Source organism: Bufo gargarizans, chromosome 1, assembly GCF_014858855.1.
Source record: "Bufo gargarizans isolate SCDJY-AF-19 chromosome 1, ASM1485885v1, whole genome shotgun sequence".
Classification (NCBI taxonomy): Eukaryota; Metazoa; Chordata; class Amphibia; order Anura; family Bufonidae; genus Bufo; species Bufo gargarizans.
In genome coordinates this window covers 37,550,966-37,621,968 of record NC_058080.1, presented here as the reverse complement: position 1 = coordinate 37,621,968, position 71,003 = coordinate 37,550,966, and the positions used below count along the sequence as shown (strand labels likewise).

The 71,003-nt window shown below is 51.4% G+C and overlaps 2 protein-coding genes across 2 annotated transcripts; one reads left to right on the top strand and one right to left on the bottom strand.

Annotated features, from left to right (window-relative positions):
• The first annotated feature begins 39,937 nt into the window (after window positions 1–39,937).
• Window positions 39,938–61,251, top strand: ALMS1 (ALMS1 centrosome and basal body associated protein). Its single transcript, XM_044294895.1, has 18 exons — window positions 39,938–40,036; window positions 45,968–46,151; window positions 46,233–46,356; window positions 46,917–48,840; window positions 49,424–49,583; window positions 49,800–50,954; window positions 51,056–51,180; window positions 52,584–54,300; window positions 54,662–54,778; window positions 56,436–56,591; window positions 56,945–57,939; window positions 58,051–58,156; window positions 58,397–58,570; window positions 58,668–58,912; window positions 58,998–59,160; window positions 59,432–59,495; window positions 60,007–60,106; window positions 61,043–61,251. The coding sequence occupies exons 1-18, from the start codon at window positions 40,010–40,012 to the stop codon at window positions 61,085–61,087; spliced, it is 7,581 nt and encodes a 2,526-aa protein (XP_044150830.1). The 5' UTR covers window positions 39,938–40,009; the 3' UTR covers window positions 61,088–61,251.
• Window positions 61,252–63,047: 1,796 nt separating this feature from the next.
• AP5S1 (adaptor related protein complex 5 subunit sigma 1) lies at window positions 63,048–70,553 on the bottom strand. Its single transcript, XM_044294888.1, has 3 exons — window positions 70,397–70,553; window positions 70,070–70,300; window positions 63,048–63,602 (listed from the first exon to the last, which is right to left on the bottom strand). Exons 2-3 carry the CDS (start codon window positions 70,234–70,236, stop codon window positions 63,194–63,196), a joined length of 576 nt encoding a protein of 191 aa, XP_044150823.1. The 5' UTR covers window positions 70,237–70,300; window positions 70,397–70,553; the 3' UTR covers window positions 63,048–63,193.
• Window positions 70,554–71,003: the final 450 nt, after the last annotated feature.

Here is a 71,003-nt window from a genome sequence, read left to right as displayed (position 1 = left end):
TTCCTTTGAACAGTAGAAGTGGTTCGTTCTTGAAGGAATGAGCCAGCAGGGCCAATAGCTTGTTGAGAACCTGGACCGGGCACCACTTGTTGAAGGTTCGGAAGTATTTGATTTGGACAGGCGGCCCGGATTGCGATGTTTTGGTGGATGGCAGGTTTAGTACGTGGTGATCTGGGTGACAGATTAACTGGCTTTTGGTTAAACCTTTGGTTTTGGATGACACTACGGTGAATTCTCCTGGGTGCAAGAAGCCATAAAAGCTCAGATACATCACGGCTTTAATGACCATGGAAGGAAGAAGGCCAAAAGGAGTACCGTCTAATGAATCTGAGAGCTTTCTGAACAGCTCCCCTGACACTGGTTGCCTGCTGGGCGTGCTGCTCCGGCTGTTCTTGAGGATGCCCCTGAGGGTGGCTTTGACTACTGGGGAAGTGAAGGCTGACTTGCTACCTGGGTCCCTCAGCATGGAGTGGTGCTGAACCCCTGACAAATACAGCTTGATGGAGTTGTAGGATAGCTTGAGGTGCGTGTGACAATATGCAAGAAAGGCTATTAAATATGTGGACTTATCTGTGTTGGTTCTAGGATGGAGACGGGAAAATTGTTTGTAGATGTTCCAACCGGTCCTGTAGTTCCTGGCCGTGTTGGCGGAAAGAGAGCTGAGCATGAGGGACTTGGCTGTGGAAATGAAATGTCCTAATCCATGCGAAGGGTGTGGTAATCCGGAGGCGAAAGACTCATTGGTTCCGCCTCTGGCATGATCTGGAAGAAATGATCGAGGTTGAAACGGGACAATGCATCAGCAGCGGTATTATGAATGCCCGGGATGTGCCTGGCTGAAATATGGAAGTTGTGACGTAAAGATAGCCATACTAGCCTGCGAACGAAGGACATGATGTGAGGACATTTGGAGCACCCTTTACCGAGGATATCCACCACTGATTGGTTATCTGTGATGAAAGCAACTGGGGAATCTGCCCATTGGTTGCCCCATACCTGAGCTGCCGCCACGATAGGATAGATCTCCAGCAGAGGAGAAGATCTAAGGAACTGCAGCGGGCCACGGTGCGGCAAACCACTGCGTGTTGTAAATGGCCGCGAAACCTTTGGATGCTGCGGCATCTGAGAAGACCATAGGGAAATCGGGACTCCATTGGGGGATAAACAGAGAAACCCCATTCCAGTGGGTAATGAAGGAATTCCACATGGTCAAATCAGCCATTGCCTGGGCATCCAAGAACACCGTGGAGTCCTGCTCAGGAGCTGATGGTAATAAGTCTAGAAGCCCGGACATGAAAGCTTTCCCTTGGGGCATGATCCTTGTGGCGAAGTTTAACATGCCGAGGAGTGACTGCAGCTCTCGTTTGGTGAGGACGTGGGAGCCTGTGAACTGTGCGATGATTGACCTGATTTTGAGAAGCTTGTCGGCTGGTAGTCTAGCTTCCATTTTCTCTGTGTCGAGCACGATACCGAGAAAGGTGACTATCGTGGCGGGTCCCTCAATTTTAGACGGGGCTACCGGAACCTGGAGATCTTTGAGAATGCTCAGGAAGTTATTAAGTTTGCATGGTTTAACACTGGGAGGTTCGATCAGGAGGAAATCGTCGAGGTAATGTAGTGCCATTGGACATTTGCAGCGATTGACCAAGATCCAGTGGAGGGCTTGGGCAAACCGGTCAAATAGCCAGGGACTGCTTTTTAAACCAAAAGTTAAACGGGTAGCAAAATAGTAACTGTCCTGCCATTTGATGCCGTGGAATTTCCAGAGCTGGGGATCAATGGGCAACAGTTTGAACGCGTCGGCTATGTCTGCTTTAGACAACCAAGCTCCTTTGCCTGCTAACAGAATGAGGGAAATGGCTTCCTGGAGTGAAGAATATTTCATGGAGAATTCTTCTGATGGAATCAGGGAGTTTAGGCTGGGGATGAACCATGAGGCGCTGACAGGTCGTAAATCAGTCGTTTTTTATTGGTGAATTTCTTGGTAACAATGCCGACGGGGTTAATCCTCCAGGAGTCGAAAGGATAAGGAAACCCTTCTCTACTTCCGACTGAATGAGGGAATCCACCACGTCGGCATCCTGAACTGCGGACAGTAAATTGGGACCCTCCCAGGTGGACTGAGGAAGGGCGATGAGACCCGTGTGAAAACCCCTTGCTGAAACCTGAAAGCAAGAATTCGACCAGGTCAGGGCTGTGGTGATCCTGGAGCAGCCTGCCCAGAAGCTCCACATTGACCCCGCTTAGTCATTTGTGCTTGGCCGTTCTTTGTGGCCATACTGAGATGGGGTGAGCCCGGAAGCAGGAGGAGCAGACATGTAGAGCCCTGCACTGGTTATAGTTGCAGGAGGCTAGGTTGTAGTTATTGCAGATTTGGCTATTGGCTAAGAAAATAATGGGGCGGCCCAATTTGTCGGTGTTGCTGTGCCTCACTTGGGTGCCAGAGGGGCCGGGCGTGGGCCTGTTGGGAGCCATTGGTTGGCCGACGGAGGGACACCTATCGGAGGTGTCGAGGATGGACTGGCAGGAGCTGCAGGCTGGAGCTTTTAAACCGGCGAAGTGCCGGCAGAAAAGTTCCATGTCCAGACATGCCCAGTTGGTGACCCGCTGGAACTGAGCCAGCGCTGCAGCGGCTTTGGCCGAGAAGGAGCGGTGGTAGTCGTAGAATGCGAATCCGCCATATTTATACCCCAGGTCGGTGACTCTATACATGTACAGGTCCAGCTCCTCTCTTCTTTCGGGGTGGGCGGTGCAAACTATGTCCCTGAAGAGGCTAAAAGCCAGGACAAACTCGGGAACGGTGAGTTTTTTGTTCAGCCGAGTCCATAGCCCTGGAGCAGAACTTTTCACATTCTAAAAGGGGCATCACAGAAGAATCCCGAAGCTGCCTTAAGTAGGGGCAAATTTATTTTCTAGAAGAGCTTCTCCAGGTACTCCATCTTTAATGTCTTGGCCTAATTGACAGAGCCCAAAACATGGAGATCTAGCCACCTAAACTGAGGAACGAGAAATTTTAGATGTGGCAGCGGATGACATATATACTTTTTTCAAACAGAGAGTCTGCTTCTTCATCCATGGGATCTTTGAACAAAGAAACATCTTCTGATGGAAACAGATCTTTCGCATAATCTGGCCAATGCCAAGTCAACTTTAGGACACGAATCCAAATCTTCAAAGAACTTTTCTTGCAGTTTATATGAAGACTTAAATCTAGCGCCAAGATCTGTTCTTTTCACTGGCTGATCCCAGTCTTTTCTCAGCTTCTCATCAAGGACTGGGCGACCAGGCAGCGACCAAACCTTGATTTAGCTCCTGGATTTATGTTGTACATCTTTTTCAGACTCTATGGTCTCTTTTGACATCTTTAACAAGTTCATGTAATCTTACCTTCTGAAGAAGAAACCACTCCTCTGGGTCATCTGAGTCATTGGACAATTCAGATACACAGAGACCTCAGAGGATAATGGCTAAGGAGAAAGATCACCAGTGATGAGCGGCAGGGGCAATATTCGAATTTGCGATATTTGTGAATATTTGGGCGAATATTCGTCATATATTTGAGAATTCGTGATCTCGAGTCATTATTTTTTTGATTGTGAAAATCGGCAATCGGAAAATTTGCGATAAAAATTTGTGATTAGAATATTCGCGATCAACACTATGGATCACGTGACTCTTTCCTCAGTGTCTTATATTTATGTGCAGCTTGAAATTCCTCAAACACGAGTTTAGTTTGTTTTTAAACCAAGAAAACCTGGAGCAGAACAGACAGAGGAGACCTTGCCAGGAGACGGACACTGCCGGCAGACTTCAGGTAAAGGATGACCACAGCTGATACATAATCTGGGCCTGCTGAGAGGAAGGCGTCTATAGGAAAGAGAAAATACCATCAGCATGTGTTCTAGCAGCTAGAAAACGTAGGACACAAAGGGTTAATCAACGCTGCGTATTCTGTCAGATATAGAGCAGTAAACGAGATAAATAAGAATATAGAGCTGTGGAATTGAACTTCACAATCAAATAATACCGAAAGAAAGGAATTAATACTTCAAAGATATGTAGTGGTTAAGTCTGTATACACCTTCATTCTGCAAAACAGCCTTGGTGTTAGAGCTTTATATGCAGATATATAATCTGCACAGGAAGGAGTTAATCCTTCAAAAAAGATCAGTAAAGGTTAACTCTGCAAACAGCCATGGTGCTAGTGCTCTATAAGCAGACCTATGATCAGGACAGGAAGGAGTTAATACTTCAGGTATAACTCTGCAAACAGCCATGGTGCTAGTGCTCTATAAGCAGACCTATAATCAGGACAGGAAGGAGTTAATACTTCAGGTATAACTCTGCAAACAGCAATGGTGCTAGTGCTCTATAAGCAGACCTATGATCAGGACAGGAAGGAGTTAATACTTCAGGTATAACTCTGCAAACAGCCATGGTGCTAGTGCTCTATAAGCAGACCTATAATCAGGACAGGAAGGAGTTAATACTTCAGGTATAACTCTGCAAACAGCCATGGTGCTAGTGCTCTATAAGCAGACCTATGATCAGGACAGGAAGGAGTTAATACTTCAGGTATAACTCTGCAAACAGCCATGGTGCTAGTGCTCTATAAGCAGACCTATGATCAGGACAGGAAGGAGTTAATACTTCAGGTATAACTCTGCAAACAGCCATGGTGCTAGTGCTCTATAAGCAGACCTATAATCAGGACAGGAAGGAGTTAATACTTCAGGTATAACTCTGCAAACAGCAATGGTGCTAGTGCTCTATAAGCAGACCTATGATCAGGACAGGAAGGAGTTAATACTTCAGGTATAACTCTGCAAACAGCCATGGTGCTAGTGCTCTATAAGCAGACCTATAATCAGGACAGGAAGGAGTTAATACTTCAGGTATAACTCTGCAGACAGCCATGGTGCTAGTGCTCGATAAGCAGACCTATGATCAGGACAGGAAGGAGTTAATACTTCAGGTATAACTCTGCAGACAGCCATGGTGCTAGTGCTCTATAAGCAGACCTATAATCAGGACAGGAAGGAGTTAATACTTCAGGTATAACTCTGCAGACAGCCATGGTTCTTGAGCACTTTAAACAGAAGTCTAATACTGACCGCAATTTAAACCTTCACTTCCAGCCGATAGGCTCAGTAAGGAGGCAGAAAACATCACTTTGCAAAGAGTTAACCCCTGAGAAGTACCTGCGAGCTCCAGCAGACAGTCCGGACAGCAGGGCAATAAGACTTGAGACAAGCCATCACAGGCCGGCGGCCATACTTAGGGTCCATTCACACGTCCGTTTTTTCTTTCCTGATCTGTTCCATTTTTTTGCGGAACAGATCAGGACCAGATCTGGACCCATTCATTTTCAATGGGTCCTGGAAAAAATCGGACAGCACAATGTGTGCTGTCCGTTTCCGTTGTTCCGTTCCGCATGTCCGTTTAAATATAAAACATGTCCTATTCTTGTCCACAAAATTCGGATCCTGGTACAATACAAAGTCAATGGATCCGCAAAAAAACGGAAGACATTCGGATGTCATTCCGTATGTCATCCGTTTTATGCGGAATCCGTTCTAGGAAACACATAACAATTTTTATTTTTTTTTCAATTTTTTTTCAAAGAAATCCAAACAACTTTATTTGATTATTGAACTTTATACATGTTTTCGTTTTTTGCGGATCCGCAAAAAACGGATGACATACTGAAACATTTTCAGGAACAACGGATCCGCAAAAAACGGACTGAAAATCGGGATATAGGAAAATACTGACGTGTGAATGTAGCCTTTTTACTCTGACAGGCAGAGGGTTGAGCGGTCTGGCAGAGAGCATCTGCAGCTTGAATCTGCTGGGAAGATTTACTCCACACTTCCTGTCACATGACCGCTGGGCTATCATGCCGGGCCTTCATGCTGGGCTATCATGCCGGGCCTTCATGCTGGGCTTCCATGCCGGGCCTTCATGCTGGGCTTCCATGCCGGGCCTTCGTGCTGGGCTTCCATGCCGGGCCTTCGTGCTGGGCTTCCATGCCGGGCCTTCGTGCTGGGCTTCCATGCCGGGCCTTCGTGCTGGGCTTCCATGCGGGGCCTTCGTGCTGGGCTTCCATGCCGGGCCTTCGTGCTGGGCTTCCATGCGGGGCCTTCGTGCTGGGCTTCCATGCGGGGCCTTCGTGCTGGGCTTCCATGCCGGGCCTTCGTGCTGGGCTTCCATGCCGGGCCTTCGTGCTGGGCTTCCATGCCGGGCCTTCGTGCTGGGCTTCCATGCCGGGCCTTCATGCTGGGCTTCCATGCCGGGCCTTCGTGCTGGGCTTCCATGCCGGGCCTTCGTGCTGGGCTTCCATGCCGGGCCTTCGTGCTGGGCTTCCATGCCGGGCCTTCGTGCTGGGCTTCCATGCGGGGCCTTCGTGCTGGGCTTCCATGCGGGGCCTTCGTGCTGGGCTTCCATGCGGGGCCTTCGTGCTGGGCTTCCATGCGGGGCCTTCGTGCTGGGCTTCCATGCGGGGCCTTCGTGCTGGGCTTCCATGCCGGGCCTTCGTGCTGGGCTTCCATGCCGGGCCTTCGTGCTGGGCTTCCATGCATGCTCTATTAGTCCTGGCTCCCCACAGCCAAACAGCACATGCACCAGCATCCCTGCACTAGCTGGGTAATGCCCGCTTTCAGTCTGGCATGTGCACATACTATGGCGCCTCATACACCGAGGAGGAGGTTAGTGATAGCGCAGTGCGGCAAGGAACATGCCCTGTGTAAAAGATGTGCGGTGGATTACCACCCAGGAGAAAGGCACCATCTTAGAACAGCTTCAAGCTGAGGGACAGAGAACACTCCCTGTATACAGGTCCTTCTAAAAAAATTAGCATATTGTGATAAAGTTCACTATTTTCTGTAATGGGCTGATAAACATTAGACTTTCATATATTTTAGATTCATTACACACAACTGAAGCAGTTCAAGCCTTTTATTGTTTTAATATTGATGATTTTGGCTACAGCTCATGAAAACCCAAATTTCCTATCTCAAAAGATTAGCATATTTCATCCAACCAATAAAAGAAAAGTGTTTTTAATACAAAAAAAAGTCAACCTTCAAATAATTATGTTCAGTTCTGCACTCAATACTTGGTCGGGAATCCTTTTGCAGAAATGACTGCTTCAATGCGGCGTGGCATGGAGGCAATCAGCCTGTGGCACTGCTGAGGTGTTATGGAGGCCCAGGAGGCTTCAATGCGGCGTGGCATGGAGGCAATCAGCCTGTGGCACTGCTGAGGTGTTATGGAGGCCCAGGAGGCTTCAATGCGGCGTGGCATGGAGGCAATCAGCCTGTGGCACTGCTGAGGTGTTATGGAGGCCCAGGAGGCTTCACTGCGGCGTGGCATGGAGGCAATCAGCCTGTGGCACTGCTGAGGTGTTATGGAGGCCCAGGAGGCTTCAATGCGGCGTGGCATGGAGGCAATCAGCCTGTGGCACTGCTGAGGTGTTATGGAGGCCCAGGAGGCTTCAATGCGGCGTGGCATGGAGGCAATCAGCCTGTGGCACTGCTGAGGTGTTATGGAGGCCCAGGATGCTTCAATGCGGCGTGGCATGGAGGCAATCAGCCTGTGGCACTGCTGAGGTGTTATGGAGGCCCAGGATGCTTCACTGCGGCGTGGCATGGAGGCAATCAGCCTGTGGCACTGCTGAGGTGTTATGGAGGCCCAGGAGGCTTCAATGCGGCGTGGCACGGAGGCAATCAGCCTGTGGCACTGCTGAGGTGTTATGGAGGCCCAGGAGGCTTCAATGCGGCGTGGCATGGAGGCAATCAGCCTGTGGCACTGCTGAGGTGTTATGGAGGCCCAGGAGGCTTCAGTGCGGCGTGGCATGGAGGCAATCAGCCTGTGGCACTGCTGAGGTGTTATGGAGGCCCAGGATGCTTCACTGCGGCGTGGCATGGAGGCAATCAGCCTGTGGCACTGCTGAGGTGTTATGGAGGCCCAGGAGGCTTCGATAGCGGCCTTAAGCTCATCCAGAGTGTTAGGTCTTGCGTCTCTCACCTTTCTCTTCCCAATATCCCACAGATTCTCTATGGGGTTCAGATCAGGAGAGTTGGCAGGCCAATTGAGCCCAGTAATGCCATGGTCAGTAAACCAGTTACCAGTGGTGTTGGCGCTGTGAGCAGGTGCCAGGTCGTGCTGAAAAATGACATCTTCATCTCCATGAAGCTTTTCAGCAGATGGAAGCATGAAGTGCTCCACAATCTCCTGATAGCGGCTGCATTGCCCCTGCCCTTGATAAAACACAGTGGACCAACACCAGCAGCTGACATGGCCCCCAGACCATCACTGACTGTGGGGACTTGACACTGGACTTCAGGCATTTTGGCATTTCCCTCTCCCCAGTCTCCTCCAGACTCTGGCACCTTGATTTCCGAATGACCTGCAACAGTCCAGTGCTGCTTCTCTGTAGCCCAGGTCAGGCGCTTCTGCCGCTGTTTCTGGGGAATGCGGCACCTGTAGCCCATTTCCTGCACACGCCTGCACACGGTGGCTCTGGATGTTTCTACTCCAGACTCAGTCCACTGCTTCCGCAGGTCCCCCAAGGTCTGGAATCGGTCCTTCTCCACAATCTTCCTCAGGGTCCGGTCACCTCTTCTCGTTGTGCAGCGTTTTCTGCCACACTTCTTCCTTCCCACAGACTTCCCACTGAGGGGCCTTGATACAGCACTCTGGGAACAGCCTATTCCTTCAGACATGTCTTTCTGTGTCTTACCCTCCTGCTTGAGGTGTCAATGATGGCCTTCTGGACAGCAGTCAGGTCGGCGGTCTTACCCATGATTGCGGTTTTGAGTAATGAACCCGGCTGGGAGTTTTTAAAATCCTCAGGAATCTTTTGCAGGTGTTTAGAGTTAATTAGTTGATTCAGATGATTAGGTTAATAGCTCGTTTAGAGAACCTTTTCATGATATGCTAATTTTTTGAGATAGGAAATTTGGGTTTTCATGAGCTGTGGCCAAAATCATCAATATTAAAACAATAAAAGGCTTGAACTACTTCAGTTGTGTGTAATGAATCTAAAATATATGAAAGTCTAATGTTTATCAGTACATTACAGAAAATAATGAACTTCATCACAATATGCAATTTTTTTTAGAAGGACCTGTACAGCTTGGAAAGTTCTATATCCCTTCAGGAAACGACATCTGTCTCTTCTGAGAAAAAAAAAATACAAAGAAGCTTCACTGGTGTCAGGGTTATATGGGTGGACCCGGCGTGTGATTGGTTGGTTAATTTAGTTTTTTAATTAAGCTTGTTAACCTGTCTCTTCTGGTTGTACCTAGGGGAATAAAACCCATATGTATTTGTGCTGCCGTAGGACGTCCAGGAAATACAGAATACTGTCCTCTGTAGTATATATACATTGTACTGTCCTCTGTAGTATATATACATTGTACTGTCCTCTGTAGTATATATACATTGTACTGTCCTCTGTAGTATATATATATATACAGTGGCGGAAATAATTATTTGACCCCTCACTGATTTTGTAAGTTTGTCCAATGACAAAGAAATGAAAAGTCTCAGAACAGTATCATTTCAATGGTAGGTTTATTGTAACAGTGGCAGATAGCACATCAAAAGGAAAATCGAAAAAATAACTTTAAATAAAAGATAGCAACTGATTTGCATTTCATTGAGTGAAATAAGTATTTGAACCCTCTAACAAAAAAAGACTTAATACTTGGTGGAAAAACCCTTGTTTGCAAGCACAGAGGTCAAACGTTTCTTGTAATTGATGACCAAGTTTGCGCACATTTTAGGAGGAATGTTGGTCCACTCCTCTTTGCAGATCATCTCTAAATCCCTAAGGTTTCGAGGCTGTCTCTGTGCAACTCTGAGCTTGAGCTCCCTCCATAGGTTTTCGATTGGATTAAGGTCCGGAGACTGACTAGGCCACTCCATGACCTTAATGTGCTTCTTCTTGAGCCACTCCTTTGTTGCCTTTGCTGTATGTTTTGGGTCATTGTCGTGCTGGAACACCCATCCACGACCCATTTTCAGTTTCCTGGCAGAGGGAAGGAGGTTGTCGCTCAGGATTTCACGATACATGGCTCCGTCCATTTTCCCGTTTATGCGAATAAGTTGTCCTGTGCCCTTAGCAGAAAAACACCCCCAAAGCAAAATGTTTCCACCCCCATGCTTGACGGTGGGGACGGTGTTTTGGGGGTCATAGGCAGCATTTTTCTTCCTCCAAACACAGCGAGTTGAGTTAATGCCAAAGAGCTCTATTTTGGTCTCATCAGACCACAGCACCTTCTCCCAGTCACTCTCTGAATCATTCAGGTGTTCATTGGCAAACTTCAGACGGGCCTGCACATGTGCCTTCCTGAGCAGGGGGACCTTGCGAGCCCTGCAGGATTTTAATCCATTGCGGTGTAATGTGTTTCCAATGGTTTTCTTGGTGACTGTGGTCCCTGCTAATTTGAGGTCATTAACTAACTCCTCCCGTGTAGTTCTAGGATGCTTTTTCACCTTTCTCAGAACCATTGACACCCCACGAGGTGAGATCTTGCGTGGAGCCCCAGAGCGAGGTCGATTGATGGTCATTTTGTGCTCCTTCCATTTTCGAACAATCGCACCAACAGTTGTCACCTTCTCTCCCAGCTTCTTGCTAATGGTTTTGTAGCCCATTCCAGCCTTGTGCAGGTCTACAATTTTGTCTCTGACATCCTTGGACAGCTCTTTGGTCTTTCCCATGTTGGAGAGTTTGGAGTCTGCTTGATTGATTGATTCTGTGGACAGGTGTCTTTTATACAGGTGACTAGTTAAGACAGGTGTCCTTAATGAGGGTGACTAATTGAGTAAAAGTGTCTAACCACTCTGTGGGAGCCAGAACTCTTAATGGTTGGTAGGGGTTCAAATACTTATTTCACTCAATGAAATGCAAATCAGTTGCTATCTTTTATTTAAAGTTATTTTTTCGATTTTCCTTTTGATGTGCTATCTGCCACTGTTACAATAAACCTACCATTGAAATGATACTGTTCTGAGACTTTTCATTTCTTTGTCATTGGACAAACTTACAAAATCAGTGAGGGGTCAAATAATTATTTCCCCCACTGTATATATGTGTATATACAGTATAGTGTCCTCTATAGTATATATCTAGTATACTGTCCTCTGTAGTATATATACAGTATACTGTCCTCTGTAGTATATATACATTGTACTGTCCTCTGTAGTATATATATATATATATATATGTATATACAGTATAGTGTCCTCTATAGTATATATCTAGTATACTGTCCTCTGTAGTATATATACAGTATACTGTCCTCTGTAGTATATATACAGTATACCTTCCTCTGTAGTGTATATATATATATATATATATAGTATACCATCCTCTATAGTATATATGCAGTATGCTGTCCTTTGTAGTATATATACAGTATACTGTCCTCTGTAGTACATACATAGTATATTGTCCTCTGTAGTATATATATACAGTATACTGTCCTCTGTAGTACATACATAGTATATTGTCCTCTGTAGTATATATACAGTATACCTTCCTCTGTAGTATATATATAGTATACTGTCCTCTGTAGTATATATACAGTATACTGTCCTCTGTAGTATATACATTATACTGTCCTCTGTAGTATATATACAGTATACTGTCCACTGTAGTATATATATACAGTATGCTGTTCCCTGTAGTGTATATACAGTATAATCTCCTCTGTAGTATATATAGAGTATACTGCCCCTGTAGTATATATATGCAGTATACTGTTGTCCTCTGTAATATATATACAGTATACTGTCCTCTGTAGTATATATACAGTATACCATCCTCTGTAGTATATATACAGTATACTGTACTCCGTAGTATATATACAGTATAGTGCCCTCTAATATATATGCAGTATACTGTACTCTGTAGTATATATACAGTATTATGTCCTCTAGTATATATACAGTATAGTATCCTCTAATATATATAAAGTATTCTGTACTCTGTAGTATATATACAGTATACTGTCCTCTGTAGTATATATACAGTATACTGTCCTCTGTAGTATATATATAGTATACTGTCCTCTGTAGTATATATACAGTATACTGTCCTCTGTAGTATTTATACAGTATACCTTCCTCTCCTCTCTAGTATATATACAGTATACTGTCCTCTGTAGTATATATATACAGTATACTGTCCTCTGTAGTGTATATATAGTATACTGTCCTCTGTAGTATATACAGTATACTGTCCTCTGTAGTATATATATAGCATACTGTCCTCTGTAGTATATACAGTATACTGTCCTCTGTAGTATATATACAGTATACTGCCCTCTGTAGTATATATACAGTATACTGTCCTCTGTAGTATATATATACAGTATACTGTCCTCTGTAGTATATATAGTATACTATCCTCTGTAGTATATACAGTATACTGTCCTCTGTAGTATATATATAGCATACTGCCCTCTGTAGTATATATACAGTATACTGTCCTCTGTAGTATATATATATACAGTATACTGTCCTCTGTAGTATATATACAGTATACTGTCCTCTGTAGTATATATATACAGTATACTGTCCTCTGTAGTATATATAGTATACTATCCTCTGTAGTATATACAGTATACTGTCCTCTGTAGTATATATAGTATACTATCCTCTGTAGTATATACAGTATACTGTCCTCTGTAGTATATATATACAGTATACTGTCCTCTGTAGTATATATATACAGTATACTGTCCTCTGTAGTATATATAGTATACTATCCTCTGTAGTATATACAGTATACTGTCCTCTGTAGTATATATAGTATACTATCCTCTGTAGTATATACAGTATACTGTCCTCTGTAGTATATATACAGTATACTGTCCTCTGTAGTATATATATACAGTATACTGTCCTCTGTAGTATATATAGTATACTATCCTCTGTAGTATATACAGTATACTGTCCTCTCTGGTATATACAGGTCCTTCTAAAAAAATTAGCATATTGTGATAAAGTTCATTATTTTCTGTAATGTGCTGATAAACATTAGACTTTCATATATTTTAGATTCATTACACACAACTGAAGGAGTTCAAGCCTTTTATTGTTGTAATATTGATGATTTTGGCTACAGCTCATGAAAACCCAAATTTCCTATCTCAAAAGATTAGCATATTTCATCCGACCAATAAAAGAAAAGTGTTTTTAATACAAACAAAGTCAACCTTCAAATAATTATGTTCAGTTCTGCACTCAATACTTGGTCGGAAATCCTTTTGCAGAAATGACTGCTTCAATGCGGCGTGGCATGGAGGCAATCAGCCTGTGGCACTGCTGAGGTGTTATGGAGGCCCAGGATGCTTCAATGCGGCGTGGCATGGAGGCAATCAGCCTGTGGCACTGCTGAGGTGTTATGGAGGCCCAGGAGGCTTCACTGCGGCGTGGCATGGAGGCAATCAGCCTGTGGCACTGCTGAGGTGTTATGGAGGCCCAGGAGGCTTCAATGCGGCGTGGCATGGAGGCAATCAGCCTGTGGCACTGCTGAGGTGTTATGGAGGCCCAGGATGCTTCAATGCGGCGTGGCATGGAGGCAATCAGCCTGTGGCACTGCTGAGGTGTTATGGAGGCCCAGGAGGCTTCACTGCGGCGTGGCATGGAGGCAATCAGCCTGTGGCACTGCTGAGGTGTTATGGAGGCCCAGGAGGCTTCAATGCGGCGTGGCATGGAGGCAATCAGCCTGTGGCACTGCTGAGGTGTTATGGAGGCCCAGGAGGCTTCAATGCGGCGTGGCATGGAGGCAATCAGCCTGTGGCACTGCTGAGGTGTTATGGAGGCCCAGGAGGCTTCAATGCGGCGTGGCATGGAGGCAATCACCCTGTGGCACTGCTGAGGTGTTATGGAGGCCCAGGAGGCTTCACTGCGGCGTGGCATGGAGGCAATCAGCCTGTGGCACTGCTGAGGTGTTATGGAGGCCCAGGAGGCTTCAATGCGGCGTGGCATGGAGGCAATCACCCTGTGGCACTGCTGAGGTGTTATGGAGGCCCAGGAGGCTTCACTGCGGCGTGGCATGGAGGCAATCAGCCTGTGGCACTGCTGAGGTGTTATGGAGGCCCAGGAGGCTTCACTGCGGCGTGGCATGGAGGCAATAAGCCTGTGGCACTGCTGAGGTGTTATGGAGGCCCAGGAGGCTTCAATGCGGCGTGGCATGGAGGCAATAAGCCTGTGGCACTGCTGAGGTGTTATGGAGGCCCAGGATGCTGCAATGCGGCGTGGCATGGAGGCAATCAGCCTGTGGCACTGCTGAGGTGTTATGGAGGCCCAGGATGCTTCAATGCGGCGTGGCATGGAGGCAATCAGCCTGTGGCACTGCTGAGGTGTTATGGAGGCCCAGGATGCTTCGATAGCGGCCTTAAGCTCATCCAGAGTGTTGGGTCTCAACTTTCTCTTCCCAATATCCCACAGATTCTCTATGGGGTTCAGGTCAGGAGAGTTGGCAGGCCAGTTGAGCCCAGTAATACCATGGTCAGTAAACCAGTTACCAGTGGTGTTGGCGCTGTGAGCAGGTGCCAGGTCGTGCTGAAAAATGACATCTTCATCTCCATAAAGCTTTTCATCAGATGGAAGCATGAAGTGCTCCACAATCTCCTGCTAGCGGCTGCATTGACCCTGCCCTTGATAAAACACAGTGGACCAACACCAGCAGCTGACATGGCGCCCCAGACCATCACTGACTGTGGGCACTTGACACTGGACTTCAGGCATTTTGGCATTTCCCTCTCCCCAGTCTTCCTCCAGACTCTGGCACCTTGATTTCCGAATGACCTGCAACAGTCCAGTGCTGCTTCTCTGTAGCCCAGGTCAGGCGCTTCTGCCGCTGTTTCTGGGGAATGCGGCCCCTGTAGCCCATTTCCTGCACACGCCTGTACACGGGGGCTCTGGATGTTGCTACTCCAGACTCAGTCCACTGCTTCCGCAGGTCCCCCAAGGTCTGGAATCGCTCCTTCTCCACAATCTTCCTCAGGGCCCGGTCACCTCTTCTCGTTGTGCAGCGTTTTCTGCCACACTGTTTCCTTCCCACAGACTTCCCACTGAGGGGCCTTGATACAGCGCTCTGGGAACAGCCTATTCCTTCAGACATGTCTTTCTGTGTCTTACCCTCCTGCTTGAGGTGTCAATGATGGCCTTCTGGACAGCAGTCAGGTCGGCAGTCTGACCCGTGATTGCGGTTTGGAGTAATGAACCAGGCTGGGAGTTTTTAAAAGCCTCAGGAATCTTTTGCAGGTGTTTAGAGTTAATTAGTTGATTCAGATGATTAGGTTAATAGCTCGTTTAGAGAACCTTTTCATGATATGCTAATTTTTTGAGATAGGAATTTGGGGTTTTCATGAGCTGTGGCCAAAATCATCAATATTAAAACAATAAAAGGCTTGAACTACTTCAGTTGTGTGTAATGAATCTAAAATATATGAAAGTCTAATGTTTATCAGTACATTACAGAAAATAATGAACTTTATCACAATATGCTAATTTTTTGAGAAGGACCTGTATGTCACAGGGAAATGATGAAAATGGAGATTATCAATTCACGGAAGATGATGTTCCCTAAAGAAAGTAAATGATCATCAAATCCGTAACTGTTTTAGTGAAAAGTTTTACATTTTTGATAATGTAATGATAGATAATGGAGGTCTCCGCTCCCGCTGTGATGATGCAGACGTTCCACCTCGGTGCACGGAAGGGAAGGCCTTGGCAGCAGCAATAGGAGGGATTGTCCGGCACCTCGGCTTTCTGGAGAGAACATTCTCTTTCAGTGACAAGGAGACAGCAATAAAACGTATTCCCAGGTCCTGCTGGCGATCTACGCGTTTCGAACAGGTGAGTTCTTATTCATGACCAGCAAGAACGTAATAATAATATGAAATAATATTGTAAGAAATAGGTACTTAAGCTATTTTTAAAAACAAAAAGGATATTTTTAGTAAAATTTTAAACACTTTTAGTGAATGTAATTAATAAATAATAATGTTCATTCATTTTTATTAAAACGTGTTGTTGATTTGCGGCATCTCGAGTTACAAAGTGCGTTACTTTCTTTACAGGCAGATCTGTTTGTTTTACATTGTATTTGGGATTGTTCACAAGAAAACTTCTTAAACCCTTGACCTCCAAATAGGGATAATTTTCTCCAATCTCACGCGGACTTCGCTCAGTTCGGGGCTATTCAGTAGCTATTTGAAGAGCGTCTCAAGTGGCCAATCTTTTATAATTCCAACTCAGGTACCAATTTGGTATAAATTATTTGTTATATCTGATACGATCCCCACAATGTTATTTCCATCTAATGGGCCTCTGTCTACCTTGGATACATCCATTTCCATCATTTCCCTGCAATGTATATAGATATAGATAAGAGCGATGAAATGGGGGCAGCCCTCCGGCTTGTAGTGAAGACGGTGGATTGTATTCCACCCAACAGCACTGCAGCTTGTCCGCTCTCGGCCGCGGTCAAGCAGCGAGTCCAGGGCTCCCAGGCGAATCTCATCAGTGCTACATAATAATCATCAATAAATAAACAGGAATCTACTGTGTAAGAACATGATCACTAACATTACTTCCGTATCATACATGTGCCCAAAGTACAAACCGGATGCCCAAAAAAGTTGGGACACTAAACAAGTTGTGAATAAAAACTGAATGCAATGATGTGGAGACGGCAAATGTCAATATGTTATGTGTAATAGAACGTAGATGACGGATCAAACGTTTAATCCGAGTAAATGTATCATTTTAAAGGAAAAATAGGTTGATTCAAATTTTCACGGTGTCAACAAATCCCCAAAAAGTTGGGACAAGTAGCAATAAGAGGCTGGAAAAAGTAAATTTGAGCATAACGAAGAGCTGGAAGACCAATTTACACTAATTAGGTCAATTGGCAACATGATTGGGTATAAAAAGAGCTTCTCAGAGTGGCAGTGTCTCTCAGAAGCCAAGATGGGTAGAGGATCACCAATTCCCACAATGTTGCGCAGAAAGATAGTGGAGCAATATCAGAAAGGTGTTACCCAGCGAAAAATTGCAAAGACTTTGCATCTATCATCATCAACTGTGCAGAACATCATCCGAAGATTCAGAGAATCCTGGAACAATCTCTGTGCGTAAGGGTCAAGGCCGTAAAACCATACTGGATGCCCGTGATCTCCGGGCCCTTAGACGACACTGCACCACAAACAGGAATGCTACTGTAAAGGAAATCCCAGAATGGGCTCAGGAATACTTCCAGAAACCATTGTCAGTGACCACAATCCACCGTGCCATCCGCCGTTGCCAGCTGAAAGTCTACAGTGCAAAGAAGAAGCCATTTCTAAGCAAGATCCACAAGCTCAGGCGTTTTCACTGGGCCAGGGGTCATTTACAATGGAGTGTGGCAAAATGGAAGACTGTTCTGTGGTCAGATGAGTCACGATTCAAAGTTCTTTTTGTAAATCTGGGACGCCATGTCATCCGGACCAAAGAGGACAAGGACAACCCAAGTTGTTATCAACGCTCAGTTCAGAAGCCTGCATCTCTGATGGTATGGGGTTGCATGAGTGCGTGTGGCATGGGCAGCTTGCATGTCTGGAAAGGCACCATCAATGCAGAAAAATATATTCAGGTTCTAGAACAACATATGCTCCCATCCAGACGTCATCTCTTTCAGGGAAGACCCTGCATTTTTCAACAAGATAATGCCAGACCACATTCTGCATCAATCACAACATCATGGCTGCGTAGGAGAAGGATCCGGGTACTGAAATGGCCAGTCTGCAGTCCAGATCTTTCACCTATAGAGAACATTTGGCGCATCATAAAGAGGAAGGTGCAACAAAGAAGGCCCAAGACGATGGAACAGTTAGAGGCCTGTATTAGACAAGAATGGGAGAGCATTCCTATTTCTAAACTTGAGAAACTGGTCTCCTCGGTCCCCAGACGTCTGCTGAGTGTTGTAAGAAGAAGGGGAGATGCCACACAGTGGGGAAAATGGCCTTGTCCCAACTTTTTGGGGATTTGTTGACACCATGAAATTCTGATTTAACATATTTTTCCCTTAAAATGGTAAATTTTCTCAGTTTAAACTTTTGTTCCGTGATTTATGTTCTATTCTGAATAAAATATTAGAAGTTGGCGCCTCCACATCATTGCATTCAGTGTTTATTCACGATTTGTATAGTGTCCCAACTTTTTAGGAATCCGGTTTGTACAACATTGTTACATAGTGACCATGGTAACCATTAGCGCAGGTGGCAAAAGAATAACAATGACAATAGGAGACCGGAGGGGGTCTGTAACGGGACCCGCACCAAGCGTCTACTCAGGTGCATATCAGGCCCATCGTGATAAGGGGTCAGGGGCCAGTCGTTGTCCCCGTCCCCAGCCACTGCACCCCCGATGTCGTATAAGCTAAAATAGGGAATGGTGCAGGGTCGCAAATGCTCCATACCGGTGCACACAACCCAGAGCAATAGCATGCGCGCCCCCCCCCCCCCCCCCGTGTGGAACAGAGGAGAGGGGCGCCCACGACGTCACCTCTCCCCCGCTCCCTCATCCGCCAACCACTGGATGAAATGGCTGAAAAATGGTGTCTGAGAAGATGAGGAAAGAGAACATCTACATCAAAGAGGCGTCACTGGATGTAGGGGGCGCTGTATTACCCTGTATGTAGGAGGTAGGGGGCGCTGTATTACCCTGTATGTAGGAGGTAGGGGGCGCTGTATTACCCTATATGTAGGAGGTAGGGGGCGCTGTATTACCCTGGATGTAGGAGGTAGGGGGCGCTGTATTACCCTGTATGTAGGAGGTAGGGGGCGCTGTATTACCCTGGATGTAGGGGGCGCTGTATTACCCTGTATGTAGGAGGTAGGGGGCGCTGTATTACCCTGTATGTAGGAGGTAGGGGGCGCTGTATTACCCTGTATGTAGGAGGTAGGGGGCGCTGTATTACCCTGGATGTAGGAGGTATGGGGCGCTGTATTACCCTGTATGTAGGAGGTAGGGGGCGCTGTATTACCCTGTATGTAGGAGGTAGGGGGCGCTGTATTACCCTGCATGTAGGAGGTAGGGGGCGCTGTATTACCCTGCATGTAGGAGGTAGGGGGCGCTGTATTACCCTGGATGTAGGAGGTAGGGGGCGCTGTATTACCCTGGATGTAGGGGGCGCTGTATTACCCTGGATGTAGGGGGCGCTATATTACCCTGTATGTAGGAGGTAGGGGGCGCTGTATTACCCTGGATGTAGGAGGTAGGGGGCGCTGTATTACCCTGTATGTAGGAGGTAGGGGGCGCTGTATTATCTTGTATGTAGGAGGTAGGGGGCGCTGTATTACCCTGGATGTAGGGGGCGCTGTATTACCCTGGATGTAGGGGGCGCTATATTACCCTGTATGTAGGAGGTAGGGGGCGCTGTATTACCCTGTATGTAGGAGGTACGGGGCGCTGTATTACCCTGTATGTAGGAGGTATAAGGCGCTGTATTACCCTGGATGTAGGAGGTAGGGGGCGCTGTATTACCCTGTATGTAGGAGGTAGGGGGCGCTGTATTACCCTGTATGTAGGAGGTAGGGGGCGCTGTATTACCCTGTATGTAGGAGGTAGGGGGCGCTGTATTACCCTGGATGTAGGAGGTAGGGGGCGCTGTATTACCCTGCATGTAGGAGGTAGGGGGCGCTGTATTACCCTGGATGTAGGAGGTAGGGGGCGCTGTATTACCCTGTATGTAGGAGGTAGGGGGCGCTGTATTACCCTGGATGTAGGAGGTAGGGGGCGCTGTATTACCCTGTATGTAGGAGGTAGGGGCGCTGTATTACCCTGTATGTAGGAGGTAGGGGGCGCTGTATTACCCTGCATGTAGGAGGTAGGGGGCGCTGTATTACCCTGGATGTAGGAGGTAGGGGGCGCTGTATTACCCTGTATGTAGGAGGTAGGGGGCGCTGTATTACCCTGTATGTAGGAGGTAGGGGGCGCTGTATTACCCTGCATGTAGGAGGTATAAGGCGCTGTATTACCCTGTATGTAGGAGGTAGGGGGCGCTGTATTACCCTGTATGTAGGAGGTAGGGGGCGCTGTATTACCCTGTATGTAGGAGGTAGGGGGCGCTGTATTACCCTGGATGTAGGAGGTATGGGGCGCTGCATTACCCTGTATGTAGGAGGTAGGGGGCGCTGTATTACCCTGTATGTAGGAGGTAGGGGGCGCTGTATTACCCTGCATGTAGGAGGTAGGGGGCGCTGTATTACCCTGCATGTAGGAGGTAGGGGGCGCTGTATTACCCTGGATGTAGGAGGTAGGGGGCGCTGTATTACCCTGGATGTAGGGGGCGCTGTATTACCCTGGATGTAGGGGGCGCTGTATTACCCTGTATGTAGGAGGTAGGGGGCGCTGTATTACCCTGGATGTAGGAGGTAGGGGGCGCTGTATTACCCTGTATGTAGGAGGTAGGGGGCGCTGTATTATCTTGTATGTAGGAGGTAGGGGGCGCTGTATTACCCTGGATGTAGGGGGCGCTATATTACCCTGTATGTAGGAGGTAGGGGGCGCTGTATTACCCTGTATGTAGGAGGTACGGGGCGCTGTATTACCCTGTATGTAGGAGGTATAAGGCGCTGTATTACCCTGGATGTAGGAGGTAGGGGGCGCTGTATTACCCTGTATGTAGGAGGTAGGGGGCGCTGTATTACCCTGTATGTAGGAGGTAGGGGGCGCTGTATTACCCTGTATGTAGGAGGTAGGGGGCGCTGTATTACCCTGGATGTAGGAGGTAGGGGGCGCTGTATTACCCTGCATGTAGGAGGTAGGGGGCGCTGTATTACCCTGGATGTAGGAGGTAGGGGGGCGCTGTATTACCCTGTATGTAGGAGGTAGGGGGCGCTGTATTACCCTGGATGTAGGAGGTAGGGGGCGCTGTATTACCCTGTATGTAGGAGGTAGGGGGCGCTGTATTACCTTGTATGTAGGAGGTAGGGGGCGCTGTATTACCCTGGATGTAGGAGGTAGGGGGCGCTGTATTACCCTGGATGTAGGGGGCGCTATATTACCCTGTATGTAGGAGGTAGGGGGCGCTGTATTACCCTGGATGTAGGAGGTAGGGGGCGCTGTATTACCTTGTATGTAGGAGGTAGGGGGCGCTGTATTACCCTGTATGTAGGAGGTAGGGGGCGCTGTATTACCCTGTATGTAGGAGGTAGGGGGCGCTGTATTACCCTGTATGTAGGAGGTAGGGGGCGCTGTATTACCCTGTATGTAGGAGGTAGGGGGCGCTGTATTACCCTGTATGTAGGAGGTAGGGGGCGCTGTATTACCCTGTATGTAGGAGGTAGGGGGCGCTGTATTACCCTGGATGTAGGAGGTAGGGGGCGCTGTATTACCTTGTATGTAGGAGGTATAAGGCGCTGTATTACCCTGGATGTAGGGGGCGCTGTATTACCCTGCATGTAGGAGGTAGGGGGCGCTGTATTACCCTGGATGTAGGAGGTAGGGGGCGCTGTATTACCCTGTATGTAGGAGGTAGGGGGCGCTGTATTACCCTGTATGTAGGAGGTAGGGGGCGCTGTATTACCCTGTATGTAGGAGGTAGGGGGCGCTGTATTACCCTGGATGTAGGAGGTAGGGGGCGCTGTATTACCCTGGATGTAGGAGGTAGGGGGCGCTGTATTACCCTGGATGTAGGGGGCGCTGTATTACCCTGGATGTAGGGGGCGCTGTATTACCTTGTATGTAGGAGGTAGGGGGCGCTGTATTACCCTGTATGTAGGAGGTATAAGGCGCTGTATTACCCTGGATGTAGGAGGTAGGGGGCGCTGTATTACCCTGGATGTAGGAGGCGCTGTATTACCCTGGATGTAGGAGGCGCTGTATTACCCTGGATGTAGGGGGTGCTGTATTACCTTGTATGTAGGAGGTAGGGGGCGCTGTATTACTCTGGATGTAAGCGGTAGGGGGCGCTGTATTACCCTGTATGTAGGAGGTAGGGGGCGCTGTATTACCCTGTATGTAGGAGGTAGGGGGCGCTGTATTACCTTGTATGTAGGAGGTAGGGGGCGCTGTATTACCCTGGATGTAGGAGGTAGGGGGCGCTGTATTACCCTGTATGTAGGAGGTACGGGGGCGCTGTATTACCTTGTATGTAGGAGGTATGGGGCGCTGTATTACCCTGTATGTAGGAGGTAGGGGGCGCTGTATTACCCTGTATGTAGGAGGTACGGGGCGCTGTATTACCTTGTATGTAGGAGGTATAAGGCGCTGTATTACCCTGTATGTAGGAGGTAGGGGGCGCTGTATTACCCTGTATGTAGGAGGTAGGGGGCGCTGTATTACCCTGTATGTAGGAGGTAGGGGGCGCTGTATTACTCTGGATGTAGAAGGTAGGGGGCGCTGTATTACCTTGTATGTAGGAGGTAGGGGGCGCTGTATTACCCTGTATGTAGGAGGTATAAGGCGCTGTATTACCCTGGATGTAGGAGGTAGGAGGCGCTGTATTACCTTGTATGTAGGAGGTAGGGGGCGCTGTATTACCCTGGATGTAGGAGGTAGGGGGCGCTGTATTACCCTGTATGTAGGAGGTATAAGGCGCTGTATTACCCTGGATGTAGGAGGTAGGAGGCGCTGTATTACCTTGTATGTAGGAGGTAGGGGGCGCTGTATTACCCTGGATGTAGGAGGTATGGGACGCTGTATTACCTTGTATGTAGGAGGTAGGGGGCGCTGTATTACCCTGTATGTAGGAGGTATAAGGCGCTGTATTACCCTGGATGTAGGAGGTAGGAGGCGCTGTATTACCCTGTATGTAGGAGGTAGGGGGCGCTGTATTACCTTGTATGTAGGAGGTAGGGGCGCTGTATTACCCTGTATGTAGGAGGTATAAGGCGCTGTATTACCCTGTATGTAGGAGGTAGGGGGCGCTGTATTACCTTGTATGTAGGAGGTAGGGGGCGCTGTATTACCCTGTATGTAGGAGGTATAAGGCGCTGTATTACCCTGTATGTAGGAGGTAGGGGGCGCTGTATTACCTTGTATGTAGGAGGTAGGGGGCGCTGTATTACCCTGTATGTAGGAGGTAGGGGGCGCTGTATTACCTTGTATGTAGGAGGTACGGGGCGCTGTATTACCCTGTATGTAGGAGGTAGGGGGCGCTGTATTACCTTGTATGTAGGAGGTAGGGGGCGCTGTATTACCCTGGATGTAGGAGGTAGGAGGCGCTGTATTACCTTGTATGTAGGAGGTAGGGGGCGCTGTATTACCCTGGATGTAGGAGGTATGGGGCGCTGTATTACCTTGTATGTAGGAGGTATAAGGCGCTGTATTACCCTGGATGTAGGAGGTACGGGGGCGCTGTATTACCTTGTATGTAGGAGGTATAAGGCGCTGTATTACCCTGGATGTAGGAGGCATGGGGCGCTGTATTACCCTGGATGTAGGAGGTACGGGGGCGCTGTATTACCTTGTATGTAGGAGGTATAAGGCGCTGTATTACCCTGGATGTAGGAGGTAGGGGGCGCTGTATTACCCTGTATGTAGGAGGTATGGGGCGCTGTATTACCTTGTATGTAGGAGGTATAAGGCGCTATATTACCCTGGATGTAGGAGGTAGGGGGCGCTGTATTACTCTGTATGTAGGAGGTAGGGGGCGCTGTATTACCCTGTATGTAGGAGGTAGGGGGCGCTGTATTACCCTGTATGTAGGAGGTAGGGGGCGCTGTATTACCCTGGATGTAGGAGGTAGGGAGCGCTGTATTACTCTGGATGTAAGAGGTAGGGGACGCTGTATTACCCTGTATGTAGGAGGTAGGGGGCGCTGTATTACCTTGTATGTAGGAGGTATGGGGCGCTGTATTACCTTGTATGTAGGAGGTATAAGGCGCTGTATTACCCTGGATGTAGGAGGCATGGGGCGCTGTATTACCCTGGATGTAGGAGGTACGGGGGCGCTGTATTACCTTGTATGTAGGAGGTATAAGGCGCTGTATTACCCTGGATGTAGGAGGTAGGGGGCGCTGTATTACCCTGTATGTAGGAGGTATGGGGTGCTGTATTACCTTGTATGTAGGAGGTATAAGGCGCTGTATTACCCTGGATGTAGGAGGTAGGGGGCGCTGTATTACTCTGTATGTAGGAGGTAGGGGGCGCTGTATTACCCTGTATGTAGGAGGTAGGGGGCGCTGTATTACCCTGTATGTAGGAGGTAGGGGGCGCTGTATTACCCTGGTTGTAGGAGGTAGGGGGCGCTGTATTACTCTGGATGAAAGAGGTAGGGGGCGCTGTATTACCCTGTATGTAGGAGGTAGGGGGCGCTGTATTACCCTGCATGTAGGAGGTAGGGGGCGCTGTATTACCCTGTATGTAGGAGGTAGGGGGCGCTGTATTACCCTGTATGTAGGAGGTAGGGGGAGCTGTATTACCCTGTATGTAGGAGGTAGGGGGCGCTGTATTACCCTGTATGTAGGAGGTAGGGGGCGCTGTATTACCCTGGATGTAGGAGGTAGGGGGCGCTGTATTACCCTGCATGTAGGAGGTAGGGGGCGCTGTATTACCCTGGATGTAGGAGGTAGGGGGCGCTGTATTACCCTGGATGTAGGAGGTAGGGGGCGCTGTATTACCCTGCATGTAGGAGGTAGGGGGCGCTGTATTACCCTGTATGTAGGAGGTAGGGGGCGCTGTATTACCCTGGATGTAGGAGGTAGGGGGCGCTGTATTACCCTGCATGTAGGAGGTAGGGGGCGCTGTATTACCCTGGATGTAGGAGGTAGGGGGCGCTGTATTACCCTGGATGTAGGAGGTAGGGGGCGCTGTATTACCCTGTATGTAGGAGGTAGGGGGCGCTGTATTACCCTGTATGTAGGAGGTAGGGGGCGCTGTATTACCCTGGATGTAGGAGGTAGGGGGCGCTGTATTACCCTGGATGTAGGAGGTAGGGGGCGCTGTATTACCCTGTATGTAGGAGGTAGGGGGCGCTGTATTACCCTGTATGTAGGAGGTATAAGGCGCTGTATTACCCTGGATGTAGGAGGTAGGGGGCGCTGTATTACCCTGGATGTAGGAGGTAGGGGGCGCTGTATTACCCTGTATGTAGGAGGTAGGGGGCGCTGTATTACCCTGTATGTAGGAGGCGCTGTATTACCCTGGATGTAAGAGGTAGGGGGCGCTGTATTACCCTGTATGTAGGAGGTAGGGGGCGCTGTATTACCCTGTATGTAGGAGGTAGGGGGCGCTGTATTACCCTGGTTGTAGGAGGTAGGGGGCGCTGTATTACCCTGTATGTAGGAGGTAGGGGGCGCTGTATTACCCTGTATGTAGGAGGTATAAGGCGCTGTATTACCCTGGATGTAGGAGGTAGGGGGCGCTGTATTACCCTGTATGTAGGAGGTAGGGGGCGCTGTATTACCCTGTATGTAGGAGGTTAGGGGGCGCTGTATTACCCTGTATGTAGGAGGTAGGGGGCGCTGTATTACCCTGTATGTAGGAGGTATGGGGCGCTGTATTACCCTGTATGTAGGAGGTAGGGGGCGCTGTATTACCCTGTATGTAGGAGGTAGGGGGCGCTGTATTACCCTGGATGTAGAAGGTAGGGGGCGCTGTATTACCCTGTATGTAGGAGGTAGGGGGCGCTGTATTACCCTGTATGTAGGAGGTAGGGGGCGCTGTATTACCCTGTATGTAGGAGGTAGGGGGCGCTGTATTACCCTGGATGTAGGAGGTAGGGGGCGCTGTATTACCATGTATGTAGGAGGTAGGGGCGCTGTATTACCCTGTATGTAGGAGGTATAAGGCGCTGTATTACCCTGGATGTAGGAGGTAGGGGGCGCTGTATTACCCTGTATGTAGGAGGTATGGGGCGCTGTATTACCCTGTATGTAGGAGGCGCTGTATTACCCTGGATGTAAGAGGTAGGGGGCGCTGTATTACCCTGTATGTAGGAGGTAGGGGGCGCTGTATTACCCTGTATGTAGGAGGTAGGGGGCGCTGTATTACCCTGGTTGTAGGAGGTAGGGGGCGCTGTATTACCCTGTATGTAGGAGGTAGGGGGCGCTGTATTACCCTGTATGTAGGAGGTATAAGGCGCTGTATTACCCTGGATGTAGGAGGTAGGGGGCGCTGTATTACCCTGTATGTAGGAGGTAGGGGGCGCTGTATTACCCTGTATGTAGGAGGTATGGGGCGCTGTATTACCCTGTATGTAGGAGGTATGGGGCGCTGTATTACCCTGTATGTAGGAGGTAGGGGGCGCTGTATTACCCTGTATGTAGGAGGTAGGGGGCGCTGTATTACCCTGGATGTAGAAGGTAGGGGGCGCTGTATTACCCTGTATGTAGGAGGTAGGGGGCGCTGTATTACCCTGTATGTAGGAGGTATGGGGCGCTGTATTACCCTGTATGTAGGAGGTAGGGGGCGCTGTATTACCCTGTATGTAGGAGGTAGGGGGCGCTGTATTACCCTGGATGTAGAAGGTAGGGGGCGCTGTATTACCCTGTATGTAAGACGTAGGGGGCGCTGTATTACCCTGTATGTAGGAGGTAGGGGGCGCTGTATTACCCTGTATGTAGGAGGTAGGGGGCGCTGTATTACCCTGTATGTAGGAGGTATGGGGCGCTGTATTACCCTGGATGTAGGAGGTAGGGGGCGCTGTATTTCCCTGTATGTAGGGGGTATGGGGCGCTGTATTACCCTGGATGTAGAAGGTAGGGGGCGCTGTATTACCCTGTATGTAGGAGGTTCTGGCTCCTGCTCTTGTTGAAGCTCCTGCCTTGCATCCATTTGCAGCATTTTCCTGAGAATCTTCCCACAGGTAGGTACCACTACTTACAGCAGCCTGCTCTCTCACACCATGTGGCTTCAGCTACACACTACCGTCTGTTCCCTGTAACAGTGACATCTAGTGTCCGGAGTGAGCACTATAGTACACATTGCATTACATGTTTTCAGGTGGGGCACAGCAGACATCACTATAATACAGGCACCACTTGTATCTTAGGGACGTCAACATACATAAAACAGCAACATAATATGACTGATACTGACAGCATCAGACTGGCCAACCAGAGAACCTGAGGATCCTCCCGTGGGCCCAGGCAAAAGTACCCCACAGCTTTAAGCAATGCAATGGCTGCCCCCAGATGCATACAGCAGCCTGCAGTTCCTGGGAGTAGTCAGTCTTCCCTCTCTGTTCGGGATGACCCGAGGAGTGGTTCTGGCTGGCAATGCAAGGCTTGATTATGCGGTGAAGCCATCTCATACCTAACATTTTCAATTTACGTCAGAGGCAGATTATGATGAGGTCCATTGGGGCAACTACCAGGGGCCCATGGAAACTTTGCCTCCCTAATTTGACCTCTGCTGTCTGTTGTACCTCTTATCCCCTTGCAAATGTTGGCTCTTTCAAAGTGGGGTTGGAGGAATGTGGTTGTGCCCTGCCATGCCTCGCTACACCTGCCACATCACCAGAGAGAGGGGAGCAACAGAGGACAGATTAACATAGGTGGCCCCAACACTACACTGGTCCCCCGGACACCGTCGAGGTGTCACCACATGTTGCTGCTTTCTGGAAGGGATGGTAAGGCGTGGTGCACCCCAATGGGAAATAAGTCCAGACAGTCAGGGTCTGCAGTAACCAGTGCGCTTCTTTACTGGAGGGATTCAGGTGCAAAACAATACAGGCGAGGCATGGGGCTGGCTTCTCCAGTCTCCTCCCTATGATGAGGCATAGGGCTGGCTTCTCCAGTCTCCTCCCTAGGACGAGGCATAGGGCTGGCTTCTCCAGTCTCCTCCCTAGGACGAGGCATAGGGCTGGCTTCTCCAGTCTCCTCCCTAGGACGAGGCATAGGGCTGGCTTCTCCAGTCTCCTCCCTAGGACGAGGCATAGGGCTGGCTTCTCCAGTCTCCTCCCTAGCACGAGGCATAGGGCTGGCTTCTCCAGTCTCCTCCCTAGGATGAGGCATAGGGCTGGCTTCTCCAGTCTCCTCCCTAGGAGGAGGCATAGGGCTGGCTTCTCCAGTCTCCTCCCTAGGACGAGGCATAGGGCTGGCTTCTCCAGTCTCCTCCCTAGGACGAGGCATAGGGCTGGCTTCTCCAGTCTCCTCCCTAGGACGAGGCATAGGGCTGGCTTCTCCAGTCTCCTCCCTAGCACGAGGCATAGGGCTGGCTTCTCCAGTCTCCTCCCTAGGATGAGGCATAGGGCTGGCTTCTCCAGTCTCCTCCCTAGGAGGAGGCATAGGGCTGGCTTCTCCAGTCTCCTCCCTAGGATGAGGCATAGGGCTGGCTTCTCCAGTCTCCTCCCTAGGAGGAGGCATAGGGCTGGCTTCTCCAGTCTCCTCCCTAGGATGAGGCATAGGGCTGGCTTCTCCAGTCTCCTCCCTAGGACGAGGCATAGGGCTGGCTTCTCCAGTCTCCTCCCTAGGATGAGGCATAGGGCTGGCTTCTCCAGTCTCCTCCCTAGGAGGAGGCATAGGGCTGGCTTCTCCAGTCTCCTCCCTAGGAGGAGGCATAGGGCTGGCTTCTCCAGTCTCCTGCCTAGGATGAGGCATGGGGCTGGCTTCTCCAGTCTCCTCCCTAGGACGAGGCATAGGACTGGCTTCTCCAGTCTCCTCCCTAGGACGAGGCATAGGGCTGGCTTCTCCAGTCTCCTCCCTAGGACGAGGCATAGGGCTGGCTTCTCCACTCTCCTCCCTGGCAGAAGAAGGTTCTGTGCTGAGGAAAGGCCTGAGCTAGCTGTCCCTCTCTATCTCTTCAGAAGGCTGCTACCCTTGTCAAAGGCTGGTGGCCCAGGCATTGTGGTTTAGTCGTCTGGTTGTCTCCCTGTCCACAGGGCTGGTGACCCAAGGTCTATGGCAGAGTATCCACATCCCAGCCTCTTCTCCAGGTCACTCATACAGACAGTCTTTCCAACTAAATACTGGTCTCTATCTGCAAACAAGTAGGGGCTTCCTTATATACAATTTCTAGCTGAAATAGAACCTTCTGGGTATGGGGTGGAGTGGAGAAGCACAGCCTAAACAGAAACATTGCTACAATTTCCAGCTATCATAGACTTGTACAGCGCTTCAATGCAAGTCTATGAGAATGACTAAACAACAGAGGTAAACCAGACTGTCAGGAGTTCAGTGTGTCTGGTTTTCCCTCCAAACCTTTGCATAGGTAGAAAGTCATAAAGTCTCTCAGTATTACCTGAGCTGCACTCAGGTAATACTGGCTGGGCATTAACCCTTTCCACAGTGCAGTGCAGATATGGTGTAATAATAGTGCAAATGAACAGAATATATTACAATAGACATATAAATGCAGTTCAACAATATGAAACAGCATAAATCGCAGTGCACATTAACCCTTCAAAGTGCAGCAAAGTAGGGAGTTGGTGGCTTTGCATAGTAGTAATAGGGGCAAAATGTCCACCAATGTGCTAAATGTCCACCAATGTGCTAAATGTCCACCAATGAGCTAAATTTCCACCAGTGTGCTAAATGTCCACCAATGTGCTAAATGTCCACCAATGAGCTAAATTTCCACCAGTGTGCTAAATGTCCACCAGTGTGCTAAATGTCCACCAATGAGCTAAATGTCCACCAGTGTGCTAAATGTCCACCAATGTGCTAAATGTGCACCAATGAGCTAAATGTCCACCAATGTGCTAAATGTCCACCAATGAGCTAAATGTCCACCAGTGTGCTAAATGTCCACCAATGTGCTAAATGTCCACCAATGAGCTAAATGTCCACCAGTGTGCTAAATGTCCACCAATGTGCTAAATGTCCACCAATGTGCTAAATGTCCACCAGTGTGCTAAATGTCCACCAGTGTGCTAAATGTCCACCAATGTGCTAAATGTCCACCAATGAGCTAAATGTCCACCAATGAGCTAAATGTCCACCAGTGTGCTAAATGTCCACCAGTGTGCTAAATGTCCACCAATGTGCTAAATGTCCACCAATGAGCTAAATGTCCACCAATGTGCTAAATGTCCACCAATGAGCTAAATGTCCACCAGTGTGCTAAATGTCCACCAATGTGCTAAATGTCCACCAATGAGCTAAATGTCCACCAATGTGCTAAATGTCCACCAATGAGCTAAATGTCCACCAATGAGCTAAATGTCCACCAATGTGCTAAATGTCCACCAATGTACTAAATGTCCACCAATGAGCTAAATGTCCACCAATGAGCTAAATGTCCACCAATGAGCTAAATGTCCACCAGTGTGCTAAATGTCCACCAATGAGCTAAATGTCCACCAGTGTGCTAAATGTCCACCAGTGTGCTAAATGTCCACCAGTGTGCTAAATGTCCACCAATGAGCTAAATGTCCACCAATGAGCTAAATGTCCACCAATGAGCTAAATGTCCACCAGTGTGCTAAATGTCCACCAGTGTGCTAAATGTCCACCAGTGTGCTAAATGTCCACCAATGAGCTAAATGTCCACCAGTGTGCTAAATGTCCACCAATGTGCTAAATGTCCACCAATGTGCTAAATGTCCACCAATAAGCTAAATGTCCACCAATGAGCTAAATGTCCACCAGTGTGCTAAATGTCCACCAATGAGCTAAATGTCCACCAATGAGCTAAATGTCCACCAATGAGCTAAATGTCCACCAGTGTGCTAAATGTCCACCAGTGTGCTAAATGTCCACCAGTGTGCTAAATGTCCACCAATGAGCTAAATGTCCACCAGTGTGCTAAATGTCCACCAGTGTGCTAAATGTCCACCAGTGTGCTAAATGTCCACCAATGTGCTAAATGTCCACCAATGTGCTAAATGTCCACCAATGTGCTAAATGTCCACCAATAAGCTAAATGTCCACCAATGTGCTAAATGTCCACCAATGAGCTAAATGTCCACCAATGAGCTAAATGTCCACCAATGAGCTAAATGTCCACCAGTGTGCTAAATGTCCACCAGTGTGCTAAATGTCCACCAGTGTGCTAAATGTCCACCAATGAGCTAAATGTCCACCAGTGTGCTAAATGTCCACCAGTGTGCTAAATGTCCACCAGTGTGCTAAATGTCCACCAGTGTGCTAAATGTCCACCAATGAGCTAAATGTCCACCAATAAGCTAAATGTCCACCAATGAGCTAAATGTCCACCAGTGTGCTAAATGTCCACCAGTGTGCTAAATGTCCACCAATGAGCTAAATGTCCACCAGTGTGCTAAATGACCACCAATGTGCTAAATGTCCACCAGTGTGCTAAATGTCCACCAATGAGCTAAATGTCCACCAGTGTGCTAAATGTCCACCAGTGTGCTAAATGTCCACCAGTGTGCTAAATGTCCACCAATGTACTAAATGTCCACCAGTGTGCTAAATGACCACCAATGTGCTAAATGTCCACCAGTGTGCTGTCTTTTGTGGAACAGACATACAGGTTCAGAAAGTACAAAGATGTCTTCCGTGTGCTCTCCGCCTTGTATGTCTGTTCCGCAAAAGATAGCACATGTCCACGGACTCGTTGAAGTCAATGGGTCCACAAAAAAAATAAAACTGTAGCAACCCGGATGTCACATGGACGTTGGCTGTGACTGGAAACTCCCACCGACTCCAACAGACGATGCAGCCGGACTGGAGTCACTGATCATAGCTGATCAGAGATGAGGAGCATACATCTGAGGACCACCAACCTACCCGTCAGTCACATGACAGTGATGATGGTTGAGGGTCCCCCAATCACTAGGAGGGGCCCTGCTCTCGTGTTTTGTCACCTGCATGACCGCAGGGGCCTTGGCTAAACTGGGGGTCTAAGGCGGACGTGCAAGATGGACTGCTGGGGATTCTTGGGGTCAGAGGTCAGACATTCCAGTGTAGGAGAGGAGCACAGGAGGAGATCATGATGAGAGGGATGAGACAGAAATGAGAGCTGCAGGGAGATACAGCATGGTGGAGAGGAACAGGTACCCAGGATGATGTCTAACCGGGGCAGCGGTGTCAGTGTATGGTCTGTTCCTTTAAGACCCTAATATTGACTTCACGGCTGATGGAGAATTCTCTGCAGAGCTGTAATCAGTGGGATTTCAGCTCCAGTCTCGCCGCCCCTCCCCCACACAGCGGGGACTTTTATTTGGCAGTGAAGGATCTGTGATGAATATTCATTCCGTCTAATTATCCCCATAATAGACAAGCGGCTTTACACATTGCACTGGGAGCACTGGGATTGTTTCTCGGCTCCTCCACAATGAGACTGACTCATAGAGCGACAGGAGGAGTTACCATAGTCACGGGGAGGAGGCCCTTCTGCTGCCAGAGGGGACGCCTTACCTCCCTGCACAGGAATCCTCAGCGGACATAGAACGCTGTCCCCAAACAGGGCCCCCAGAAAGGACCGCAATGTCACCTGCAGCACAGTGTACCAGCAGAATAGTGAGTGCAGCTCTGGAGTATAATACAGGATGTAACTAAATGATTTTCCTATTTCATGACGTAAAGTCATAGTTTTATTAAAGACACGGAGGCTCATATTGCTATCTCCTTCTTTACTTTCCACCAATAGCAGCAAAGAAGAAATTTACATAATCATAACAACAAAGGATCCTCCCCTCTCAGATCCTATATCAATCGGCTCCTCTTCAGTAACTTCCTCTTTCTTTGTATCCGACACCATCCATAACACCGTAACTGAAACTGGAACCGGAACTGAACCCGAGGAACGACCACCAATCAGGTCCACCAAACCGCAAAATCGAGCCACCCTGGCTAACGTCTGTAAACTCAGAACGACGTAGAGCCATAGACCCCGTGGCAACTCAGCCAGAAAAACGGCACCGAATTCCGAATCGACCTTTAACCTGAAAAAGAGAAACAGACCACAGGCCCAGGTGAAACATACACGTCAAGACCCGTCACATCCGGAAATCCCAGTACCCAAACATGCATGACAGGGATAAAATGACAGATCAACAATATACGATAATAATAACAAGCATTATAATAATAATATAAATAATAAGAGCATAAAAGATCTGATAACAGTAACACTAAAAGGTACAACCATAACAATAACAATATTAACAAAAAACGACCATCATCAGAAAAACAAGGAAAAAATCCACTGCAATAAAAAACCGTGAGGAGACCCAAGGGCGGGAACAGGGCGGGCAATACTCGCCTCCGTGTCTTTAATAAAACTATGACTTTACGTCATGAAATAGGAAAATCATTTAGTTTTACAGCAAGACACGGAGGCTCATATTGCAAGTTCAAAGCCGATCTATACTAGAAGAAAACAAATGAGACGGGGGATGAAAATAAAATTTCCTAAACGCGGTAACATGAGACCAAGCAGCCAACCGCAAAACGTCCTCCAATCGAAGAACGATGGGCTCTAGTCCTGGACGCATATTCTCTCAGACAAGCCACAGGACACAAAATCAGAGCAGAAGGAAAACTGGGATAGGAGACAGAATTGATGTAAGTCTTGGTGCGACGCGAAATGTTGAAAGTGACGCCTTTCCGGGGTAAAAGAACGTGCGCCAAAGTCGAGGGCCCGAGCATCCGAGACCCGTCTGCAAGAAATAAGACAAAACAACGCCAACAATTTAGCGGACAACTGTCTCACAGAGAGAGCCGAATTCACCGGCCAAGAGGACAAAAAGGAAACACCAGAGAGACGTCCCAGGTAGTCGAAAAACGAGGCCGAGGAGGGCGCACCAACCGAGAACCCCTCAAAAGGCGAGAAACCGAAGGATGTTGACCCGCAGGGACGCCTTTATAACCCTGATGAGTAGAGAAAATAGCCGACCTGAAGAGGTTGATGGGCCGGTACGCCTTACCTGCCACAAAAAAGGGAGGTGAGGAACTGCAAAAGGTGAGCAACAGGTGCAGAAACGGGATCCAAGTCCCGTTCCATGCCCCAGCTAGCCCAATTTCTCCCGGCTGCCCGATAAGACTTTCTGGTGCCGGGAGCCCATGCGTCGTCCAGTAACTGTCGAGTCGCCTCCGAAATGCCATCGACAGCTCCAGGTGTCCTGAGATCCGGCACGCCAACAGCCAAAGGGAAACGCCGAGCAGGAGAAGATCCTGAGGGTTGCGAAGGAGGCCCCCGAGAGACGGGAGAAAAACAGGTACCTCCACTAGGATCCTCATCAACGTAGGATACCAGTCTTGAGACCCCCAGAACGGGACTACCAGTACCAAATCCGCCCGATGGCGACGAACCCGAAGGAGAGTCCGCGGGGCCATTGCGAACGGGGAAAAAACGTAAAGGCGGGAAGACGACCAGTCTTGGAGGAACGCGTCCACCGCCACTGCTTCCGGATCCGGACGCCAACTGTAAAACCGGGTGAGTTGCCGGTTGAGCCGAGAAACAAAGAGATCGATGGTCATCAGGCCCCACATGTCCGAAATTGCCGAGAACACCTCCGGATCCAACTGCCAATCGCTGCCCTCCGACAGGTAGCGAGAGTTCCAATCCACGCGGACGTTGCTCAGACCCGGCAGGTATTCCGCCTGCACCATGATGTCCCTGGAGAGGCAAGACGACCAAAACTCCTTGGCTAACCGCGCCAAGGTTGCCGAGTGGGTACCTCCCAACCGGATGACGTAACGGACTGCCGAGACGATGTCCATCCGCAGCCTGATGCATGTATTGGCGATCCCACTGGAGAAACTCCTGACCGCGAAGGAACCGGCCAGGAGCTCCAAGGCGTTGATGTGGAGGAGAGACTCCTCCGCCGACAAAGATCCTCCCGTGGAGACTCCGTTGCCATGAGACCCCCATCCCTGGAGGCTCGCATCCGACTCGAAGGTCAACTCCGGAAGGAAGCCGAAGTTCGCCCTGCCATTCCACACAGATTGGCGATCCACCAACGCAACTCCTCCCGGGCTTCCGAGTCCAAGACCACCACGTCCGCAAAGGAGGCACCGATCCGAAGATGCGCAATCTTCAGCCTCTAGAGAGCACGGTAGTGCAACGGCGCTGGAAACACGGCCTGAATTGAAGATGCTAGGAGTCCAATGATGCGGGCCAGGTGACGTAATGAAAGGTGAGGGACAAGACGAGCATGTCTCAACTCCTTGCGGATCGCACGTAACTCCGTCATTGGAAGGCTGAGGAATTCCGAGATCGAATCCACCCTAAAGCCCAGAAACTCCATCCTCTGCGATGGGATGAGGCACGATTTTTCCGCGTTGAGGAGGAAACCGAGGTCCGTCAGCAGGTCCGCCGTCCACTGCAGATGTTCCAGAAGACCCGCCCTGGATTCGTGCATCAGGAGGATGTCGTCCAGGTAAATGATGAGGGGAACACCCCGACTCCTCAACCATGACACGACCGGACGCAGCAGTTCGGTGAAGCACCAAGGAGCTGAAGACAACCCGAACGGGAGACAAGTGAACCTCCAGATCCCTCCTCCCCAAAAGAACCGGAGAAGGTCCCTGGAACGAGGGTCCACCGGGACTGACAGGTAAGCATCTTTTAGATCCAGCTTTACCATCCAATCTCCTGGTGTCAAACGATCTCGAAGGAGGAGAATCCCCTCCATTTTGAAATGACGGTAGTGCACCACCGTATACAGGGCTCCGAATCTACTAGTGCGCAATCCAGGCGCGACATTGGTATGGGCGGGGGGGGGGAGGGGAAGCATGCACGGGACCCCGTGAGCTCTATACAAAAAAACTGACTGTGGTCAGCACCCATGGGTCTGATGTGATGAGGCTCCAAACATGAGAAACAAGTTGGAGTCTGCCCCCTACACAAGGGGCCATAGAATCCCCAATCAGAGGAGAACTTACCGAAGGGTCTGCGAGAGGTCGGGTCGCCTCTGAAGGAACGAGATCGCCACTGGCCTCCTCTGGACGAGAAGAAAGGAGATGGGTCGCATCGATCCTGGAAGGGAGGTCGCTGACCAAAGGAAACTCTACCTGCGCCACGGGCCTGAAAGTCTGCATGGCCGGACAGGTAGCCCCTGCTACTGCCGGCCCGATTAGAGACCCGTCCCTGAAATACCCTGCGCATGGATTATTGGGCCTTGTCTAGCACGGAGAAGGTGCCAACAGATTGCCCCGTATCTTAATAAAGGAATCGCCGAACAGGAGACCCTGGGCGTCCTTACCCGCTTCTGTGAGCGCCAACTTTGACAACTTGGGATCAATTTTAAACAAAATGTCCTACGCCTTAGATTGCCAAAGTGGTGTTGGCATTCCCGGAGATGCAGATCGCCCTTTGGGTCCAACCCCGCAACTCTTCAGGGCAATAGGGGAGCACTCAGTCCTAGCTACCTCAGCTAGTTCGAAAATCTCGGCCAGCGGGCCGAAGATATCCAGCACGTTATCCTGGCAGCTGTGCAGGGCTGAGTCCAGGCCCTTTTAAGGGTTCCAACCAGTTTTGGCCAAAAACTGAGACATCTTGGGGTCCACCACAGGGGTGTCACACACCTTAATGGGGACTAGTGGCCTGGGGCACTTGGCCCTAAGTTTGTTCCGTGTTTCACAGCTCAGGGGGCGACGCACCCAGTGCTCCAAATAGCTACCCACCTGTTCAGTGGGAAGCCACTCCGCCGATCTAGGGTGATGCAAAGTGTCGGGGTTGAACATAGGTTCACCCGCTGAGTCCAGCAGAATGTCTGACCGACTCATGGCGGAGGAGGAAGCAACGTCCTTGGCAGAGGAGGTCGCAGGAGCGGAAACCGAGGGGCCCTCGAATGGGGGAGAAATATCCTCCTCTGACACATAATCCACATCCGCAAAAGCCTCCTCGTCCGATGCTCTGTCTGAGTCAGACATATTAGGGGATTGTGCTCTAGCGCACTTCCATGTTCGCGCCCGTTCTGCCTGGCGTGATGAGGCCCTTGCACGTGAACTATGCACGTTACCTTGGGTGGCAGGATGCGCACCAGTCAAGTTCTCCTGAGAAACAGGAGGCTCAATACAGGTAGGCTGCGGTGTGTTCTGGGTATCCTGCAGAGCTACTCTTGTAGGCTGCGCAGATAGCGCCTAGGTAATGCTCTGGGACAGAATGGTGGTCATGGAGCCCATGGCAGCCATGACAGCATCAGACACAGAGCGCAGAAAATCCTGTGCCTGTGCACCCTCCCCAGGTGCCCTATGATCCTCAGGAGAAGAGGGGGGGGGCATTAGTGGGAGACTGGGCAGGGTGGGACATGATGAGGTAATCAGACCTGAAAATAGCTGGCCGCAAGTAAGGGGATGCAACTAAGCAATGTCTAGCCTAGTAACGCACAGCGCAAGGTACCACAATACAGGGGGGGTCGCAGCTAGGAGAACGAGGGCGGCAGGAGCAGCAAGCAGGGAACGCAGGGTATGAACTGCCCACAAGAAATCGCGACCAAGAAAACGAAAATGGCCGCCGAGATCTCGCGGGACAATCGCGTCATCCAAGATGGCCGCCGAGATCTCGCGAGATCTCGCGGCCGGCCGGGGAGCAAGGCCCGAATCGCGGGCAGAGTGAAGCGAGGAAGACGGGGAGGGAGGCCCCGCCTCCCGATGTAGAGACAAGCGGTCGGGAAGGGGAAACGCTGCGCAGAAACGGAGTGTGGTAAGGGGATGAAAATGAAACACAGGCCAAACTGGGGACAGTGAAAACTGAAGGGGAACGCTGCGCAGAAACGGAGTGTGGCAAGGGGATGAAAATGAAACACAGGCCAAAATGGGGACAGTGAAAACTGAAGGCAAAAACAGAACCTAAAGGGGGATAAAACACAGTGGGGAAATAACCCACCAGGAAGCGCTGCACATAAGGGTTAGTCACCCTAGATGAAAGCAGCGCAGACAAACAATCCTACAAGAAACACAGCAATATAGCAACATGACAAGAGAAATGCAGATGTACTTAGCTGGTGGAGCAGCAAAGAAAGAGGAAGTTACTGAAGAGGAGCCGATTGATATAGGATCTGAGAGGGGAGGATCCTTTGTTGTTATGATTATGTAAATTTCTTCTTTGCTGCTATTGGTGGAAAGTAAAGAAGGAGAAAGCAATAGGAGCCTCCGTGTCTGGCTGTAACACTCAGGATCAGTACAGGATCAGTAATGTATGTACACAGTGACTGCACCAGCAGAATAGTGAGTGCAGCTCTGGAGTATAATACAGGATGTAACTCAGGATCAGTACAGGATAAGTAATGTATGTACACAGTGACTGCACCAGCAGAACAGTGAGTGCAGCTCTGGAGTACAATACAGGATGTAACTCAGGATCAGTACAGGATAAGTAATGTATGTACACAGTGACTCCCCCAGCAGAATAGTGAGTGCAGCTCTGGAGTATAATACAGGATGTAACTCAGGATCAGTACAGGATAAGTAATGTATGTACACAGTGACTCCACCAGCAGAATAGTGACTGCAGCTCTGGAGTGTAATACAGGATGTAACTCAGGATCAGTACAGGATAAGTAATGTATGTATACAGTGACTGCACCAGCAGAATAGTGAGTGCAGCTCTGGAGTATAATACAGGATGTAACTCAGGACCAGTACAGGATAAGTAATGTATGTACACAGTGACTGCACCAGCAGAATAGTGAGTGCAGCTCTGGAGTATAATACAGGATGTAACTCAGGATCAGTACAGGATATGTAATGTATGTGCACAGGGACTGCACCAGCAGAATAGTGAGTGCAGCTCTGGAGTATAATACAGGATGTAACTCAGGATCAGTACAGGATAAGTAATGTATGTACACAGTGACTGCACCAGCAGAACAGTGAGTGCAGCTCTGGAGTACAATACAGGATGTAACTCAGGATCAGTACAGGATATGTAATGTATGTGCACAGGGACTGCACCAGCAGAATAGTGAGTGCAGCTCTGGAGTATAATACAGGGTAACTCAGGATCAGTACAGGATAAGTAATGTATGTACACAGTGACTGCACCAGCAGAATAGTGAGTGCAGCTCTGGAGTACAATACAGGATGTAACTCAGGATCAGTACAGGATAAGTAATGTATGTACACAGTGACTGCACCAGCAGAATAGTGAGTGCAGCTCTGGAGTATAATACAGGATGTAACTCAGGATCAGTACAGGACAAGTAATGTATGTACACAGTGACTGCACCAGCAGAATAGTGAGTGCAGCTCTGGAGTATAATACAGGATGTAACTGAGGATCAGTACAGGATAAGTAATGTATGTACACAGTGACTGTACCAGCAGAATAGTGAGTGCAGCTCTGGAGTATAATACAGGATGTAACTCAGGATCAGTACAGGATAAGTAATGTATGTACACAGTGACTGCACCAGCAGAATAGTGAGTGCAGCTCTGGAGTATAATACAGGATGTAACTCAGGATCAGTACAGGATAAGTAATGTATGTACACAGTAACTCCACCAGCAGAATAGTGAGTGCAGCTCTGGAGTATAATACAGGATGTAACTCAGGATCAGTACAGGATAAGTAATGTATGTACACAGTGACTGCACCAGCAGAATAGTGAGTGCAGCTCTGGAGTATAATACAGGATGTAACAGGATCAGTACAGAATAAGTAATACATATATACACTAAGTGAAGTAATTCTATATATAATGTTATAATCTGTTGTAAATTGGTAGATGTCATTGTATGAATCAGGGAGACAAGAATATAATAAAGGAAAAGTATCACAAAATTGTGAATTTTTAATAAGCCAGAGAGAATATGTTTTCTATAAGGTTCAGTGTTTTTTCTGCGCTGTAGAATTCGCAGAATTGTACCTGTAATACAGAGCTCCGCCAGCAGATGCCGCTGTGCTGCTCAGGTACATAGAGGATTGGAGCTGATATTAGCAGAGCTTTACTTGTAGAACCACTATCGTCCAGTAGCGGCCGCTCGTCCTCACTGCTGAGCGCAGTGTGAAGAGTCTCCGGCAGAGGTCACCCCCTGCTTCCTGATTACAGCGCCTCTTGCTGCGCTGCCGACGTTCACCGACAGGTGTCGCTGCGCTCCCTCCATTCTTCCCGCTTAGGCCCCGGTGCCGCGTCCATAGTAACGGCCGCTGGAGAGCGGAACTCCGAGCTGAGAGTAGTGCGCATGCGCCGTGGACAGAGCTGGACATGGAGAGGGAAGAAGCGGCTGCAGAGGTGAGCGGCTGTAATGTGTGATATTGGGTTCTTACTGCTCTGCGTCATGTTATCTCACCGCACTGTGTGTACTGTGCCTACAGGTCACTGTATATACCGTGTACTGCATGTGTACATCACTGTGTATACCGTGTACTGCCCCTGTACATCACTGTATACCGTGTACTGCCCATGTACATCACTGTGTATACCGTGTACTGCCCCTGTACATCACTGTATATACCGTGTACTGCCCCTGTACATCACTGTATATACCGTGTACTGCCCCTGTACATCACTGTGTATACCGTGTACTGCCCCTGTACATCACTGTATATACCGTGTACTGCCCCTGTACATCACTGTGTATACCGTGTACTGCCCCTGTACATCACTGTATACCGTGTACTGCCCATGTACATCACTGTGTATACCGTGTACTGCCCCTGTACATCACTGTATATACCGTGTACTGCCCCTGTACATCACTGTGTATACCGTGTACTGCCCCTGTACATCACTGTATACCGTGTACTGCCCATGTACATCACTGTGTATACCGTGTACTGCCCCTGTACATCACTGTATATACCGTGTACTGCCCCTGTACATCACTGTGTATACCGTGTACTGCCCCTGTACATCACTGTGTATACCGTGTACTGCATGTATACATCACTGTGTATACCGTGTACTGCATGTGTACATCACTGTGTATACCGTGTACTGCCCCTGTACATCACTGTGTATACCGTGTACTGCATGTGTACATCACTGTGTATACCGTGTACTGCCCCTGTACATCACTGTGTATACCGTGTACTGCATGAATACATCACTGTGTATAACGTGTACTGCCCCTGTACATCACTGTGTATAACGTGTACTGCCCCTGTACATCACTGTGTATACCGTGTACTGCCCCTGTACATCACTGTGTATACCGTGTACTGCCCCTGTACATCACTGTGTATACCGGGTACTGCATGTGTACAGCACTCACTGTGTGTACCGCGTGCTGCCCCCGTACGTCACTGTGTGTACCGAGTGCTGCCCCCGTACGTCACTGTGTGTACCGCGTGCTGCCCCCGTACGTCACTGTGTGTACCGCGTGCTGCCCCCGTACGTCACTGTGTGTACCGCGTGCTGCCCCCGTACGTCACTGTGTGTACCGCGTGCTGCCCCCGTACGTCACTGTGTGTACCGCGTGCTGCCCCCGTACGTCACTGTGTGTACCGCGTGCTGCCCCCGTACGTCACTGTGTGTACCGCGTGCTGCCCCCGTACGTCACTGTGTGTACCGCGTGCTGCCCCCGTACGTCACTGTGTGTACCGCGTGCTGCCCCCGTACGTCACTGTGTGTACCGCGTGCTGCCCCCGTACGTCACTGTGTGTACCGCGTGCTGCCCCCGTACGTCACTGTGTGTACCGCGTGCTGCCCCCGTACGTCACTGTGTGTACCGCGTGCTGCCCCCGTACGTCACTGTGTGTACCGCGTGCTGCCCCCGTACGTCACTGTGTGTACCGCGTGCTGCCCCCGTACGTCACTGTGTGTACCGCGTGCTGCCCCGTACGTCACTGTGTGTACCGCGTGCTGCCCCCGTACGTCACTGTGTGTACCGCGTGCTGCCCCCGTACGTCACTGTGTGTACCGCGTGCTGCCCCCGTACGTCACTGTGTGTACCGCGTGCTGCCCCCGTACGTCACTGTGTGTACCGCGTGCTGCCCCCGTACGTCAGTGTGTGTACCGCGTGCTGCCCCCGTACGTCAGTGTGTGTACCGCGTGCTGCCCCCGTACGTCAGTGTGTGTACCGCGTGCTGCCCCCGTACGTCAGTGTGTGTACCGCGTGCTGCCCCCGTACGTCAGTGTGTGTACCGCGTGCTGCCCCCGTACGTCAGTGTGTGTACCGCGTGCTGCCCCCGTACGTCAGTGTGTGTACCGCGTGCTGCCCCCGTACGTCAGTGTGTGTACCGCGTGCTGCCCCCGTACGTCAGTGTGTGTACCGCGTGCTGCCCCCGTACGTCAGTGTGTGTACCGCGTGCTGCCCCCGTACGTCAGTGTGTGTACCGCGTGCTGCCCCCGTACGTCAGTGTGTGTACCGCGTGCTGCCCCCGTACGTCAGTGTGTGTACCGCGTGCTGCCCCCGTACGTCAGTGTGTGTACCGCGTGCTGCCCCCGTACGTCAGTGTGTGTACCGCGTGCTGCCCCCGTACGTCAGTGTGTGTACCGCGTGCTGCCCCCGTACGTCAGTGTGTGTACCGCGTGCTGCCCCCGTACGTCAGTGTGTGTACCGCGTGCTGCCCCCGTACGTCAGTGTGTGTACCGCGTACTGCATGTGTACATCACTGTGTGTACCGCGGGCTGTCACTGTGTGTACCGCGGGCTGTCACTGTGTGTACCGTGTACTGCCCCTGTACATCACTGTGTATACCGGGTACTGCATGTGTACATCACTGTGTATACCGGGTACTGCATGTGTACATCACTGTGTGTACCGCGGGCTGTCACTGTGTGTACCGCGGGCTGTCACTGTGTGTACCGCGGGCTGTCACTGTGTGTACCGCGGGCTGTCACTGTGTGTACCGCGGACTGTCACTGTGTGTACCGCGGGCTGCCCCCGTACGTCACTGTGTGTACCGCGGGCTGCCCCCGTACGTGTCCACATGGACTTGGCTCCGCGGTCGGTCGCTGGTGTTTTTGCTTCTTCTTCTTGGTAATTAGCCAGCAGGGATTTCCTAATGATGAGCCAAGGATAAGGGGGACTCCCAGCGGGGGCGCCATCTGCGCAGCCCGTATCTCAGCAACCGCAGCGTGTACACCCAGATGTATACTGTACCATAAGGTCTAGATCTCATGTCATTATATCAGTGATGTCATCAGCAGAGGCGGGGCCGTGACAACCCCTCACACATGATATACAGACAGGTTGTCAACAGTAATAGAAGAATAGATGTTACTCTGTAGTGTCAGGTGTGTGGATCTCATGTCATTATATCAGTGATGTCATCAGCAGGGGGCGGGGCTGTGACAACCTCTCAGACATCATATATAAGTTGGGAACGCCCACTTTGCAAGTCCCTCCTCTTTCGCAGCCCTGTTTGTGGGATTGTCCTGTCAGCGCTTGAGGGTGTGGGCCGGTGTGGCAGCGCTTGAGGGTGTGGCAGCGCTTGGCAGACGGTGTGGGCCGGTGTGGCAGCGCTTGAGGGTGTGGCAGCGCTTGGCAGACGGTGCGGGCCGGTGTGGCAGCGCTTGGCAGACGGTGCGGGCCGGTGTGGCAGCGCTTGGCAGACGGTGCGGGCCGGTGTGGCAGCGCTTGGCAGACGGTGCGGGCCGATGTGGCAGCGCTTGGCAGACGGTGCGGGCCGGTGTGGCAGCGCTTGGCAGACGGTGCGGGCCGGTGTGGCAGCGCTTGGCAGACGGTGCGGGCCGGTGTGGCAGCGCTTGGCAGACGGTGCGGGCCGGTGTGGCAGCGCTTGGCAGACGGTGCGGGCTGGTGTGGCAGCGCTTGGCAGACGGTGCGGGCCTCTGTGGCAGCGCTTGGCAGACGGTGCGGGCCTGTGTGGCAGCGCTTGGCAGACGGTGCGGGCCTGTGTGGCAGCGCTTGGCAGACGGTGCGGGCCTGTGTGGCAGCGCTTGGCAGACGGTGCGGGCCTGTGTGGCAGCGCTTGGCAGACGGTGCGGGCCTGTGTGGCAGCGCTTGGCAGACGGTGCGGGCCTGTGTGGCAGCGCTTGGCAGACGGTGCGGGCCTGTGTGGCAGCGCTTGGCAGACGGTGCGGGCCTGTGTGGCAGCGCTTGGCAGACGGTGCGGGCCGGTGTGGCAGCGCTTGGCAGACGGTGCGGGCCGGTGTGGCAGCGCTTGGCAGACGGTGCGGGCCGGTGTGGCAGCGCTTGGCAGACGGTGCGGGCCGGTGTGGCAGCGCTTGGCAGACGGTGCGGGCCGGTGTGGCAGCGCTTGGCAGACGGTGCGGGCCGGTGTGGCAGCGCTTGGCAGACGGTGCGGGCCGGTGTGGCAGCGCTTGGCAGACGGTGCGGGCCGGTGTGGCAGCGCTTGGCAGACGGTGCGGGCCGGTGTGGCAGCGCTTGGCAGACGGTGCGGGCCGGTGTGGCAGCGCTTGGCAGACGGTGCGGGCCGGTTTGGCAGCGCTTGGCAGACGGTGCGGGCCGGTGTGGCAGCGCTTGAGGGTGTGGCAGCGCTTGGCAGTCGGTGCGGGCTGGTGTGGCAGCGCTTGGCAGACGGTGCGGGCCGGTGTGGCAGCGCTTGGCAGACGGTGCGGGCCGGTGCGTCAGCGCTTGGCAGACGGTGCGGCCCGGTGCGTCAGCGCTTGGCAGACGGTGCGGCCCGGTGCGTCAGCGCTTGGCAGACGGTGCGGCCCGGTGCGTCAGCGCTTGGCAGACGGTGCGGGCCGGTGCGGCAGCGCTTGGCAGACGGTGCGGGCCGGTGCGGCAGCGCTTGGCAGACGGTGCGGGCCGGTGCGGCAGCGCTTGGCAGACGGTGCGGGCCGGTGCGGCAGCGCTTGGCAGACGGTGCGGGCCGGTGCGGCAGCGCTTGGCAGACGGTGCGGGCCGGTGCGGCAGCGCTTGGCAGACGGTGCGGGCCGGTGCGGCAGCGCTTGGCAGACGGTGCGGGCCGGTGCGGCAGCGCTTGGCAGACGGTGCGGGCCGGTGCGGCAGCGCTTGGCAGACGGTGCGGGCCGGTGCGGCAGCGCTTGGCAGACGGTGCGGGCCGGTGCGGGCCGGTGCGGCAGCGCTTGGCAGACGGTGCGGGCCGGTGCGGCAGCGCTTGGCAGACGGTGCGGGCCGGTGCGGCAGCGCTTGGCAGACGGTGCGGGCCGGTGCGTCAGCGCTTGGCAGACGGTGCGGCCCGGTGTGGCAGCGCTTGGCAGACGGTGCGGGCCGGTGTGGCAGCGCTTGGCAGACGGTGCGGGCCGGTGTGGCATTTGGTGATGGATGGGGTGATATTTCTCTGAGCATCCTGTTAATTACGTGCGGTGCCGACGGCCGTGGCGCCATTCTTCCCCCTCATGACTCATTAGCCTCGCTGTCTCCTTCTCGGTTATAGATTTGATTCGTTTTTATCTGCTCGGTTATGTCACACACGAAGAACAAAAGCCGCGCCGCCGCTAACGAGCTGCTATAAATAGGCGCACGCGGCTCTGACATCCGCCACGCTGTTTGTAGGGCACTTCATTCAAACAGCAACAAAAAAAGATGTTATTTTTTTAAAAAAATTCTTAAATAAAAACCGCGTTTCTCTGACGCAGGGAGCGGAGTTGGCGTCACTTCATTTGTCTTTAGGTGTTTACATAAGACGTAGCGGAGACGTGAATGGCGCTACTTCCGGAGCGTCCTGTCCTCCCAGAACATTGCTGGTGTCACAGTTGTGGGCAGTACATAATAGGATGGGCGCGTCATCCTGCGCCTGCAGAACATCCCGCCTCAGGGGAAGAATAGGGCGCTGTTACCCCTAGCAACCAATCGCATTCCCAGTTGTCAGTTCTCTGTGCAGATTACAAATCGTAAGCGGTTTTCTTATTGGTTGCTATGGGTGACAGACACCCAGTAGGCCTCATTTATGAAAGAAGAGGAGTTTACCAGAGCAACCAATCAGATCACTGGAAGCATTCAGGCTGGAGTCTGATTGGTTGCTTTGGTGACTAGTCAGATTGGTCCAGAGCGCCACCCAGGAACCTGTACAGGAAATAATTCTGCGCACTCAAAGATAATTATTTTGCAATACAGGTTCCTGGGCCTTTATGAACTTACCTAAACTGGCTGCTGTGTTGAAGGAGGTCCCCAGTGACGCCCCCACCGATCTCTGTATTCTTGGGGATCAGGTACCTATAACATCGGGGGTGGGTGCCTTTTATCTGGCCTTCGGGGCCCCAGATATGACGCCCTCTATAGTGTCTACCTATATATGTTGACTGATGAGTTGAATCTCTATCATCCAGGCGGCTGAGTCGTGGTACCAGCTTCCAGCAGAGGAAGATGCCAGCATCACCATGCCCACGTTCGGTGAGACGGCGGCCCCCGGTGAGCACACAGACTTCCCCAGTGTAGAGGAGGGCACTCTGCTGTCGGAGCCGGAGATGAGGAAAGACTTCTCTGCTGGACGGATGGACTCTGTGCGGCTGGGTATGTGGAAGTTACATGGTTCTCTGTCCTCAGGAGTAAGTAGATGTGGATGCTGATGGTTGTTATGTGTTTCTATGATAGAGATCCAGGACAGTCGCCTGTCTCCCTGCCTTCCGCTCCTCACCACCCTCTCAACCTCAGGAGACAAGTTCTTTGGAGACACTTTGTTCCAGAAGACAGTTGGGGACGACTTTGCTCCTCTGAGGTACCGTTCTTTCTCCACGGAACAGAATGTCAGAATTGGTTCAACCGCTGGGACCTCCACTGATCACAAGAGAGGGACCCTGAGTCCCCTGTGTGAATGGAGAAGTAGGGCCCATGTGTGACCACCAATGTATTTACTGTCTGTAGGACAGAGTTCAGTTCTCGGATATCTCCATTAGTCCCATAGACAGTGAATGCAAGCATGGCTACCTCTTCATCAAATTCCATAGGGAAAATGAGTGCTAGGAATTGACAAATGGTGGTCATGGGGCCCCCCAGTCCCTTCATATTTGAAGGTCCCAGAGTTGGGGACCGTACTGTGCATAGCAGAAGGTCATTTAGAGATTGGGTGGGTAAGTAGAACCATATCTGGGGTTCTCTGATACCAAGAGCCATTTTGTCTTATTGAGCATGAAATAAAAGCTGCCTTTGACATACATAGGACACAAAAAAATCACATACTCATATCCAGAAATGATCCACGATGGATTTGTAGATGATTGATCATCCACTGACATGTTCTCTGGGTTTATGTGACCCTTATTCTTTTATCACCCCCAGAGCTTCCTTGGACATGTCAGAGTTCCCCGGACCTCCATCAAAGTTGCTTCAGATGAGTGATGCTGTGGAGCTGGCCAGTAAAGAGATAACCATAGAACAGGAGGAAGTGAGCATTTGTCTGTCCCAGCATTACTTGAGGACAACCCTGGATGACAATGGAGATGGTGGTGGGCTTCACCCATTTTCTTTAAGCCATGGTGAAAAAGATGATCGAGGCAATGAACTGGAATCAGAAGTCATAAAACTGACATTATCTGATGATGTTATTCAACCTAAAGTGGATGAGATGAGCAAGGATCTGGGAAGTGAAGATGGGGCCTTCTTAAGCAGCAGTGTCCCTGCCCCTGTGTTGATGCAACTGCTGGAGAAAGAAGTTAGTATGTCAAGTAGCAGTGGAAGGTCCTCTAGACGTTCTTCAAAGTCATCCTCTGCTGGAGGTTCAGAGAACATTCAAAGGACGAAACGGGAATCTGATCTAGAACATCAGAACCTCAACATCCAGGATCCTGGGACTACTTGCAACCAGTCTTTAGAAGAGTCATTTAGAGACTCAAGTCAAATAGATTTTGTAAAGGATATTGAAAGAGAAACTGAAGATCCCAGTGGGATAACTCTGCGACAGATGAGGGAACAGTCATTTCAGCCAGTGAGAGACTCTCTCCACAAGCAGCTCTGCTCCGAAATCCAGCAACTATACCAGGAAAGGAAGACATCAGAGGGTACCAAGAGCGAGAAAGAGTCCATTAGTCCCGAAAGTACACCTTTGCTCAACAAAACCCCTTCTGAACCACCCAACAAGGTGGATGAGACAGTGGTGGAAGACCACTTGAAGGAAGAGTTGAGTAGGTTATCTCGTTGTAGTATAGAACGTGGACATAAAGATACAGAGATGTCGCACACAGGAAACACTCCGGTAGATGAGGCTTCATTCATTGGCAAATTGCCTCATCCTGTCTCTCAGTCGACGCCCGGCACATTTACAATGAACCGTAAACCACTGTCAGGTCGAATACAGCAAATCAAGGCCAAGCTGACCGGTTCTGATATGTCGTTAAATGAGGAGCCTTCCACAGAGTCTTCAGCCCACAAAGCAGCTCCTTCTGCAGTGGTCCAGTCTATCCAGAGCAGCCAAGGATACCCAGAGAGCAGTGACTCTCAGAGATCACTGTCTCCACAAAGACAGAGAATTCAGTCTCTGCCGAGTCTCAATTATATTGAGAAGGTTGGAGCTTGGAATACAAACCAGACATTTGATGCCTTGGTTCTTCGTGGTTTAACTGGCGTGTCTCCTAAAAAGTTAGCATATAATGCTGTGGCCGATTCCTTGAACCGCATGTTCTCCAGGCAGACCAGTGCCACAACTCCGAACAAAGGGCCCTCTGCCACAGTCAAAGCCACGTCCTCTATGACCAACCTGAGTGTGGCCGAGAGAGACTCGACCGCCATCTCCCAAATCGCCAGGTCTCAGTCTTACAACTCTGTGCTACCTGGAAGAGATCAAACCGAAGCAGAGGCACATGAGACACCCAAGTCCGAAACATCACAGTCGCATGTCTCGTTGAGAGGTTCCTCCTCCACTGTGGTTAACTCTAGTGAGCCTGTCCAAAAAAACACTAGTGATGCAGGTGTCAGAGAACGTGACCTTCCTGCTGCTCAAACGACTTCTGAATTTAAGAAGTCACATGGTGGACAAGAAAAGATGTGTGATGGATCGGGGAATCAGAGTCGTAACTTTGTAACAATGGATCGATTCAGTGATGTCTCCTCTGATCAAGAATATGCTGATAGCTCACATTCCAGTAACAAGGAGAAGGGATCTCTGACTTCTGCAAAGCATCACCTGACTGGTGGAGAAGGAAATGATTGGTCACCAACTGAAGAGACTTCTGGGAAGGAGGAGCTCGACATAGAAGAACGCATACCTGTAAGTCGTATAAATTGGTACTCTCCTCCTCATAGGTAGGTGACCACAGCTCTGCCATACACATTACATGGTGTTACACTGAGGGGAGAAGAGCTGGTCTGTAATAATACAGGATAAGTAATGTATGTACACAGTGACTCCACCAGTGGAATAGTGAGTGCAGCTCTGGAGTATAATACAGGATGTAACTCAGGATCAGTACAGGATAAGTAATGTATGTACACAGTGACTGCACCAGCAGAATAGTGAGTGCAGCTCTGGAGTATATTACAGGATGTAACTCAGGATCAGTACAGGATAAGTGATGTATGTGCACAGTGACTGCACCAGCAGAATAAATCCGAAAAAAAGCAATGGAGGCAGCATGTCCGGTAAAAAAAACCTTTAATGGGCACAGCCAAGTGAACTTAACGTGCACAAAAGTTGTGACGTTTCGGCCGCTTCACAGCCTTTATCAAACACTTAAAGATGCCTCCATTGATAATGTAAGAAATGATGTCTAGAAGATGTGATGGTTCTGACCATCTCCGAGCCTCATTGGGGACTCGCTGCTTGTAGTAACCAGGGTCACTTTGTTTGCTAGACGTATCTCAGGAACCTCGGTATCGACCAGTCCCCTACTACTATCCTGACACCATTTGCTCCAAAGGGACCCATCCGAGAACCAGAATTCTCCCCCTCAGAACTAAGAACAATCAAGGGATCCACAGCGACTCCCAGCCGGAGCATGAGGCTCTCCGAAGGTAATAGGTTGATAGATTATCACATTGCTTCTCCCGAATACAGCTGCTTTTGTCCTTGTGCAGAGCTCACATCTTCTAGCACCCCCTGCTCATTCAGTGTATTTATATAATATGTACTGTACAATAGTATCATGCAGTGGTGAATGTACAACTTGGCGTCGGCACTTGTTCACATGTAGTCACTGCCGGCACTGATTTCTTTCTCTCCGTTGTCAGGGGGCTCTCAGAGTGCTGTGAATATTTCCCAGTCCAGTCTGTATTCGTCCACCTCGACCACCAGTGTATCCATTCCTATGGGATCAGACGTTGGGCCGGAATCTCCTTTACCCACTGAATTGTCTCCTGCGTTTGGCTCTGGGTCTGCTGACGATAGACCGATCAGCCAGGATGACACCATGACTCGGGGTGTAGGAAGTGGTTTGGAGGTGCACCATGTAGAGAGGTCTCCGGCCATTGAACCAGTCAATGATCTTAACTCGCCGTCCCAAGGGTTCATGAATGAGGAGAACACAGAGTCCGCGCCAGTGAAACAACTGATAGAGCAGTTTGAGTCTGGTGGATATGATGGGACCATCTCACATGACAGTGTACATGAGCAGGTGTCATCTTTACAAGGTTACTCCCAAAAAACTCCCACCATAGATCCTGTCAACGACTCGTTTGTTGGGTCCAAAACCCTCAAAGAGATCCGGAAACTCTTGGCAGAAGCAGAAGATATTGGTCTTGATAGGACTAGTTCTAGCTTACAACGAGCATCTCCAGTAGGGGATCCATACACTGAGGCTCCTTCAAGGTGCCTAAATCTAGAAGACTCTCTGAATAGCAGATCAGCAAGTCCTCTGGATCTGCAGGTCAAGGACATGTCTTGGGACTTGTCATTTAATAGCAGCCTAACAGGTGACCACTTGGGAAATAAAGATTTGTCAACGACTTGGAACAGTGACACTGTCCATAGTTCTTCTGTCAGAGACAACTCTTATTTAGGAGAACTTATTGGAATCAGAAACACTCAGGCCGCACCTTTCAGTCAACGGAGCCAGTGGGGAAGGTCAGAGCCAGAAGGCTGCAGTAAAGCCACCACAAATAAGATGATGCCATCTACTGCTAACGTCAGGGGTGAAAGGGAGTTTGTGGATGTAACTGAGAAGGTGCAGCGCAGTGAACATCTTTTAAGCAGCGTTTCAAGCTCTGTGGGAGGCCTGAAAAACGCACTAGCCCTAACAGGAAGTGGGTACGTTCGAGGGAGGGAAACTGAAAGTGACGAAAGTAGTGGAGACTCCCTGGCGGCGCGAGTTACAAACCTCTTGAGGAACGACGCCCCATCGGTGCGAACAAGGCAAAGTGCAGAAGAGGAGGAAAGGAGAGCTCGAGGTAAGACGACACTTATCCTGTAGGACATGGGATGTGTGTGACAGTCATTGTACAGGCTCCTCGTCTCTTATACTGAACGTTCCTCTGATATTTCTTGGTAGGTTCAGTGAAGCTGAAGCTGACCGGTCGCTCGGTGACGCCGGACACGGAACTAAGCGAAGAGGACAGAAGACGGATAGAGGAAATCAAGAGAGAGCTGCTGGATGGGGCTAAGAAGGCAGAGAAGGTGCACATACTTATGTCTGCTTTATATGGGGTAGCACTGGTTAGAGAGGAGTGCATGAGGCTCACTCCATACACAGGGGGGCGATGGTGAGTGAGATATTGGGGGATGCAATAAGTCTGGATGGGGGCAAGGCTCCGATTGCTGTCACTTTCCTCCAGTAACATTTCCATACTTCTGATTCAGCGACCCACATGGACTGCAGGTAAGTTCCGTGTGCTGTGCTTCTCTGCATGATGGCACAGCCGCCTGTGCCAGGGTTGTGACCAGCTGTTAATTACCTGACTAGGAGGCACTTTCTAATTTGGATGCCTTCGCCATGACCGGTTTACTAGGAGGCCCTCCGCCCAACCCTGTCCTGCCTGGATTCAGCAATCTGAACTACGGAGACAGCTTAGCCCTCCCCGTTTGGCTGCTTCTTTAGTCCTGACCATCCTTGGTCACTCAGGTGGGAGGGTGGCCATTCTGAGGTTTATGTATGGTCCCTGTGAAGTGCCACATCCTTATATTTGGCTCTATACTCCGCATGACCTCCTGCTTGCTGTGTGTACAGTGTGCGATATGAAGCCTCCTTCGAACTACTTACTACAACTCTCAGCATGCCCTGGCAGCCTGTGTGAATAGTAGTTTTATTACAGCAGAAGAGCCGCAGAAACATAAGATTCTATGAAATCATCATTAGATGCAAACCCAAGATCCGTAGTCCATGAGGAGAGAAGAAATCCGTCCAGACCATTCTGTTCACCGGATATGAAGCCTTTTCAGGGCCCCGGCCCTGACCTCCCGCTGCCAGAAATAGTGTTGCTCTCTGTTCTGTGGCCCTGAGATGACGTTTACAAGGTTTCCTGAAGCTTCATAGAACAATCTACTATTAACGAGTCTACAAAGCACGTGACTGTGCCGACCATGACCCCAGGTGCCGGAAGCTTTATCTATAGCCTCCATTCAGTGCTGATTCTTTTATCTGCACCTTGTTGCTGTTAGTTTGTCCTTGTATAAAATTCATATTTTTTTTTATCCCTTCTGAGATATTTATAACAGTGTGAAAAGAGCGGAGCACAGAACGTAGGATTCTATCCACAATGGTGGCGTAGGCTGCAGCCATATTTAGGAACATCTCTCCACTTCAGGCACAATACAGAACTAATGTTAGCACATTCTGTGTCATTTATAGGGACCTCATTATTAATAACAAGGGGGAGGCTAACAATGGTGGCCATTGTCCCCAAGCTTCCAAAATGTCCATCACTTGTATCATTTCTCCATAGCAGAGGCCAACAACCGATGAATGCAAATTATTCTGTAATGCCCGAGCTATTGGGCGGGAGGCAGGGGTACAGCCATCTTTACTCATTGTATGTCCAGTCTACAAAACCACTCATTATTCCTCTCACTATCGTTTTTAGGATTATTCACATCCCAACAAGCTGGCTTCTTCAGGAGACATGGGGGAGTTCAGGTTACAGCTGACACCATCACCTTTCCAGTTACCCCTCACCAGATCTCAGTCCTCTGAGGGAACAAAAAATATAACCTCCAGTGTCCAAGCATCAGATGTCCAGCAGGAAGCTAAGTATGGAGGAATGACTAAAGACCTGTCCTCTGTGATGTCTGATCTCCCTCCACCGACCTCTGCTTCATATCAACAAGATCCATTAACTGGAGCAGCGGGAAGAACTATTACTGAACTGAAGAGCCAAAACATGGCACCCGCGAAATCCACTGAAGAGGCCACAAAGCCAATATCTTCTATAACATTTTCCTCCCGTAAACGTTCTTCGCCTCTGCCCGGCGCTCCCGATGAAGGTTCTCAGCCACGTCCTTCTGATTTACAAGTTGTCTTCGATAAGTCACTAGCCAACCAAGGTTTGAACCGTAGACCTTCTCCTGAACCATCAGTGTCAAATCATGTCCATCGTTTTCATCATCAAGACTACCAGGCTGATAAAGATGTGCTTCCTGCACTTGCGACTTTTCAACAATGGCGTCCTGGAGAATCTACAACCAAAGAATATTCACCAAGGTCCTGGGCCACAGAAAAAGAATATTCTGCAGCTGCATCTATATTATGGACCTCTGGTCCAACTGTTGAGAACTTTAGTACATTCCCATGTCCTCCAAAAGAAAATGAAGGTTCTCAGCCACGTCCTTCTGATTTACAAGTTGTCTTCGATAAGTCACCAGCCAACCAAGGTTTGAACCGTAGACCTTCTCCTGAACCATCAGTGTCAAATCATGTCCATCGTTTTCATCATCAAGACTACCAGGCTGATAAAGATGTGCTTCCTGCACTTGCGACTTCTCAACAATGGTGTCCTGGAGAATCTACAACCCAAGAGTATTCACCAAGGTACTGGGCCACAGAAAAAGAATATTCTGCAGCTGCATCTATATTATGGACCTCTGGTCCAACTCCAAAGGAAAATGTGGATCCTGGACGTGTAAATTCAGAAGATTCTATACTTATTAATCATGGTCTTCAGCAGAAGAACAATAGTGGTGGTGGCCAACTAAAAACATATAGTGGACTGACTAGTGAGGATGGATTACTTCCTTTATCTGCTCAGGAACTTCAGACCAGACCAGCTATATCGTCTCCAACTCGGAAAGCCCTTTCTTGTATCCATGTCACAATCTCTCCGAAGGATGACATGAAAGTGCTTGATGTGTCCAAAGCCCTGGTGACATTAGATACTGATAATGGGTCATTGGCTCCAGAACTAAGGACAAATGGCGATATGTCTAGGTCATCTTCTTCAAACCTCTCCAGGAATGACCAGGTCCTGAGCTGTAATGACCTATCTGCTGGAACAGTCCCAGTCGGCAGCTCCCACGTAATCCATATAAGAGACCGTAAGACCACTCATGAAGATATCGTCCAGTTAATGGGCAAAGAAAACCTTCCCCACAGATCGATCCAAACTGAAAGAAGAAGCTCTCCATTATCTGATGCCACTACCCAGATAACCACAGAAAGTCCACAGAAAACCACCTTTTCATCTGAGATCTTTGTTGATGGGTCATTAAGAGAAGCCTCCACATCGTCAATCCTGAGAGTCAACGAAACTCCTGAACGGCAGACACCCTCCCGTTCACCACTGTCCTGCCTGTCCCGAGCTACAGGTGAGCATCTTATATGTATCTACGTATATATAAATTTGTTCTGGGTTATATTACTTGGGTGCTCCATTCTCATTATCTACATGTACATCTGACATCACCTGGTCTGTAGTAGAACATTGTGATGTCATCATAGTGGGGGGGTCAAGGTGTGGCCTTCAGCATGGCTGGTTGAGCCACAGTTGGAACATCATTCCATTTAGCAGGGGTGTCAACCACTCGTGGCATGGTCACATGTTCTCCAGTAGGCTTCTTGCACCATCACAAAGGCCAGTTCTAGTTTAGCTGGTGGCTTCGTATGAAAATCCTATGTCCAAAGCAGGACACAATGACATTGTGATAACATTTCATCCCCTTGGTGTAGATCAACCTCTGCTGCTGCCGTACCGACCGTCGGGGAGCCCAGAACTGTTCTATGTGCCCTTTATGGGAGGAGGATCCAGAATGTCCCCGGTCAGCACCATCGAGAGCTCCCACCCAGGTAACGAGGACTCAACTTTCCCCTATCATCTTGTCTTCTCAAGACTTCTGTTGTAGTTCTCGTGTCACTGTGCGGCATCATCTGGGTCATTCCTTTTCCCCTATACTTTACACTTTTGCTGTCGTTGCAAGTCACTTTAATTAATTAGTATTCGGCCTCCGCTGCTTGTCTTGGGTTTCTCCATGAAAACTTTTATCTTGATGCCGCTGCAGCCAATCACTGGCCACAGTGGAGATCTGCTCCCCGTGCATCACGTGACGATTTAACATAACGGAAGGGAAGCAGTGGTCAGTTATTGGCTGTAACGGCGTCAAACAGGACGTTTTCATGAAGGGACCCAAGACAAGAAACGAGGGCTGGGGAGCAAGGGAGCCGGGACCCCGCACTGGGGATCAGGTAAGTGTGAGCACCAACAAAGGTCCTGACAGTCTCAGAATTTTTTTGTATGCAAACCCTTTAAGGAGTTAATTTTTAAGGGGGTTTCAAACCCGTATTCTTCTATATGTGACACAGAATGGGTTAAAATAAACTGTCCCCACTGCAATCCTTAAAAGGTCAATCACTTAAAGGGGTTGTCTCATTACAGACAATGGGGGCGTATCGCTAGGATGTGCCCCCATTGTCTTACAGGTGCGGGTCCCACCGCTGGGACCCGCACCTATATTGAGAACGGAGCCCTGAATGCGCAGCGCGCCCTCCATTTAGTTCCTACGGGGCCCGTGAAAATAGCCGAGCGCTGGATCAGCTATCTGCGTCGAGCCCATAGAAGTGAATGGGAGCGGGGGCCGGTCATGCGCGGTGCACTCCCATTCACTTCTATGGGGGGCCGTCTTGGTGGTGGCCGGACCGGAGTCCTCCAGCCACCACCTTGCGGGGCTCTGTTCTCGATATAGGTGCGGGTTCCACCGCAAAGACAATGGGGGCATATAAATATAATACTTCAGGAGATTTACTCTTTATTCTCCAACTCCTCTGCTTGCCTGTCAGTGAATGAAAACCTTTGCTCCCAGAGGGAGGAAGGATTTCCCATATTCTAGTGCTGCTCACTGTGTAAAGGTGGCCGGACATGGACATTCAGTCTGTGAGTGTCAGCCTTGAAGGTTTTCATTGATTTATGATGCTATGTAACCCTTACAGTTCTGGAATGTATTGGATAACACTGACAGCGTTAGGTCAGTGTTATCCAGTACACTCCAGACCTCTAAGGGGTACATAGCATCATAAATCAATATAACGCTATGCGGGGGGGCTCTGTACGTCCTCCTATAGTTGAAATGTCTCCATTTGTGAGACTGCTGGAGGCGGGAGCCCAAGACGCGGGAACCCAAGCCACGCCCACCCTCTATGCCGGGTAGTGCGAGGGCGGATCTGGCGCAAAGACTACAAAGTCTTGTCGCCATTTTGCATATCTTAGTCGCATTGGCGATCATTTTGGTCGCCATCTGGAGCCCTGTCAGTGCTTCACGGGCAGCAGATCTGGGATCCCTGCTCCTGCGCGCCCGCTCCTCCACTGCCGTAGGCGCGTCCGTTGGAATATGTGCATACGAATACAAACACGTGCAGCGCCACTTTACCCTTTCAGTCGCCGATCAGTAATATAAGGTTGTCACTGCCGGGGGCGGATAGATTTTATGGCCTTAATAACATTCTTCTTCAGGCTCCAACGATGCCATTTCCCCAAAGTTTCCCCCGGATGTATTGGGGTCCGCCACAGAAAAGCTGCCAGACCCCTCTTTACCCAGACACCGAGAGGGCATCTACAGTAAAGAGCCGAGCCCGAAAACAGCAGAGTGGAAGCAAAAGCCGGCTAGAGGTGAGCAGCAACATGTCCAACACAAGTCTGAACGAAGCTCAGTCACTGAAAGCCAGTGCTCCACTCACAGCCAGAGCTGCATTCAGAATGCTGCTCAATGCCTTTTGGAATCCATTGCTGGCCAGGCTGAGGTACTATAGTGCATTCAGTAGGGCTTGCGCTGTGCGGACACTGAACCAGTAGGTGGCAGCAGCGAGTTGCAGAGCCAGTAACTTAATAAGATGCAGCTCTGGAAGTGACTGGAGTATAATATGTGGTGTAACTGTAAATTTATAACATGCAGAGACCTTCAAATTTCACCAGCATCACTTTTTGGATAGAGAATCCTTTAGTACTTTTTTTTTTCGTTTTAGGCCGGATTGACGACCTGAAATCCTCCCAGCGTTCATCAAGCCCCTCTCCACCGCAGTCTCTGGCAGAGAAGGATCCTGGGAGCTTCGGTAACATGTCCTCCAGCACTGTCCATCCTAGACATTCAGAGTCCATGGGGCGATCGGACCCTAGGGGGCTGCAGCCGGCTCCTTCCCCGGAGGACAGCGAGTTCCTTCCTTTACAGCCGGAAATTTATTATTCCCAAGATCAGGCAAATATTACCCGACCAGCGAGGTCCAAGGCCCTGGAGGTGACGGTGAGGAAGAAAACTCACTCTGTGACTAGCACTGACCTTCCTGGACAAGGTCACAAGAGTGGACAGACCCCTGGAAAACCGAGAAGCTCAACCCGCAGCAGCCTGGACAGGAGCATCTCTAGAAGTCAGAGTGTGGTCTCCAACCAGAGCCTGGACGATCTGTGGACGCGCTATACGGAGGGCAGAAGAAGACAGGCGACTGAATCCAGCAACAAGCTGGAGGTGTCCCTCGTGGAACGTCTGGAGCGCCTGGCCAGGCTGCTGCAGAACCCACCATCCCACTCACTGACGTCATCTAAAGATGAAAAGAAGGAGGATAACCATGAGAAGAAAGCCGCCCGGGAGCAGTGGTACCGAAAGAAACTGGAAGTGGATGACGATTCAGTGGGTAAACCCTACGAGGACAGTCCTGACAGCGGCTCGCTGCTTTCAGAGCCCTTGTCTGAGGTGAGAAGTAGTGTGACTGATAGTGCCACCACCACCACAGCGTCACAGGTGGGCAGCGAGACCTCCTCCGGCTCCATGTCCACGATAGACACCATCAGACTGATTAATGCCTTTGGAGCTGAGAGAGTTCTCCCCTCATCAAGGCTCAGCCGTCTCTACAGCACCATCGACCTGCAAAAGAAACGCACTGAGGAGACTGCGAAAGGGTCAAAACGAGCATCTGTCGGCCGGGGGCAGTCCAGGGTGGCAATACAGGAGCTCCCGAAGAGTAAGGTAGAGGATTGCAAGCTCTCATATGGGGGGGCACACCCTCTGAGCAGTATCATGGTGCTAATGCCACTTATCTATGACGATTCAGTGATGGCGTCTCTTTCTCTTATTAAGATGGCAGATGCTGAATCTGTCACCTCGTCAGATGGTTTAAGGGAACCAACTCCAGCCCTACGAGAGAAGAAGAGCAGCCGAAGACAGAACAAAGGCGTTCAGGCAGGTAAGCTACCTCTCCTGAAGGTGTCTCAAAGTGTCCACCCTACTCTCTGAGTTCCTCTTCCTTAGGGTTAATGTCTGAGGAGATTAGCTGGAGTTGTCACCCCCTAAAGATACAGGCCCTGTAGGGTCCATGATAGTCCTGTAGATGGTAGCACTGTGTCAGTGTCACCTCTTCCGGTCTCACATGATGTAGTTGTCCCCATGTCTGTCACTGACCAATAAGTGTTGGTGGTTGTTGTAGGAGAGCTGGAGATTGTGATGAGCGCCACCAGGAAGAACACCAGAGATGTGGGAACCACCTTCCCGTCCCCAGGAGGTGAACGGCTGACTGGTCCGGCAGCTTCTGAGAACATGGAGGCCAATGTGAGAACGTCCAAGAGCAAAGTGAACACGATGGCACAGTACGTCCCACCAGGTGGGTATTAGACTGATATAGACTGTCAGCTGTAGGTGGCCGTACGAGAGACCCTACCAGATCAATGTGTCATCATCGGCTGTGTGATCCCACGCAGGGCTGAGCTGGTTTGTCCCAGCTGAAGATCTGAAATCCGAGTCCCGGAAAGAGAACATGCCGGGGGTCCCAAAAGGTCCAGGTCCAGTCTGGTACGAGCCAGTAACCAACACCAAACCCTGGAGAGAACCCCTGCGGGAGAAGAATGAGCAGGACTGGGCCACAGGCAGACCAGGCGGTCCGATCCACAGCACCAGAGTCATCCCCGATGCACAGGCCAAGCCATTCATCAGGGTGACCCTGCAGGTGAGGGCGGCCAGGGGCAGAGTCTGGAGGAAAGTACCCCCGTCTTATCCAGGGTTCAGTCTTATCTCAGGGTCTTATGTCTTAGGAATATCTGAGGTCTCATCGGCCGGACTTCATCTTCCGCTCCAGGGAGAGGGTAAAACGACTGCAGCTTCTCGCTGAGGAACGCAAACTCCAAAGCGTGTTCCAGGGTGAAAGAGATGAGCTCTTCAACCAGACAACGAGAAGCAGAGTCCCCCCATACAAAGGTGACGATGACTGAATTCCACAATGATTACAGGCTCCATCAATGATCGGTGGAATACAGCAGATCACTTACGATTATATAGCAGCTTTTACAGCTGCCTCCTGGCCCTTTCCTGACATGTCACTTCTGCTTGTCTGAATGTCCATCCATGGTCTCTGAAGGTTCCTGTGGTCAGCTGTTGCTGGATCTGGTGCCCGTACATGATGGGGATGATTATAACACGGGGACACCAGACGCATCCACAGCTGTAACCAGTTCATCTCATGTTCTAGATTCCAGATTATTCCAGCAGAGCCGAACCGTCCCGAAGAAAGAGATGATCCAAAGGTCCAAGAGGTGAGATGTGGACCCCGTGCCGAGAGCATAGGTAGTATGTCCGGGAAGGGAGCTTTTTTGTGAGGGATCTTCTGATCTCATCCTCTTGCAGAGCGTCTGTGAGAGAAGAGGAAATGTTTGCACCCTCGCTGCCATCATGTGGGCGCTCCTACTTAAGCGGGCACAGAGCAGCGCCCGTGGGGAGTAGCATGCAGACATAAGAGAAAGGGGGAGCAGGCCATATAATCAGATGGGTGACAGGACGTTTATTTACAGCCCCCATGTTACAGCAGGAGGATCAGCTCTGGAGCACAAACTTCTGCTCTGACATGTGAAATACAGTGCACAGGATGGAGCTTTAAATTAAAATGATCAAAGTTTTGGAGCGAGTTTCCCTTTAAGTGTCTCACTGCATACTACACTGAGCTGTCGGTGGAGATGTCTATGTCACCGGTTGTGCGCTCAGGCTGACACTGCTGTGCTGCATCTATCGGCTGCGCTCATGGATTCTTCTACATTGTGGTTATTTCAGGATTTACCAGCAGCTTCCAGAAATCAGGAAGAGAAAGGAGGAAGAGAAGAGGAGATCGGAGTATGAAACCTATCGTCTGAAAGCCCAGCTGTTCAGGAAGGTTAGTATCCTGCTGAAGCAGTACTCCTACACTGCCACAAGAGGGCAGCGCCTCCACTGCTGCAGGCTACTAGTGTAATACCCCAACATTACCACAGGAGGGCAGCGCCTCCTCACTGCTGCAGGCTACTAGTGTAATACCCCAACATTACCACAGGAGGGCAGCGCCTCCTCACTGCTGCAGGCTACTAGTGTAATACCCCAACATTACCACAGGAGGGCAGCGCCTCCTCACTGCCAATTACTACGGTAATACCCCAACACCACCACAAAAGGGCAGCGCCCCCTCACTGCCAATTACTACGGTAATACCCCAACACAAGAGGGCAGTGCCTCTTCACTGCCAATTACTACGGTAATACCCCAAAACTACCACAGGAGGGCAGTGCCTCCTCACTGCCAATTACTACGGTAATACCCCAAAACTACCACAAGAGGGCAGCGCCTCCTCACTGCCAATTACTACTGTAATACCCCAACACCACCAAAAGAGGGTGGCGCCTCCTTGCTGCTGCAGAATACTAGTGTAATACCCCAACACCACCAAAAGAGGGTGGCGCCTCCTCGCTGCTGCAGAATACTAGTGTAATACCCCAACACCACCACAAGAGGGCGGCACCTCCTCAATGCTGCAGAATACTAGTGTAATACCCCAACACCACCACAAGAGGGCGGCACCTCCTCAATGCTGCAGAATACTAGTGTAATACCCCAACACAAGAGGGCAGCGCCTCCTCACTGCTCCTGATTAGTAATGGAGAACATGGTTTAACATCGATTTTTACATGACTCAGCAGTACAGAGTGTTTCAGAAAATTGTGCACTGATCTTATAGGCTATGCTCCCTGTTCAACCATGTAATTGTCAGTCAATACTCAGTGCTGCCGGGAGGAGCCTGATGTTAAATTAATTATCTGATCTTTGTATTTTCTTGTAGAAAGTGACCAATCAGATCCTGGGCAGGAAGACCCCCTGGAACTGACCCCTCCCCCTGCACACCAGGAGGTGCCTTCTTCCCGACATGTGACCATACAGGCCACGCCCCTCCAACTCTGTTTTGTATATTTGGGTTGTTTCTATTAGATATTATTTTTATATATTTGTTTTTTAATAATTTAAATAAATTTAATATATTTGGATTTTCTATGACGTCAGATAATGAGCCTTTTATACTCCAGTCACATCCAGAGCTGTATCTCTACTTCTTCTGCTGTCCTGTTACAGTGCAGATGGCTGCTCCGAGGGGGGCAATAAGAGAAGCGCATACCCTGGAGCTATGGGGCCACCAATCTAAAGTCCAGTCACTGACAACAAGCAGAGATATTGGAAAAACAAGGTTTATTAGCTGCAGAGATTTTCACAATGATAAAGCTTTATTGACAAAAGATGACGACCCGATCCCCCAGCCCTATCCACTGCTGACCCCACCACCCAGTACGGTGGGGGCGCTGGGGGCGCTGTGCGCACCCCCCCCCCCCCCCCCCCACAGTACAGGCAGTGTTCTCGAGGGGGCGCTGTGGCCCAATCCCCCCCCACCCACAGTACAGGCAGTGTTCTCCAGGGGGCGCTGTGGCCCAATCCCCCCCCACCCACAGTACAGGCAGTGTTCTCCAGGGGGCGCTGTGGCCCAATCCCCCCCCCAGTACAGGCAGTGTTCTCCAGGGGGCGCTGTGGCCCAATCCCCCCCCCCCCCCCCAGTACAGGCAGTGTTCTCCAGGGGGCGCTGTGGCCCAATCCCCCCCCCCCCCCCACAGTACAGGCTGTGGCCCCATTCCCCCCTTCTTGACCCCCTGCTCCCTCAGTACAGGCTGTGTGCTGCAGGGGGCGCTGTGGCCCAATCCCCCCCCCCCACACAGTACAGGCAGTGTTCTCCAGGGGGCACTGTGGCCCCATTTCTCCCCCTCAGTACAGGCAGTGTTCTCCAGGGGGCGCTGTGGCCCCATTTCTCCCCCTCAGTACAGGCAGTGTTCTCCAGGGGGCGCTGTGGCCCCATTTCTCCCCCTCAGTACAGGCAGTGTTCTCCAGGGGGCGCTGTGGCCCCATTTCTCCCCCTCAGTACAGGCAGTGTTCTCCAGGGGGCGCTGTGGCCCCATTTCTCCCCCTCAGTACAGGCAGTGTTCTCCAGGGGGCGCTGTGGCCCCATTTCTCCCCCTCAGTACAGGCAGTGTTCTCCAGGGGGCGCTGTGGCCCCATTTCTCCCCCTCAGTACAGGCAGTGTTCTCCAGGGGGCGCTGTGGCCCCATTTCTCCCCCTCAGTACAGGCAGTGTTCTCCAGGGGGCGCTGTGGCCCCATTTCTCCCCCTCAGTACAGGCAGTGTTCTCCAGGGGGCGCTGTGGCCCCATTTCTCCCCCTCAGTACAGGCAGTGTTCTCCAGGGGGCGCTGTGGCCCCATTTCTCCCCCTCAGTACAGGCAGTGTTCTCCAGGGGGCGCTGTGGCCCCATTTCTCCCCCTCAGTACAGGCAGTGTTCTCCAGGGGGCGCTGTGGCCCCATTTCTCCCCCTCAGTACAGGCAGTGTTCTCCAGGGGGCGCTGTGGCCCCATTTCTCCCCCTCAGTACAGGCAGTGTTCTCCAGGGGGCGCTGTGGCCCCATTTCTCCCCCTCAGTACAGGCAGTGTTCTCCAGGGGGCGCTGTGGCCCCATTTCTCCCCCTCAGTACAGGCAGTGTTCTCCAGGGGGCGGCTGTGGCCCCATTTCTCCCCCTCAGTACAGGCAGTGTTCTCCAGGGGGCGCTGTGGCCCCATTTCTCCCCCTCAGTACAGGCAGTGTTCTCCAGGGGCGCTGTGGCCCATTTCTCCCCCTCAGTACAGGCAGTGTTCTCCAGGGGGCGCTGTGGCCCCATTTCTCCCCCTCAGTACAGGCAGTGTTCTCCAGGGGCGCTGTGGCCCCATTTCTCCCCCTCAGTACGGCAGTGTTCTCCAGGGGGCGCGGGGGCCTTCTCCCCCTCAGTACAGGCAGTGTTCTCCAGGGGGCGCTGTGGCCCCATTTCTCCCCCTCAGTACAGGCAGTGTTCTCCAGGGGGCGCTGTGGCCCCATTTCTCCCCCTCAGTACAGTCTGTGTTCTCCAGGGGGCGCTGTGGCAGGCTCCTCAGAGGGTCATGCAGCTGCTCAGCTCCTTCTCTAGCGCCTGCACGGCCTGGTGACTGAGGAACAGCAGCGCCCCCTGCGGGATGAAGGCGTTCAGGGCCAGCTCCATCTTGTCGGCCCGGAGGATGGCGTTGCTGCTGTGAGTCTGGAGGCGCAGCGTCTCCAGCAGATACTTCACCATCATCCTCAGCGTCATCTCCGCCAGCGTCAGGTTCTCCTGGGGGTCACAGATCAGAGAGAAGCCAAGGTGATGAACCCCCACCCAGAGCACAGTCATCTCCTGCAGGAAGGGCTCCCCCGGAGGTAGCCCCAGCACCCCGACATCCTCCTCATGGAGCGTGAGCGCCTCCTCTGGGTCAGCGGCTGGAAGAGAGAACTGACGCCTCAGGAGACACAGGAACTCCACCCGCCTGCGGGAGCAGAAATGTTATTATTACAGCGGGTACAGAAGGAGAGAGGGCCTGCCCGCGAGGCTTACTATCTACAGGGTATGGATGAAGGACACGGGAGGTGAGGGTGAAGCGGGCCATGGCGGTATAGAGGCAGCAGGGTCACTGGTTGGAGGCTTGTCTGAAGAGTGGGGTTTCAGGTTCCTCCTGATGGTTTCCACTGTAGGTGAGTCTGATATGTTGGGGTCCAGAGTGTGGGGGAAGCACAGGAGAAATCCCGGAGGAGATCTTGTGAGGAGAGGAGATCACATGTGGACATGTGTCTGGGAAGAAGCTCAGAGATGTCCGGAGGGGACAGGTTGTGGACGGCTCGTATGTCATAGGAAGTGGATTCTCTGGGAGATGGGGAGCAAGTGAAGGGATCGGCAAATGGGGGGGGGGGCAGAGTTGAGGATAGATTTGAGGGGTGCGAGAGTGCTAGATGGAAGGCCACAGAGGAGGATGTTGCAGTAGTCTAGGAGGGAGATGATGAGGGCAGGTACGAGTATTTTTGGTTGAGGAAAGCGCGGATGTGGGAGATGTTTTTGAGTTGGAGGCGGCCGGTGATGGAAAGGGCTTGGATGTGCGGTCAGGAGAGGGCAGAATCCAAGGTCACTCCAAGGCAGCGGACTTGGTTGACTGGGGAGAGTGTGCCGCCATTGATGGTGATAGGTCTGATGGGGGAGAGATGATGAATTCTGTTTTATCCATGTTAAAGGGAACCTGTCACCAGTTTTATGGTGTCCTAACTAAGGGCAACATAAATAAGTGACTGATTCTCTTAGCAAAATGTTGGGTCACTTTCTTTAATTGACTCTAATCTGCCAACATCTTGTATTGAAAAGCTCCAGCTGATAATGATGAGTCCTGAATATTCATGAGCTCCTGACTCTCCCGCCCACCTGCTGCTGAGTGACAGTTTGTTTCCATAGGAATCAGCAGCAGGTGGGCGGGGGAGTGGCTATAGCTGTGAATTAAATATACGCTGGACTCAATGACATCACGCCGGACTCAATGACATCACGCTGGACTCCAATCAGCTCATTAGCATGCGGCATCTTTAAGTGTATATTATGAGGTAACCATCTGTCACACCAGTAAGTGAATACATCTAAGGCACTTTTTGGTAGTTAGTGATTGTATATAATTAGTTAGATTATAATCAAATATCCACATGACGGGTTCCCTTTAAGTTTTAGAAAGTGAGATGAGAAGGATGATATAGAAGATAGACATTGTGGGATTCTGGATAATAAGGTGGAGATGTCCAGGCCAGAGAGGAGATGTGTGTGGCATCCATCCTGAGAGCCCTGGGACTGAGCAGAGTCCTAGGACAGGGAGGAGATGAGCGCAGCGTCCATCCTGAGAGCCATGGGACTGAGCAGAGTCCTAGGACAGAGAGGAGATGAGCGCAGCGTCCATCCTGAGAGCCCTGGGACTGAGCTGTGGACTGAGAGGAGCAGAGTCCTAGGACAGGGAGGAGATGAGCGCTGCGTCCATCCTGAGAGCCCTGGGACTGAGCTGTGGACTGAGAGGAGCAGAGTCCTAGGACAGGGGGGAGATGAGCGCTGCGTCCATCCTGAGAGCCCTGGGACTGAGCTGTGGACTGAGCAGAGTCCTAGGACAGGGAGGAGATGAGCGCAGCGTCCATCCTGAGAGGAGCAGAGTCCTAGGACAGGGAGGAGATGAGCGCAGCATCCATCCTGAGAGCCCTGGGACTGAGCTGTGGACTGAGCAGAGTCCTAGGACAGGGAGGAGATGAGCGCAGCATCCATCCTGAGAGCCCTGGGACTGAGCTGTGGACTGAGAGGAGCAGAGTCCTAGGACAGGGAGGAGATGAGCGCACCGTCCATCCTGAGAGCCCTGGGACTGAGCTGTGGACTGAGCAGAGTCCTAGGACAGGGAGGAGATGAGCGCACCTTCCATCCTGAGAGCCCTGGGACTGAGCTGTGGACTGAGCAGAGTCCTAGGACAGGAAGGAGATGAGCGCACCTTCCATCCTGAGAGCCCTGGGACTGAGCTGTGGACTGAGCAGAGTCCTAGGACAGGAAGGAGATGAGCGCACCTTCCATCCTGAGAGCCCTGGGACTGAGCTGTGGACTGAGAGGAGCAGAGTCCTAGGACAGGGAGGAGATGAGCGCACCTTCCATCCTGAGAGCCCTGGGACTGAGCTGTGGACTGAGAGGAGCAGAGTCCTAGGACAGGGAGGAGATGAGCGCAGCGTCCATCCTGAGAGCCCTGGGACTGAGCTGGGGACTGAGAGGAGCAGAGTCCTAGGACAGGAAGGAGATGAGCGCAGCGTCCATCCTGAGAGCCCTGGGACTGAGCTGTGGACTGAGAGGAGCAGAGTCCTAGGACAGGGAGGAGATGAGTGCAGCGTCCATCCTGAGAGCCATGGGACTGAGAGGAGCAGAGTCCTAGGACAGGGAGGAGATGAGCGCAGCATCCATCCTGAGAGCCCTGGGACTCTGAGCTGTGGACTGAGAGGAGCAGAGTCCTAGGACAGGAAGGAGATGAGCGCAGCGTCCATCCTGAGAGCCCTGGGACTGAGCCTTGGACTGAGAGGAGCAGAGTCCTAGGACAGGAAGGAGATGAGCGCAGCGTCCATCCTGAGAGCCCTGGGACTGAGCTGTGGACTGAGAGGAGCAGAGTCCTAGGACAGGGAGGAGATGAGCGCAGCGTCCATCCTGAAAGCCATGGGACTGAGCTGTGGACTGAGAGGAGCAGAGTCCTAGGACGGAGGAGATGAGCGCAGCGTCCATCCTGAGAGCCCTGGGACTGAGCAGTGGACTGAGAGGAGCAGAGTCCTAGGACAGGGAGGAGATGAGCGCAGCGTCCATCCTGAGAGCCCTGGGAATGAGCTGTGGACTGAGAGGAGCAGAGTCCTAGGATAGGGAGGAGATGAGTGCGGCGTCCATCCTGAGAGGAGCAGAGTCCTAGGACAGGGAGGAGATGAGCGCTGCGTCCATCCTGAGAGCCCTGGGAATGAGCTGTGGACTGAGAGGAGCAGAGTCCTAGGACAGGGAGGAGATGAGCGCAGCGTCCATCCTGAGAGCCCTGGGACTGAGCTGTGGACTGAGAGGAGCAGAGTCCTAGGATAGGGAGGAGATGAGCGCAGCGTCCATCCTGAGAGACCTGGGACTGAGCAGAGTCCTAGGACAGAGAGGAGATGAGCGCAGCGTCCATCCTGAGAGCCATGGGACTGAGCTGTGGACTGAGAGGAGCAGAGTCCTAGGACAGGGAGGAGATGAGCGCAGAGTCCATCCTGAGAGCCATGGGACTGAGCAGAGTCCTAGGACAGAGAGGAGATGAGCGCTGCGTCCATCCTGAGAGCCCTGGGACTGAGCTGTGGACTGAGAGGAGCAGAGTCCTAGGACAGGGAGGAGATGAGCGCAGAGTCCATCCTGAGAGCCATGGGACTGAGCAGAGTCCTAGGACAGAGAGGAGATGAGCGCTGCGTCCATCCTGAGAGCCCTGGGACTGAGCTGTGGACTGAGAGGAGCAGAGTCCTAGGACAGGGAGGAGATGAGCGCAGCGTCCATCCTGAGAGCCCTGGGACTGAGAGGAGCAGAGTCCTAGGACAGAGAGGAGATGAGCGCTGCGTCCATCCTGAGAGCCATGGGACTGAGCAGTGGACTGAGCAGAGTCCTAGGACAGGGAGGAGATGAGCGCAGCGTCCATCCTGAGAGCCCTGGGACTGAGCTGTGGACTGAGCAGAGTCCTAGGACAGGGAGGAGATGAGCGCAGCGTCCATCCTGAGAGCCATGGGACTGAGCAGAGTCCTAGGACAGGGAGGAGATGAGCGCAGCGTCCATCCTGAGAGCCCTGGGACTGAGCTGTGGACTGAGAGGAGCAGAGTCCTAGGGCGGAGGAGATGAGCGCAGCGTCCATCCTGAGAGCCCTGGGACTGAGCTGTGGACTGAGAGGAGCAGAGTCCTAGGACAGGGAGGAGATGAGCGCGGCGTCCATCCTGAGAGCCCTGGGACTGAGCCTTGGACTGAGAGGAGCAGAGTCCTAGGACAGGAAGGAGATGAGCGCAGCGTCCATCCTGAGAGCCCTGGGACTGAGCTGTGGACTGAGAGGAGCAGAGTCCTAGGACAGGGGGGAGATGAGCGCTGCGTCCATCCTGAGAGCCCTGGGACTGAGCTGTGGACTGAGAGGAGCAGAGTCCTAGGGCGGAGGAGATGAGCGCAGCGTCCATCCTGAGAGCCCTGGGACTGAGCTGTGGACTGAGAGGAGCAGAGTCCTAGGACAGGGAGGAGATGAGCGCGGCGTCCATCCTGAGAGCCCTGGGACTGAGCCTTGGACTGAGAGGAGCAGAGTCCTAGGACAGGAAGGAGATGAGCGCAGCGTCCATCCTGAGAGCCCTGGGACTGAGCTGTGGACTGAGAGGAGCAGAGTCCTAGGACAGGGAGGAGATGAGCGCAGCGTCCATCCTGAAAGCCCTGGGACTGAGCTGTGGACTGAGAGGAGCAGAGTCCTAGGACAGAGAGGAGATGAGCGCTGCGTCCATCCTGAGAGCCCTGGGACTGAGCTGTGGACTGAGAGGAGCAGAGTCCTAGGACGGAGGAGATGAGCGCAGCGTCCATCCTGAGAGCCCTGGGACTGAGCAGTGGACTGAGAGGAGCAGAGTCCTAGGACAGGGAGGAGATGAGCGCAGCGTCCATCCTGAGAGCCCTGGGACTCTGAGCTGTGGACTGAGAGGAGCAGAGTCCTAGGATAGGGAGGAGATGAGTGCGGCGTCCATCCTGAGAGGAGCAGAGTCCTAGGACAGGGAGGAGATGAGCGCTGCGTCCATCCTGAGAGCCCTGGGAATGAGCTGTGGACTGAGAGGAGCAGAGTCCTAGGACAGAGAGGAGATGAGCGCTGCGTCCATCCTGAGAGCCCTGGGAATGAGCTGTGGACTGAGAGGAGCAGAGTCCTAGGACAGGGAGGAGATGAGCGCAGCGTCCATCCTGAGAGCCCTGGGACAGAGGAGCAGAGTCCTAGGACAGAGAGGAGATGAGCGCTGCGTCCATCCTGAGAGCCCTGGGACTGAGCTGTGGACTGAGCAGAGTCCTAGGACAGGGAGGAGATGAGCGCAGCGTCCATCCTGAGAGCCATGGGACTGAGCAGAGTCCTAGGACAGGGAGGAGATGAGCGCAGCGTCCATCCTGAGAGCCCTGGGACTGAGCTGTGGACTGAGCAGAGTCCTAGGACAGGGAGGAGATGAGCGCAGCGTCCATCCTGAGAGCCCTGGGACTGAGCTGTGGACTGAGAGGAGCAGAGTCCTAGGACAGGGAGGAGATGAGCGCTGCGTCCATCCTGAGAGCCCTGGGACTGAGCTGTGGACTGAGAGGAGCAGAGTCCTAGGACAGGGGGGAGATGAGCGCTGCGTCCATCCTGAGAGCCCTGGGACTGAGCTGTGGACTGAGAGGAGCAGAGTCCTAGGACAGGGGGAGATGAGCGCAGCGTCCATCCTGAGAGCCCTGGGACTGAGCTGTGGACTGAGAGGAGCAGAGTCCTAGGACAGGGGGGAGATGAGCGCAGCGTCCATCCTGAGAGCCCTGGGACTGAGCTGTGGACTGAGAGGAGCAGAGTCCTAGGACAGGGGGGAGATGAGCGCAGCGTCCATCCTGAGAGCCCTGGGACTGAGCTGTGGACTGAGAGGAGCAGAGTCCTAGGACAGGGGGGAGATGAGCGCTGCGTCCATCCTGAGAGCCCTGGGACTGAGCTGTGGACTGAGAGGAGCAGAGTCCTAGGACAGGGGGGAGATGAGCGCAGCGTCCATCCTGAGAGCCCTGGGACTGAGCTGTGGACTGAGAGGAGCAGAGTCCTAGGACAGGGGGAGATGAGCGCTGCGTCCATCCTGAGAGCCCTGGGACTGAGCTGTGGACTGAGAGGAGCAGAGTCCTAGGACAGGGAGGAGATGAGCGCAGCGTCCATCCTGAGAGCCATGGGACTGAGCAGAGTCCTAGGACAGAGAGGAGATGAGCGCAGCGTCCATCCTGAGAGCCCTGGGACTGAGCTGTGGACTGAGAGGAGCAGAGTCCTAGGACAGGGGGGAGATGAGCGCTGCGTCCATCCTGAGAGCCCTGGGACTGAGCTGTGGACTGAGAGGAGCAGAGTCCTAGGACAGGGGGGAGATGAGCGCAGCGTCCATCCTGAGAGCCCTGGGACTGAGCTGTGGACTGAGAGGAGCAGAGTCCTAGGACAGGGGGGAGATGAGCGCAGCGTCCATCCTGAGAGCCCTGGGACTGAGCTGTGGACTGAGAGGAGCAGAGTCCTAGGACAGGGAGGAGATGAGCGCAGCGTCCATCCTGAGAGCCCTGGGACTGAGCTGTGGACTGAGAGGAGCAGAGTCCTAGGACTGAGAGGAGATGAGCGCAGCGTCCATCCTGAGAGCCCTGGGACTGAGCAGAGTCCTAGGACAGGGAGGAGATGGCGCTGCTGCCCCCTGCCGGACACACCTGGCCACCGCCGTCAGCTGACGCTTCCGCCCGACCTGCTCCTTCTCCAGGAAATCCTCCTCCGCCCGCCGCTGCTCCTCCACCGCCCCGCAGCAGAACAGGCGCTGGTACAGGAGCCGGCAGGGCCCAGGGGCCCCCACTGTGTGGATGAGGAAGGCGTACACCATGGCGCCGAGGAGCCCCGCTCTGCTACCGGTCCTTGCAAGCCTTCTCCTCCGCTCACACAGCAAGCTGCAACAAGGAAGAAACAACATGAGACGGAGCGGTGACAGCAGAGCGCGCGATGAGGTCACATGACTCCTCCGGACACCTGCACGTCCCACTCACCTGTCCCGCTGCCTCTATAGTGACCCCGCGACAGGAAGCAGATACCTAGTAACGTGACACGGCCCTGCAGAACATACGTCACTTCCTGTCTCCGTCCCGTGGCATACTGGGATGTATAGTTTTTTCAGGAGGTTCAAACCCGTAGCATAAATATCGGCTAATGTAACCATCAGCATCCGCGGAAGCCCAACAACATCAGTCCGTGTCAAGGAGCCGCCGATCAGTGCGCCCCCCAATGGTTACAAGTGGAAAGTGCAGCTGCAGTTAAACATTGCCTGTGATTTATAAGATCAGTGCGCCCCCCAGTGTTTGCATGAAGGAAGTGCGGCTGTAGTTAGTATGCATTACCTGTAATTTATGAGATCAGTGCGCCCCCAGTGGTTACATGAAGGAAGTGCGGCTGTAGTTAGTATACATTACCTGGTATTTATATCAGTGCGCCCCCAGTGGTTACATGAAGGAAGTGCGGCTGTAGTTAGTATACATTACCTGTAATTTATGAGATCAGTGCGCCCCCAGTGGTTACATGAAGGAAGTGCGGCTGTAGTTAATGTACATTACCTGTAATTTATATCAGTGCGCCCCCAGTGGTTACATGAAGGAAGTG

Coding starts and splice junctions, on each gene's coding strand:
- ALMS1 (XM_044294895.1), top strand. CDS start 40,010: ATGGAGAGGGAAGAAGCGGCTGCAGAG. Junction 56,592..56,944: donor GAAGCAAAAGCCGGCTAGAG/GTGAGCAGCAAC, acceptor TTTTCGTTTTAG/GCCGGATTGACGACCTGAAA. Junction 58,157..58,396: donor GAACAAAGGCGTTCAGGCAG/GTAAGCTACCTC, acceptor TGGTTGTTGTAG/GAGAGCTGGAGATTGTGATG.
- AP5S1 (XM_044294888.1), bottom strand. CDS start 70,236: ATGGTGTACGCCTTCCTCATCCACACAGTGGGGGCCCCTGGGCCCTGC. Junction 63,603..70,069: donor CAGCTGACGGCGGTGGCCAG/GTGTGTCCGGCA, acceptor CTGCTCCCGCAG/GCGGGTGGAGTTCCTGTGTC.